General features: G+C 37.8%; 1 protein-coding gene across 1 annotated transcript; it reads right to left on the minus strand.

The window, feature by feature from the left end:
• Positions 1-11,264: 11,264 nt before the first annotated feature.
• Positions 11,265-52,243, minus strand: LOC124622322 (exosome complex component RRP46). The gene is made up of 5 exons (XM_047147997.1): positions 51,984-52,243; positions 43,088-43,201; positions 30,404-30,525; positions 11,615-11,755; positions 11,265-11,536 (listed from the first exon to the last, which is right to left on the minus strand). The coding sequence occupies exons 1-5, from the start codon at positions 52,126-52,128 to the stop codon at positions 11,351-11,353; spliced, it is 708 nt and encodes a 235-aa protein (XP_047003953.1). The 5' UTR covers positions 52,129-52,243; the 3' UTR covers positions 11,265-11,350.
• Between the last annotated feature and the right edge of the window lie 19,846 nt (positions 52,244-72,089).

Here is a 72,089-nt window from a genome sequence, read left to right on the forward strand (position 1 = left end):
AAGAGGGAACTCAAAACTTACATATTAGGGATGGTATAGCCACCATTGTTGTGCCCCTCTCATCTCTTTCTTTCTTCTTTCCATCATAGATTCAAATTTTACCATTCTACTTCTCTTCCTCTAACCTATCTCCCTCTTCTATATCTCTTTCATCCCATTCTATCGCCTTATGTCTCTGCTCGATGAGAATAACTCACAAGCTGCCCCAACTAGCAATAGGAATTACATTCATAAAAGAAAAATATGTTTACTTTCATGCAAATAGTCATTATTATTATTATTATTATTATTATTTCTCTTTCCTGTCTCAGACGTTATGTCTGGTTAAAAATGGAAGGTGGCGCAGACCTTGATCAAGCGTGACTTCCTTTTAACTGTACGGTATATGTTACATTGCATTTAGGAACTTTCGGGTAATTGAACAAGTATCAATAATTACAGATTTCTGTAGTTGTATATATAAGTTTGGATGTAGCTGTATTGCGTTGATGTACTGGTGGATATTGTGTGGTATGACTCCTGTAGTTGACAGTATAATCGGTATGTCAACTTTATCCTGATGCCACATGTCCTTCACTTCCTCAGCCAATTGGATGTATTTTTCAATTTTTTTCTCCTCTTTTCTTCTGTATATTGGTTGTATTGGGTATGGATATTTCGATTAGTTGTGTTAATTTCTTCTTTTTATTGGTGAGTATGATGTCAGGTTTGTTATGTGGTGTTGTTGTATCTGTTATAATGGTTCTGTTCCAGTATAATTTGTATTCATCATTCTCCAGTACATTTTGTGGTGCATACTTGTATGTGGGAACATGTTTTATTAGTTTATGTTGTACGGCAAGTTGTTGATGTATTATTTTTGCTACATTGTCATGTCTTCTGGGGAATTCTGTATTTGCTAGTATTGTACATCTGCTTGTGATGTGATCTACTGTTTCTATTTGTTGTTTGCAAAGTCTGCATTTATCTGTTGTGGTATTGGGATCTTTAATAATATGCTTGCTGTAATATCTGGTGTTTATTGTTTGATCCTGTATTGCAATCATGAATCCTACTGTCTCACTGTATATGTTCCCTTTTCTTAGCCATGTGTTGGATGCGTCTTGATCTATGTGTGGCTGTGTTAGATGATAAGGGTGCTTGCCATGTAGTGTTTTCTTTTTCCAATTTACTTTCTTCGTATCTGTTGATGTTATGTGATCTAAAGGGTTGTAGAGGTGGTTATGAAATTGTAGTGGTGTAGCTGATGTATTTATATGAGTGATTGCTTTGTGTATTTTGCTAGTTTCTGCTTGTTCTATAAAGAATTTTCTTAAATTGTCTACCTGTCCATAATGTAGTTAATATAACAGAGGGAAACATTCCACGTGGGAAAAATTTATCAAAAAACAAAGATGATGTGACTTACCGAACGAAAGCGCTGGCAGGTCGAAAGACACACAAACATACACACAAAATTCAAGCTTTCGCAACGAACTGTTGCCTCATCAGGAAAGAGGGAAGGAGAGGGAAAGACGAAAGGATGTGGGTTTTAAGGGAGAGGGTAAGGAGTCATTCCAATCCCGGGAGCGGAAAGACTTACCTTAGGGAGAAAAAAGGACGGGTATACACTCGCGCACACACACACACACATATCCATCCACACATACACAGACACAAGCAGACATATTTAAAGACAAAGAGTTTGGGCAGAGACCTGCCAGCACTTTCATTCGGTAAGTCACATCATCTTTGTTTTTTGATAAATTTGTCCATAATGTAGGTTTTTTATGTCGATAAATCCCCTTCCTCCTTCCTTTCTGCTTAATGTGAATCTTTCTGTTGCTGAATGTATGTGATGTATTCTATATTTGTGGCATTGTGATCATGTAAGTGTATTGAGTGCTTCTAGGTCTGTGTTACTCCATTTCACTACTCCAAATTATTATTATTATTATTATTATTATTATTATTATTATTATTATTATTGATTGTTATAATTATTTTTTTGATTGTTATAATTATCATTGTACTTCTGTTATAATCTCTATTTTTTTTCTTTAACATTAATACTGTATAACACGTTATGTGTCCCTAATGTTCTGTAGAAACTGAAATTCGTTCAATCTGAGTATGCCTGGTTAGGTGTAAGAGAGGGCCTGAAGGCCCTAATCTTGCCAGGTAAAATAAATGCATAAATAAATAAATAAATACTAATGCATTTAGGCAACAAATGCTCTCAAAAACACTTACTATCTGCACATTACAGTAGGAAGACAGTGACAATTATAGGTTAATGATTACTAATGATGGAGCACTGCTGACTTGGACAAGAGGTTTCCTTTTGTCAGTTTAATTATACGAATTCAATACTACTGAAATAGTTATGAAATATTTATATATCTTTTGTATGGAATATTATTTGCAGTCCCAAGGAACATTCACTTCCTTATATTATTTAGCTCAAGGGAACATGCGACATCTGGATCTAGTATGGTTTGAGTATTTGTAACAAGCTGCTTATTCTTGATTAGTGTTATTCTAATATGACATTTGAATCTGGTTCAACTATTAGTATGGGGACCTAGAAACTAATTTATTGACAGACTCAGATCTAGCCTGAACACTTTAGTCACAACACAATATGGAAAACACTGTTAACTACATAACACATGAAATTGTAAACATTATTATTATTTCAATAAGAAGAATCTTTGAACAGAATAATGTAAATCTCCTCTTAGTACATATACTTTGATGGGAAAATATTTTGTTGACACCGACCTACATAGGGAGGAGCGATCACCACGATAAAAAATGGAAATCAGAGCTCGTACGGAAAGATATAGGTGTTCATTCTTTCCGTACACTATACAAGATTGGAATAATAGAGAATTATGAAGGTGGTTCAATGAACCCTCTGCCAGGCACTTAAATGTGATTTGCAGAGTATCCCTGTAGATGTAGATGAAACTTTAACTGCCCATTTACGAAAACTAAATGTAGTATTTCTACGCTCACTAAATAATTTTACAACTCCACAAAGTTTATTAACTTTTGTTAAGGAAGGTAACTGCTTTTCAGTTCAATAAATTAGGATACTCAGATTTATTGCAGCACTTGGAATGTGACCCTGTCTAGGTAAATACTAAGGATAAAATATGGTGGCTCAACTTAAAGTTTACAGAACACAAAATTATTATTGAAAACAAAACCACATAACTGGTCCATGCAATGATACAATACTCAACTGATAATTTGAGTTGGAGGTTGTTGCAGCGTTGATATCCTGTGCTATTCAAAAAAAGAGCGGCAAAAGTATCCATGGCTCTTCCTGCGTAACAAGCTCTGAAAATTTTCTTAGCATCCAGTTTTCATAGTACTGAGCGAACCAAATTATGCTATGGACAATAAGTCACATTGCTTGCAATCCGAGGCTGTATTATATAATCTTGCAGTTCTTCTTGCCTCTTTCAGTTCACAAGATGCACACTCTCTGCCTGCCAGCCACCCACACTATTGCCACAAAGGTACTGTGCAGTTCGAGTGTCAGATCCACCTTTTCTATTTCCATCTAGCTTGTTGCAGCATGGAATGGCTTCCCTCCAAGCTTTACATGATCACAAACCTACTTTCCCTCTGCACCCACCAGTATTACAATTCATGTTTTGATTTTTACATTCTTTTACAGCTCATTATTTTTGAAATTACATCCATAGATTAATTACAATTACATAAATTATTGTAAATAATTAATAAAACATTTATGTGGCTGTTATACCAAATGCATGGTTATACAGAAGTCACATTGTTAAAAACAGACAAAGAAGTTAGGTAAGACTATTACAAGCAATATCGATAATACTGTTACAAGTTTACCACTACATGCACTTCAGACACCCACTGGTGACTCCTGGACCATCAATATTCTGCTATGGCCCCTTGCACTCGCTCCAGTATGTTTCAAAGACTCCAGCCCCAGTTTTTAAAATTGTTCTGTACTATGAGCACAGTTACTATTTTTAGATATTATTCTTATAGCTAGTTCCTGCAGTTTGAAAATTGTGGCCATGTCCCCAGAAAAGAATCCCATAGTTAAGAACTGAGTGTACGTAGAAATATGTCACCACAAGACATTGGCTGTTACAAACAGGGTACAGGTTTAAAAGTATAAACTTGCAAACTGGGGGGGGGGGGGGGGGGGGGGGGGGGGGGGTTCACCGTACACTGCATGAAACATACCAACTTGTCAATATCAAGAATTATAATGTCTGAAGAGCTAAACCTACTGAAACAGCACACACACACACACACCAGAATTGTCAACCCTACAAATAATATGTCAACATATCAAATCAAAAGAGGTGCTCCTAAGCAGCAGATAGAATACAATATCATCATATACACAAGTGGCTTGAGTCAGCAGCGACCTTACCTTCTTGTCTCTGACACCAGAGCCTCCTTCCAATACACACTATGCGGGTGAACACTGTTGGCATCTGTCGTAAGCAGTTTGCTGGCTGTCAGAAGCATTTGTTCCACCACCTTCATTTCCACAGCATTACCCACAAGTGTAGAGTCCAAGGAAACAACATCATTGTGCTTGCTTTGTAATTCATTGTGGACACTACACGAGTTTAGCAAGACTTTGTTGCAACTTTTCCATAATACCAGAAAAATAGTTATTTACAAAATTCCTGAGGATTTTCCATTACTCTACTGCTGCCTTTGATTTGCATGTTACTATACTTATCTTTGTTTTTCCCAGTTTCACATTTTATGGCTTCCCATAACACTAGCCTTTTATTTCTTTGCATTATATATTGTTCTGTCAGTGAATGATTTCTCTTGCAGTGAGCAATATCCTCCTGTAACTTTTTGTAGCTGTGACAGTGAACTAGGAACTTTGAATTAGTGTAGAGCTTTTGTCAAGAACTGAGATACTCTAGTATCTGGGATAGTTTCTAGAACCCACAATTAACAACCTATTTTACTTAGCTGCTGTTGCTTAAGTATTTATTTTTGGAGAGGTCACCTCAAAAATTAATTTAAACAACGTGCAGAATTTAGATAACATGTACATTATTTTTCACATACGCTTCGTCAACATTTGATTTGCCACTATCCTAGAAAAAATATGTATTTTATGTTCCTTGAAGATCCATTTGTACGCCTGTACTTTAGTGGGTATTATCATTCCTATCTTTAGCTTTATTATCTGACAGTAATGGTCAATGAGGCCAAGATCTTTTACAAATATCTGTAAATGCATGGCCTAAGACTGATGCTGAACTTTTTGGTGCCCTACTAGCAGTGTTTACCGTTTGGACCATGCCAAAAGTGTTCAAAATGTTTAGGAAGTTATTGCTAGTTTCATACTGAACACCTGTGTTAGTATTCATGTTGCTAGATTTTGTTGTATTAGTTTTGCCACCTGAGACTCTTTCCAGGACATCCATGAATTAGTTGAAGAAAATGTCCACTTTGCCACTGGGGAAGTGGTATATGCACAGTATGATTAACTTATTATGGATGTCTAGCTTTGTTAATTCAATAGCTGGTAATTTAAAATGTTTTACTCTAATCGTGATATCTTCTCTAGTTTTAAAGTGTATGCCACCTCCGATACAAACACATGATCCTTCACCCTGTAAGGTAGTTCTACAGTAGCAACTTGAACAGTCACATAACAATAGCACTATATGTCATACTCCAATTTCTACACCAGCGCATACCACTGTGCTGCTCAAAGAATGTCACTCAACTTCAAGCTTGTGTACTTTAATTTCTATATACTGTATGTTTTGATAAACAATACATAATTCTCAGAAAACTTCTGTGCTGCTTGTCCTTGCGATTTCTTCTTCTCTTTGATAACTGTTGATGTGCTTTATGGTGTGATAGTTCTAATTTCAGAGTACATGTTGAAGAAATTTCTAAACTGGTTGAGACACTTATGGGAGGGAAGCCTGGTGTCATCATTTTCCCAAAAAAATGGCATAGTAGTCCTACCAATGACAACACGTGTTTGACCAAGTGTGGCCCCATACCCACCACCTGATCTCTTACTAATTAACTCCACCGAAATTCTCCTTCCAAGACTTTTTGAGGTGCAGACCATAGCTACTGTAACCCCATCTTATCACAGTCCCCTTTAGAACCTGTACATTATGCATTTGGTCAGCAGTCATCAGCACCATCTCTAGCTCTGCACTAACTCACCATACAGCACTGCCAAGATGAGGCCAATCACGCTGCTGGAACAGCTCAACCATTTTCACACTGATGCTGCCAGGTAGGGACACTGTCTTGCTCAGGTCACCACATATGTTGTACATCGTGTCTCTATCCTGGCTGTTCCCTGCCCCTCCCACTGTCATTAGATAATCATTTTTTATGAAATCCTTACACAATGGCACTAAACTTTCAATCGTCTGATTCAGCCCAGCACTCAGCTTGAAAATGCTGGTGACCTGATACTCTTCCCTCACTTCTCATGTAATTGAGGGCTTACATCTCACACAGGAAAGCTCCTTTCTTCTTCCTAACTTTAGTGTTATTCCTTGCCTTCCTACTCATGGGCACAGTCTCTTGTACATTTCCTATTTCTACATTATCTTGACACTTTCTCCCTCCCCTCAATGCTGGCAGCTGGCACCTGCTACATATCAAAACTGTCAGACAGTCACTGTCCAACTCGCCTTCTTACCAACCAACAGTTCCCAACCACCCACTGTCCCAACTGCCACCCTTCATCCTCACAAGATCTCTCTTAGCTTCTTCCAAACATAGCTGAAGGTCACAGATTTTCCTTTCCTGCTACTTTTGTAATCTCTTTGTGCTGCATATTTCAAGAGAAAACATCACTGATCTCCACAGAGTTCTTCCCACTACATCCCCCCCCCCCCCCCCACACACACACACCCCAATTCCCCCACTGAAACCATTTGCTACAGCTCCCATAAAGTGTTCTACAGGTCGCTTTTCTATGGCAGTTTTCCCACTTAGCACTCACAGTCACATAAAATATCTACACCAGTCTCTCTCTCTCTCTCTCTCTCTCTCTCTCTCTCTCTCTCTCTGTATGTGTGTGTGCGTGTGTGTGTGTGTGTGTGTGTGTGTGCGCGCGCGCACGCTCTTAATTTTACAATTTTTCTCCTGCCAGTTTTCCTACTGATGCAATTACAATGAGCTCATATTATCTTCCTCATGCTACATCTTAGTTCTCAGGTTGTGGGTCCTTGATTCTTATCTTGATTATTATGCTAACATACAAATGTGGTGAAATAACAGTGTTAATTTAGCAGCAGCCTTTGTGTAGAAATCCACATATAAATAAACTACATTGGACTATTGCCTTTTGTTTCATGAAATATGCAGGTTTATACACAATATATCTAGGTCACGGATGCTGAACCTCTGTATATCTGTGTGTGATTTTTTCCAAAGAAATGTTCAAAACAGCCACTGTGTCCCAGCACACTAATCACAGAACTAAATTTTTGAACTGCATATCACTTTTTTATTGCTTATTTTGTGCTTGTTTAGACATATCACACTGTGTGAATGCATACATGTTTTAAGATTTGAGAGTGCATAGAAATTTGGGTTCTACTAAGAAAAAATAAAAATCCTTATTAATACTCTTTATATGCAACCACAAATAGATCCAGTCTACAGCAATAAAAAAAGAAACATTTTTAGTTTATCTAAATGAAAGAAAAATTAATGTGACTTCTACTGTTGCAAATTCAATGTCAAATAGTTTACTTTGTAAATTTTAGCAGAATCCAAATTTAACTTCAGTCTTCTGACAAATGGTTTCTTAGTGAGCCTTTAATGTTATTCACTTAAGAAAAAAGTAACTAACAGGTATAGGTACATGGAAATATTGTCAAGATAGCAAACACTAGCTTCTTTAGGCAGCTACATATCCCTGGAACTGAATCCAGGTTTCCATAATTTTAATGTCGGCATTTTTCCTCACATTGCCTGATAGTCTCCCTAATTTCTTTACTTCCAATTCTTTCCTTATTTTGATAAATTTTTGAGTGCATATTGAATTAAATTTCAAATCAATCAGCAGCATTTTGATTTCTTCAGTCTCCAAGCAATCAAATTTAGAAAAGTTCAGATTATCCAATTAAATCACATCTGGATGCATAGTAAATTTTAGTGTTCCCAACAACTCTCTGAACAGATAAAACCTGGATGAAAATTCTTCGATTGAAGAATGTGTTACAAAAAAAGTTCCTTTGTGGCTTTCTCTTCATGTAAAATCGATGGTAAATATTTTCGAATTTGGAAATGCTTGTGTAGTTTTTGAACACATCATAATTATTAAAACTTACAGTTTAGCCTCAAAAGTGCAAATGAGATCTACCATAACAATAATTGCTATATTTGTGTCTCATTGAAAAGCACACACACGTCTGTAAAAAACATGTATGCCACATAACATTCATTACCTGTGAATACTGCACAGTATTTCCCATTTTGTAAAACCAGTCCAATTTCTTCCAAACAATTACCAAGTCTTTGAAGAGTGTTGATGTGGCTCAAGATGCAAACATTGTTACACATCAGTAAGCCACTGTACACTGAGCTGACTTCATCTAACAACACTTCAAACTTTCTTTTATTAAAAGCTTGCGACAATAAAAGGTTCAATATTTTTGCAGCTACAGCCACTATATCTATATTATCAAAGAAATTGAAACTACACTTGGGATAAAAGACTTGCTGATGTGTGATGCAATGGAATTCAAGAACAGAATATCCAATGTGTGTTTAGAATAAATCAAAAATACTTTTTTTTTTCTTTTTTGTGCCATCATATTGAGTACACAATCAGTTGTGAGTGAAACAATTTTACTTACATCTATCTATTTTTCAATAAGTGACTTGCTAACAGCCACACAAGTATCTATTGTGATTTGTTTCATAGTCATTTTACAGACAATGTTCAACACACCACTGTCCGAGGACATGAAACACACACAACTTCATTTCTATCATTAATCAAGCCACATTTGTCAGTCCACCAAATTTCAAATTCTTTATTACACTTATCTTGTGCTTTTAGTTTCTTTGCCAAAACAGCCACGTTCAATAATACTCTCAAGTTTAAGAACGATACTAACTATGTGTAATTGCAAGAAACAACGTTAAGTGCGCAACAAACGAAAACAAATGGATGAAGTATGTTTCACCATGACAATTTGGCAATAAGATACTTGTTGATGGATGGCGGTAGTTGTCATTTGAACAACTGTCAACCTATGTAAACTGACTGTGTATTATTACTAATATAGCTGAGTACACTGTGACTGACAGGGAGTGAGCTACAGCGAAGACCTGTCATCTACAACTTCTTGGTGCTTTGGCACTGACAGCCCATCCATGATTAACTCTGATACCAAACAAGTTATTTCAATTAAGTAGGCCTACCTAAATTCCTCATTTAATTCTATGTCCAAATTATTTGGTCACATGCCACTGCTGACATGCGTGCCACAGGTTCACCATGCCTGATCTTGGTGGTAACTACATATTTTATATTGTTTTCAGCACAAAATGCTGCTATTTTCTCATGATTATTAACCATTGTAGTACATTTTAAATACAATAACAGTGTAGCAAATGTACTGGAATAAGCAGATCTGTTTGTCAGCTCCAGAATAATAATATGTCTCCACTACGGTAATGTTGTGTTGATTTGGAACTAAAATAAGTGTGCATATGTATACTTTTTATTTCACAGGAAGTGCTTTGTCTCTTAACACTAAGGTTTTTTGAGTCTTTGTCTTCTGACTTATTTTCTCCGAATTGCCAACCACTTCATGTCAGAGTAGGATTTGCTGGATGTATTGCAATCTCTGTCTTCCTCTACAGTTTTTACCCTCTACAGCACTCAATAGCACCATGGACGTTATTCCGTGATGTCTTAACAGATCTCCTACCATTCTGTCCAATCTTCTTGGCAGTGTCTTCCATATATTCCTTTCCTTGCCAATTCTGCAGAGAACCTCCTCATTGCATAACTTACTAGTCCATCTAATTTTCAACATCATTCTGTAGCATCACACCTCACTTGCTTTGATCCTCTTCTCTTCTGGTTTTACCACAGTCCATGTTTCACTACCATACAATGCAGTGCTCCAGAGACGTACATTCTCAGAAATTTCTTCCTCAAATAAGGCCTACACTTGATGTTACTAGACTTCTCTTGGAAAGAAATCCCCTTTTTGTCAGTGCTACTATGTTTTAGCTCCATCTGCCATGGCTTATTTTACTACCTCAGTAGCAGAATTCCTTAACTTGACCTACTTCGTGATTACCAATCCTGATGTTAAATTGCTTGCTGTTCTCATTTCTGCCACTTCTCACTACTTTTGTCTTTCTTTGATTTGCTTTCAATCCATATTCCGTACTCATTAAAATGTTCATTCCATTCAGCAGATCCTGTAATTCTTCTTCACTTTCACTGAGGATAGCACTGTCATCAGCTAATCTTATCATTGATGTCCTTTCAGTCTGAATTTTAACTGCACTCTTGAACTTTAATTTTTGTCATTGCTCCTTTGCTGTACGGATGAAACAGAAGGTGTGAGAGACTATGTGCCTGTCTTGGACCCTTTTTAATCCTATCACTTCGTTCATGCTCTTCCACTCTTATTGTTCCCTCTTGGTTCTAGTACACTTATCCGTCTTTCTCTACAGCTTACTCCTATTTTTCTCAGAATTTTGAACAGTTTGCATGCACACTGTCAATCGACAAATCCCATGAACGTGTCTTTATTTTTCTTCAGTCTTGCTTTCATTATCAACCACAATGTCAGAACTGCTTGCTGGGTGCCTTTACCTTTCCTAAAGCTAAACGAATCGCCATCTAACACATCCTCAATTTTCTTTTCCATACTACTACATATTATTCTTGTCATCAACTTCAATGCATGGACTGTTAAGCTGATTGTGTGATAATTCATGCACTTGCCAGCTCTTTGCAATTGAGTGGGTGAAGTTTTTCCAAAATTCAGGTGGTACATCGCCAGACTGATACTCCTACACAACAACATGAATGGTCTTTTTGTCACCACTTCCCCCAATGATTTTAGAACTTCTGGTGGAATGTTTTATCTTTCCCTTCTGCCTTATTTGAGCTTAAAGTCTTCAAAAGCTTTTTAAAATTCTGATTCTAATACTGGATCCCCTATTTCTTCTACATCTACACTACAATATGAAAAAAAGAAAGAATGAAAAAAAGTCAGGTAAAATGTACAGATTTTGCTTGTTCGGATTGTAGTTTTCATTCAAATTAAGTAAAATATTTACATGACAATTAATTAATACTAAATGCAATCTCATTAATTTAGCAAATCATACTCGTATATTTCTTCACAATTTCACGGTAGAGTTTAAATAAGACATCACTTGCATGACGGCATCTGAGAAGGCATTCTTGAAATTGCAGCTGACTGAAATGTCCTTCTGTGTGAGAAGCAACAACAGATTTCTTCTGACTCTCAAACACGAATGTTAACGATGCTTTACTGTCCTGAAATGCAAAAGACAATGTTGCTTACAATCGTAAAAATTAGAAAACTGTATTGACAATAATAATAATAATACAAACCTTTGATTGTAAATCTGATGGATCTAATATTATCTCATCTCTTTTATCTATCATACAATTCACTGCTGCTACTAAAAATCTCATTGCAATTCCACTGTTCATAAGAGCCAGACATGAAGCATTTATGGAACATGCAAGAAACTGAAAAACAATATGTTCTTAAAATTCCATCAAGCATATACACAAGTTAAAAATGTTAATTTCAAAAGTAAACTGCAACATAACATTACCAAAAATCACAAAATTAACCCTGTTTGTTACAATTTCTGAATACCATTGTGAATGTAATAAGTCCTTACTGGCAATGTAAGAAGGTAATATTGGTTAGCCAAATCGTAACACAACATGGTGCATCATTTCATATAAGCCCACCTCCATAGTTGAATGGTCAGCTTAAATGACTGTTGTGCAGAGAACCTAGGATCTAGTTTGTCAAACATCTTCATCCACTTCTGCATCTGTGCTCTGAAAACTAATGTGAAGGGGATGCCATATGGCACACCCCATTATGCCAGTAATTAGGGTTTTTCCCCATTCCATTTATGTATGGAGTGTGGAGAGAACGATTGCTTAAACATGTGCATGCGTGCGTGTGTGTGTGTGTGTGTGTGTGTGTGTGTGTGTGTGTGTGTGTGTGTGTGTGTGTGTGTGTGTGTGTGGTGTAATTAAATTAATATTATCTTTGCAATCCCTACAGGAGTAATATGTATGGGGTTGTACGTTGTTCCTAGAATCATCACTTTAAAAACTTGGGTCTTGAAACTTTCTAAGTAGGTTTTCGTGGAATAGCCTGCATCTATCTTCAAGTGTCTGCCAGTTCAGTTTCTTCAGTATTCTACCATGGGTCAAACAAACCTGTGGTCATTCATGCTGCCTCTCTCTGTGTACATTCAATATCCCCTGATAGTTCTATTTGGTAAGGGTCCACACCCCTGAGCAATATTCTGGGATTGGTCACACAAGTGATTTGTATGCAGTCTCCTATGCAGATTCACAGCATTTCTTCACTATACTATCAATGAACTACAATCTGCCATCTGCTTTACCTAAGGCAGAGCCTATGTGATTGTTTCATTTCATAAACCTACACATTGTTACACCCAGGTATTTGCATGTGTTGGAGGATTCCAACTGAGGTTGAGGGATCCTGTGATCTCAGTATACTACATTTCTTTAAGTCCACACTTATTCATTTCTGAACATTTAAAGCAACTTGTGCCAGTCTCTGCACCACTTTGAAAGCTTACGGAGATCTGACTAAATATCTGCACAGCTTTTTCTCAGACAGTATTTCATTACAGATAACTGCATCACGGGTGAAAAGTCTGACCTTGTTATTAATATTACCCATAAGGTCATTAATATACATCACGAAGAGAAAGGTTCCTAACACCGTCTCTTCAGCACACATGAAGTCACTTCTACATCAACTGAAGATTCTCCAGCCAAGATAACTTGCTTTGTTCTTCCTGTCAAAAGATCCTCAACTCAGTCACAAATGTTGCTTATTATCCCATGCAGTTGTACTTTTGATAATAAGTGTAGATGTGGTAATGAGTCAAATGATTTTTGAAATTGATAGGTACTGCATCTATCTGACTGTCTTGATAAATGGCTTTCAGTATATTATGTGACAAAAATAAATTTCACATGATCGATGTTTTCAGAATCTATGATGGCTGCCATAGAGGACATCATTCAGTTCGACATGCTTTGTTACATGTGCACTCAGAACATGTTCTGAAACTACAACAAATGGATGTCAAGGGTACTGGACAGTTATTTTGTGGATACTTCGGCTATATTTCTTGTTGGCAGCTGTGATCTATGCTTTTTAGTAACTACTGGGCAAGGGTTTTTGTCTGACAGATCTTTAGTAGATTAAAGTTAAAAAGGGAGCTAACTCGGGGGCAAATTCAGTACAGAATTAAGACAGGGGTTCCATCAGATCCTGCAGTTTCATTTAGTTTTAACAGTTTCAGCTTTTTCTCAACACCACTGAAGCTAACACTTAATTTCATTCATCTTTGCAGTGGTACAAGCATTAAATTAGGGCAATACTCCCAGATTTACCTCTGAAAGAAACATTTGAAAATGGAGTTAACAATTTCTACTATTGCTTTGCTGCCCTCAGTTTGAGTTCCTGTCTCAATCGCTAGTGACTAGACACCAACACTGGCACCACTAACGGCCTTTACACATTACAATAATTTCTTTAGTTTTTGTGAGAGCTATTCTGCTCCAGTAGTTATTGAAGATATCACACATTGCCCTCTTGACAGCCAAACACATTTTGTTCAGCATTTCTTGATCTATCGCCCTATGCTTTGTTTTACACCTACTACGCAGTAGTCTGTTTCTTTACAAGTTTCTTTAAAGTGATGTATACCAAAGAGGGTCCCTCCCATAATGAACTGTTCTACAGGGTACATATCAATCCAGTGACATGTCAGTCTTTTTAACTTGAACCATAGTTCCTGAGATAAAAGTGTCAAGTTCCTCACTGAGATGTGACACAGCAGCTTCTTTATCTAGTCTGCTGAACATATAAATCTTTCTACATGTCATAGTTGCACTTTGTACTCTGGTAATCATTGCTGCTACAACTGCTTGTGATCACTGATACCAGTTTCATTGAGGACATTCTCTAAGATATCATCATGAGTTGGGTTCTGAACCATCTGCTCTAGATAATATTCAGAGAAGGTATTCAGTACTGTTCCACAGGATGTTTTGTCATCCTGTCCACTAACAAAATTGTAATTATCCAAATTAAAGGGTCCTCCAATGATTACAGTGCAACCGGGGAACTTGTGTAAATGAAAACTGAGGTTCTTCTATCAGGTTTTTGGTGACATTGGGAAGTGAGTCTGGTGGTCTATAGAAAGATCAGAATATAAATTTATGTCAACCTGATATTGGGTTGTGCCCAAGTAATCTCACATGAAGTTTTAATTTCTATCTAAATGGATATGAGTTTCTTGTCTATTTCTACAAATACATCCACCTGTATTTCCCATTAGCCTATCCTTTCAATATACACTTCTTCCCACTTCAAGCTTTATTCAGTTTTCTGTACCAACTATTAGTAAGCTTCATTGCTTTGTAGGAGCTTTGCAAGCCCTGGCACTTTGTTGTAGATGCTCCGCCAATTCACTACTACGACTGTAATATTGTCACCTGTGGGGAGCACACTTCAAGCTTTAAGCTTCAAGCTTTATTCAGTTTTCTGTACCAACTATTAGTAAGCTTCATTGCTTTGTAGGAGCTTTGCAAGCCCTGGCACTTTGTTGTAGATGCTCCGCCAATTCACTACTACGACTGTAATATTGTCACCTGTGGGGAGCACATCTATGCATCCTGTACTGCTAATTCTAGGTCTCCTGCAGTTATCGTTTTCTGGACTGCATAGAGTGTCACCTAATCTAAAAAACACTTGTATGCATTCCACAGTCAGTACCTCAGTAGCAGCCTCCAATGTGTAGTGTGCATCTGACTCTTTTAGGGGTACCTCGTATTTCTCAACTCTATGCCAAATGATACGAAGTCACAGCCCACCATGTGGGCCTTCCACTCGATTCAGAATCAGCAGGCTACAATCTGTAGAGTGTGAGCTTCACTGAAACTCCATGAACAAGACTGATATTCTCAACCTTACATACCAGCTGCTCGAATGATCCAAGTATACCTTGTAGCCCAAGTGAGAGGCACCGTCTGTCCAATGTGCACCACAATCTGCAACTAGTTACACCCTGCTCCCTTGATGGGTGCTGGAATGGCCAACATGATGAATGAGGCCCCAAGACATACACACTGAATGCACCTGTTGTTCCTTCCCGTCCCTTGCTACTATTTCCCTACAGGATACCATTATTTGCCTTACATTTGCCCCCGATTAACATACCCCTACCCATTTCTGTCCGTATGCCCTTGACAAGACACTTTTCAGTGGAAAACAGCATCTTGAACTTGTTGGTTAGGAGGATGGGTGTACACATTAAGATCTATTTAGTCCCTATCGCTCCTGTGTAGGACACCTTGACCCCACTATTCACATGCCACTCGAACCCAAGTGGACAACTAAAGAGAGATCCTGTTGCATGTCCTGCAAAAGAGAGAGTATCCACAGAAGAGGATAGTACTTGAGGTATCTTTGTTGCCTCTGGTACGTGGTTTGGTAGCCTTCCTGACACACCCATTCACAGCAGCTTCCTATCACTCTTCAATAGTCTGGATGATTTCAAATATTTACAAACAGCACCTAACTCACTCAGTGGCTGAGAACAGCATACACAATGGGGCGGCATTGTGCCTGGTGTAATATTTTACAGAACAGTGATCCTCTTCTCATTTATAGCTCTGATATGCTACTAATATTACCAGCAGCCTTTCAGAAGTGTAGTGAATAACACCCAAAACAAGGAATCTACTACAGTAACAGGAGAATCTGGTACGAAATTTACTGTTTAGAAGAAATGTTTTTCAGGTTACGGTCACTAACAAATTCAACAACAGTGTTAAAAACTAATATGTCACTAATCTGACATGTTAGTTACTTACTCTAACTGTAAATCACAAATGTTGATACTATGAGGTAGGTTATGCATAATAACAAACCTTACAACAGTGACCCCAAGGGTAGTGTCATAACTTTACAATCCTTCATACTGACATAAAAAGATGCCTTAGGCAGTGGATGACAACACATGGTTGACAATGGGCAGTAGCTATGATGTTTCTAACATTCCCTCATCTTTTACAAGTATCTCCTCACTACGACATGTCAAGTTTCACATTATAAATAAATACACATGCAATTTTCCTTTGAGAAAGGATATTTAAAATAAGAATTCAGTACTCTGACATTTTTTTCGGCTGTCTATTCAAGTGCCCATGTCATCAAAAAGTCTCTGGGCACAAATTTGTTGTATCACTTAAAAATACCTGTGATAATCTTAATGTCGACTTCTTATTTTACTGAAGCTATTCAGTTATTTTGATACTGGCAGAGACTGCATAAATAAAGATATCATAAATAAAGATTGACTCAGTAACAATTATGGTGAATGGCATGCACACAGAAAAATTAATTTTAGTAGAGAATATATGGAAATAAAACTATTAGTAATATGGTGTTTATTACATGAACAGATGACATACAAATGCAATATCCCAAAATTATATATAGTTAGACAAGAAGCGAGAGCTGTGCCCTTCAGGTGCAGTTATAAAATGCAAGTGAGGAACTTAATAGGCTGAAGAGGGGGAAGGATGCTGAGGAATGTGAACTGGCAGTTGGTAATAAGGTTGCTAGGAGATGATTTCACTTTGGGTATCACCAGCAGATTTTACCAACTGTAAGAGTGTAGTGAGAAGAGTCTGTTGTAGCTCTAGATGCAGAAACATGCAACACACTTCAACAATTAATAAGCCAAAGACAATTGTCAATTACAATAGAAAAAAAGAAGGTTCTGCTGTTAGGTAGTTCTCATGGCAGAGGTGCAGGTCAACAGTTGCAGGAAATACTAGGGAGTGAGTACTGGGTCACTGGCACTGTGAAACCTAGTGGAGGGTTGGCTTAGTCGATGGATAACACAGAGGAGTTATGTGGGAATTTAAAAACACAGTATCAGATCAGACAGTGACTGTGGATAAAGCTGGGAATGGTCTTGATAGTAACAAGGATTGTGACAGCCCGGAAAATATAGCTACACGAACCGGTGGCACAAATGTGCACCTCACAAAGCTGTTTCAGTATCATGATCAGCCTTATCTTTATATGGCTGTTAGGTATATTAACATAGGGGTTGAGAGGGTACTGATGGCGAGGGGTACAGTTCAAATTGCAGACGTGCCAGTTGAGGCTGTCGATAGATTGAGTTTCAGAAGATATGGCCTGCATGTGAATAAGTATAGGATGAGGAGGTTGACAAAGCTTATAATGATAATGTATTGACAGGTTGATAGTATCCCTCGTGAGAAAATGCCAGTACTAATTGGTAACACAGCTGATAGGTATCCCATTTAAGTGAAGTCTCTCCACAAAGAAACCACCTTCAAAAATGGTAAGGTATCCAAGTAGTGAAGCAAATAGCGTATTTCACCAAAGCATAGGAGTATTAGAGACAAAGTTGGTGAACTGCTTATAGATGTTATCTCTAATGATATTGGCTCATTAGAGTACCCCATTTAAACCATGTAACAATTGAGAGGCCTCCTACATGAGAATAGAGATTAGCTGCCTATTTTTCAAGAAGATCTTTGCAGGTTGGTGAGTGGCCATGTACGTGAAAAATGGTATTTCATTTACATTTATCGATATATCAAAGCACTGCACAGAACTTGTCATTGTTGTGCAGGAGCAGCTCAATTTAGTGAAACTCTGTTTGATTATAGTTATCCATCGGTCAGCCTCCCCTGTTTTCATGACATTCTGTCCAAGTTAGGGAGGGTTCTTGGTTTACTTAATAGAAAGCAACAAAAATTAGTAGTGTTTGGTGACCTTAGTATCAATTTTATAAGTTCATTCTTCATTACTAGAGGGCCATTCCATTAGCAAAAGGCATTTCAGACCATGATGCCCAAATGTTAACACTAGAAGGAATTTGTGCAGGTTGACAGGTTAAATATAATTGCAAACTATTTACAAATGCTAATCCAGTGGGAACGGACATGTTTTACAAACCTCATTAAAGAAGAAAAAAGGCAGCATGTTTATAGTGCTGATAACATAGAGAATAAATATAATGCTTTCCTCAACACATTTTTCATGCTCTCTAAAAGTTGCTTCCCATTAGAACTAACATGTAACCTAGGTGTCTGACTAATAGGGTATCATGTTATATCAGAACACTACAAATAGTCACAATTCAGCTACAGAAACCCATTACAAACAGTACGATAAGCTGCTTAAAATGTCATTAACAATATTAAGAAAGGCTACATTGCTACTCACATGTGTTGCAGACAGGCATGATGAAAAGACTGTCACAAATAAGCTTTCGCCAAAACCTTCTTCAGACAAGAGAAACATGTGCACATTCAAACAAGCAAGTTCACCTCACACACACATGACCACTACCTCCAGCCACTCCAGACTGGCCAGATGTATCGATCATTTGCATGAATGTGCATGTGTTTCTCTTTTCTGAAGAGGGCTTCAGCCAAAAGCTTACATGTAACAGTCTTTTCATGGAATCTGTCTGCAACTGAATGTGCCATCTTTACAGTGAGTAGAAATCTATCATTCTGTAATATTGCTGATATTCCAGCCTGGACCTTTCATTGTTTTAAAAATTCATTAGGAAGGCAAATCACATGTGATCCACAAATTCCCGGGATAAAATTAAAACAGTGTCTTCAGTCACAAAGGAAGGCCAACAGCACAAGACCAAGAATAGAGTGTCAATATGTAGTAAATATGTTTTTAGTTACTGGTAAGACAAATATAAATGCATTGTTTAAGAACAGGGTGTCTACGTGGACAAGGAAAAAAAATTCCCGGATTTCCCGGTTAAAAACAATTTCTCCCAGATGAAATTACGTATAAAGTGGGTGAAAATACATCCGTGTTAAGTAACAGTATACTTTCCCTCGGAGCTGTGAAACCTATCAGTCCTTTGAATCGTAAAGGTCTTATACCGGTGGAGGACGTCCCAGCACTTTAGGAAACGAAATCCAGGAAAAACAATGCGTTTGGGAAGTTGTTTGATGCGAGACAATATACACAGAGTTTATTTTCGTATTGCGAAAGTATACACACAAATTCCACAAATTACAGCACGGTAGCTTCCGAAACTCTAAAATAGAGATTGCGTTGAGCGATGCACTTTTGTCAGCCAGTCATAGCTCATGTCACGTGATCTCGCTAGTGAATGACGGCAGTTATTCAGAGCACGAGGCCTATGAGAAAGACAGGCCGCGGCGCGTACGTTACGAAGGTAGGCAGTGCTCGCTCAAAGTGCGTTTCTACACCAGTTAACTCGTAAGTAGATGTGTATGTATGAACGAGAATTGCATCGTCTATTGGCATCCACTGTTATTAGTCCTACAATGATAGGAAGTCCGTAGGCCTACTAACAGGCTCCAATTTGGCAATTAAAATCGTGCCAAAATGATTATCAGTTGCATAGAAAAGTCGAAGTGTTCTGGCATGAAGAGACTTGTGATTTTGCTCAGTAACACATTATGCACATTTTTTTGAAGGTCACTTACACTTTTTGCCATCGATTGCATAATTTTTTATCTATGAAAGAACATTAAATATGAAAACTAACTTGAAGCTCGGTCTTTTTTTAGCGTGTGTTACACGTTAAGTCATATCAAATACAAATGTGCCGGTAAAATTTTAAATAGTGGGATAAATGACTTATCTTCTGGGCCCGACATTTTTCAAATGGCTGATCCTCAAAGTAATACGTTTTGAATGAGAGTTAAGAAATTCACTGCACATTCTCACACGTAACATAAATCATCTTGCGTGGAAATTTTACTTTGAAATTAACGCATCTCAAGCCACTATTCGTAATATTTTCTGGTGATCTGTTAGAAATGTAAACAATTAAGACGTCACGCACATCGAATGCACATTAGTTGTTACGGACGTACTGCATAATCTTCGACCTAAAGCCTTTGACACTTTTCGGTGTCGGCAAACTGGTCTGGCCATTGTGTAAATTACCCATTTTCTATGCAACTAAACTTTTATTTTGGTGTTATTCTCTGATTTATGTTTCACTGCTGCAGTATTATTCAGCAGTAGTGGACTAAAGTTCTTTGTCAGCGTATCAGATCTTACACGTCAAACCTACAAAACTTTAACTGAAATCTAAAACAATGAAAAATCCCGGAATTCTAAAAAATTCCCGGGTTTTTCCCGGATGTCCCGGGCCGTATACACCCTGAAGAATCACTTTTTGAATATAGCTGGTTGATTAAATAATAACTTATTCTCTGCAGGAATAATACTCCATGAAGGAAAGCTGCCACTCACCACACACTGGAGATGCCAAGTCACTGTGTGGTGAGTGGCAGCTTTCCTTCTCAGAGTATTGTTGCATTCCATACTGGATTTTCCATTGTTTGATATTTTCTGCAGGGTATTATATAACTCTGTTAGAAAATGGCTCCCAAGACTCCTATCTGAAATACACCTCCATGATACTGACAAGGCAGAGACTGACTGAATAATTAAATCACTGAAGACTAACAATTTCATGAATGTGATGGGATACTTTTGCAGGATACTAAAGCACTGTGCTGCATGTGTTAGCCCTGTACTTAGGGACATCTGTAATTTTTCTTCTAGGTGGGTCAGTTTCCTCAACAGTTAAATTACTCAAAGGAGAAAGGGATAATGTAGAAAATTTTAAACCCAATTCTAAGCCATCACTGTTTGCAAAAGTTATTGAATAGGATATATATAAGAGGGTGTTGATCATCTCATTTCACATAATTTTCCGTCAAATGTACAGTATGCATTTATAAATTATTTAACAAATGAAAATGCTGTATTCTGCCTCTTTAAGTGACTGGAAAGGTTAAACAAAAAGTTGCGAACATCAGTTGTCTTCTTTGATTTAACTACGGTGTTTGTGTTGATGATAAAATATTACTTCAGAAGTTGGACCATTATGGGGTAAGAATAAGAACAGACAGCAAAAATCACTCTCTACAGTAATGAGGATGGCTATCAAATGGCATCTGTAGTTCAGCAGTGTGAGAAAATAGCTGAGTCTGACAGAGCTGTAAAGACTCTTGCTACTGGCACTCGTAAAACTGGACAATGATTGTGATTTTTGTTCTCACAGTATGAGCAAGATTTGTTGTACTTCCGCTGCAGCATTGGCAAAGGACACAGTGCAAGTGGAAATTGAAACTTGTCACCAAAGCACAGAAAATGACAGCCAAATAGACTTTTCATTGGAGGAAATATGCACTGCAATAAAAGAAACTTAAAAATAGGAGTCTCCATGGCCAGATGACATATACAATAAATTAATAAAATAATATGTGGAATAGACATTATGTCAACGGCTTCTTACTTTAATAGCAACATGACAAGTACTGAGGAATTACCCTGGTTGATACCACCTTAAACTTGAAATCATCAGTAATTAAACAATGGAAAATTCACAGTGTGGTTTCAGCCCTCTGTGACTACAGACGTGTGTGCAAGTCGCGTTGGAGAGAGAGAGAGAGAGAGAGAGAGTGTGTGTGTGTTCTGCTGACAAAGGCCTTAATGGCTGAAAGCTATAATTGTGTGAATCTTTTTGTTGTGCCTATCGCGACTCAGCATCTCTGCTATATGGAGAGTAACAACTTTCCTTCTCTGGTATTGTTAACATCAGTAATTAGAGACAGAATGCAGAATTATACAGAAATAGAAGAACAGCAAGGATTCAGGGAAAGCAGGAGCACAACAGATGGTATTTTCACTTTAAAACAGAGTTTGGAGAAATCCATAGAGTTTAATAACCCAGTCTACCTGTGTTTCATTGACTTGTCAAAAGTCTTTGATAGGATTAGAAAAACACAAAGGATTCACAGATGAAATTATACTAGATACAGGAATTAGACAAGGAGAGGAGGAGATCAGTGTTAATATCCCGTCGACAACGAGGTCATTAGAGACGGAGCACAAACTCGGATTAGGGAAGGATGAGGAAGGAAAGCGGTCATGCCCTTTTGAAGGAACCATTATGGCATTTGCCTTAAGTCCACTCCTATTCAACTTAATAATATACCACATCATTGATGATGTAAGAAAGAAACTGGACTATAAAATGGGAAATAAAGTGGTAAATATTATATGTTATGCTGCTTCTGGTGTACTGATGGCAAATAAAGAGGATAATTTACGATGGTTATTTCACCAATTTAATACAACAGCTAAGCAATATAACAACGAAATCTCATCTAAAAACCTAAGAGTATGGCAAAGCAATTGTACAATGTAAATTAGTAGCAAGCAGTGTGTCATCTGAACAAGCGATGAAATTTATTATCTAGGGATTACCAGCAATAAAGTGGCAAATCAAGTGGCAAAGGCAATAAGGGTAACTGAATGCCTGCAAAATACTGTAAGCAGAAACAAATTTATGACAACTGAGGGGAAAATAAAAATGTGTAAAACAATGGTGTGTCCTGTTTTGACAAATGCAGCTCCCAAAACTAGAGCGAAAATGAAAAAGATAAACAAAAAGTTAATGGCAGTGGAAATGAAGGTACTAAGACAGATCCAAGGAGTAACCGTGTGGGACAAAAGAACCAATGTGTCAATAAGGGAACAGAGTGGAACACAAAATATAAATAAAAGGATGAAGGCATTAAAAAAAATTACAAAAGAATTTGGAAGGATCATATGAAAGGATGGACCTTTCCACACTACCTAAATTTGTAAACATGGATGACTGAAAGGGAAATAACTACCTGGATGATCACCCAAGAGAAGGGACAGCAGTTGGTCCGTACATTCACAGAATGAGGCAGACAAACAGGGGCAACTCTAGTCACCAGAAGAAGAAGCAGCGAGCATGCCAGGCGAATGCTGCTACAGCAAAGGGTCCACTGGTGGTACGGCTCGCTAAAGTCACCGATCGACCACAGAAGCAGCAAGATGACAATTGTATGCCTGCCTTTTCTTTGTATATCAAGTGCAAAGGAAAAGGCATAGCATGGACAGAGCTGTACAACTTAGATTTTGTACTACTGCAAGCTTGAATTCAGCACTGTGTATGATGACTCAGATGCCTTGATTAAGCTGCAGGCAGTGAACGTGTCTGGCAACAGTGCACTCATGAGTGCTGTAGTCACCCACATAGTGGAACAACCAGCAAAGAAGAAGATGCTGCTGAAACAGTGCAAGAAAATGATCAAAGCACTTCTCTGTGGGTTGCTTTGGGTCTGTGACGAGACAGCAGTCCGAGAAGGGCTGCTATGCGCAGGTTTCGGTGAAGCGGCAGTCAAGCTACGTAACTGAATGAGGCAACCACTTATCATCGTCGTGCAAGTGGCAATGAACACCAGCAACATCTTCGAGCTGCAGAAGCTCCTGGCTTCGCTGTGGATGTGGAAGCTCCCCCACCTGGCCTGGACTCTAAGCCTCAGTCTTGAAGAAGAGCTCACAGCTCTTAAGGTATGCATTTTTGATCCCATGTTTACAAGACTTTTTTTGCTTCAAATAATCATTCTGTCATATCACTGAATGCTGAACATTTCTCCTCGGACACCCTGTACATCCTGACTAAATGATATGCCTTCTAATATGACAGGTTATTCTAAAACATTTCTGTTTGCTGACAACACTTGTTTGGTAGTGAGGGATGTTGAGTAAGACACAGGCAATGTATCACATGGTGTACTTCAAGACATACCCTGTCGGTTGAAAAAGATACAGGACTGGCATGATAAAATATAAAGGAAATTTAAGATGGTGGTTTTAATGCTTCAAATGTTCTACATAGACTGCCCCCACTTGAGTTCAACACAGTGAATGTTCACACAACCATGTAAAGTTGTCAGAAAAGGTCCTTCTTTGTGATGTGTTCAACTTCTGTGTCTCAAATGCTTGAACATTTTTCATGTTGTCAAAGCATTGTTCTTCGTGTGACTTTCTGTGCTTTTTTGTTTTGTGACAGATTTGTATTGGTAACACCAAGTCTCGTCGCCAATGATAAGTTTTTCCAGAAAAGACTTGTCTGTGTTTTGCATTTCAGTCAAGTTGCAGTGTTATTATATATGTGCACAAGCAGAAGAAAGATATTCTAGTGGCATAATTGGTAGTTACATGCACAAAATACTCAAATTCAATATACTGATGACTAATTTGATATGTGATGTATGCTTACACTGAACAAATAGAAAGGAGGTTTGTTATTATTTTATCATTGTTTTACATTCTGAATTTATAGTTTTGCAACATCCTGCATGATAATACTATACACCCTGTGGTGGCAGGATATCCAGTTAGAAAAGCTCTGGCCTGTGTGTTTAGACAGATGGTAAGCTCTCTTGCAAAACCCATGTTCACATTCTTGTTCAAAAACTGAATGCTACTTTATATATCATTAGGAAGATCAAGTAGGTAAAAAGATGAGGGCTAGTAGAAACCCTTGGGTAACAGAAGAAATATTGAATTTAATTGATGAAAGGAGAAAATATAACAATGCAGTAAATGAAGCAGGAAAAAGGAATACAAACGTCTCAAAAATGAGATCGACAGGAAGTGCAAAATGGCTAAGCAGGGATGGTTAGAGGACAAATGTAAGGATGTAGAGGCTTATCTCACTAGGGGTAAGATAGATACTGCCTACAGGAAAATTAAAGAGACCTTTGGAGAGAAGAGAACCACTTGTATGGATATCAAGAGCTTAGAGGGAAACCCAGTTCTATGCATAGAAGGGAAAGCAGAAAGGTGGAAGGCGTATATAGAGGGTCTATACAAGGGCAATGTACTTGAGGACAATATTATGGAAATGGAAGAGGATGTAGATGAAGATGAAATGGGAGATACGATACTGTGTGAAGAGTTTGACAGTGCACTGATAGGCCTGAATTGAAACAAGGACCCCGGAGTAGACAACATTCCATTAGAACTACTGACAGCCTTGGGAGAGCCAGTCCTGACAAAACTCTACCATCTGGTGAGCAAGATGTATGAGACAGGCGAAATACCCTCAGACTTCAAGAAGAATATAATAATTCCAATCCCAAAGAAAGCAGGTGTTGATAGATGTGAAAATTACCGAACTACCAGTTTAATAAGTCACAGCTGCAAAATACTAATGCGAATTCTTTACAGACGAATGGAAAAACTGATAGAAGTCGACCTCAGGGAAGATCAGTTTGGATTCCGTAGAAATGTTGGAACACGTGAAGCAATACTGACCCTACGACTTATCTTAGAAGAAAGATTAAGAAAAGGCAAACCTACGTTTCTAGCATTTGTAGACTTAGAGAAAGCTTTTGACAATGTTGATTGGAATACTCTCTTTCAAATTCTGAAGGTGGCAGGGGTAAAATACAGGGAGCGAAAGGCTATTTACAATTTGTACAGAAACCAGATGGCAGTTATAAGAGTCGAGGGGTATGAAAGGGAAGCAGTGGTTGGGAAGGGAGTGAGACAGGGTTGTAGCCTCTCCCCGATGTTATTTAATCTGTATATTGAGCGAGCAATAAAGGAAACAAAAGAAAAGTTCGGAGTAGGTATTAAAATCCATGGAGAAGAAATAAAAACTATGAGATTCGCCGATGACATTTCAATTCTGTCAGAGACAGCAAAGGACTTGGAAGAGCAGTTGAACGGAATGGATAGTGTCTTGAAAGGAGGATATAAGATGAACATCAACAAAAGCAAAACGAGGATAATGGAATGTAGTCGAATTAAGTCAGGTGATGCTGAGGGAATTAGATTAGGAAATGAGACACTTACAGTAGTAAAGGAGTTTTGCTATTTGGGGAGCAAAATAACTGATTTTGGTCGAAGCAGAGAGGATATAAAATGTAGACTGGCAATGGCAAGGAAAGCATTTCTGAAGAAGAAAAACTTTTAACATCGAGTATAGATTTAAATGTCAGGAAGTCGTTTCTGAAAGTATTTGTATGGAGTGTAGCCATGTATGGAAGTGAAACATGGACGATAAATAGTTTAGACAAGAAGAGAATAGAAGCTTTTGAAATGTGGTGCTACAGAAGAATGCTGAAGATTAGATGGATAGATCACATAACTAATGAGGAGGTATTGAATAGAATTGGGGAGAAGAGGAGCTTGTGGCACAACTTGATTAAAAGAAGGGATCGGTTGGTAGGACATGTTCTGAGACATCGAGGGATCACCAATTTAGTATTGGAGGGCAGCGCGGAGGATAAAAATCGTAGAGGGAGACCAAGAGATGAATACACTAAGCAGATTCAGAAGGATGTAGGCTGCAGTAGGTACTGGGAGATGAAGAAGCTTGCACAGGATAGAGTAGCATGGAGAGCTGCATCAAACCAGTCTCAGGACTGAAGACCACAACAGCAACAACAACAACAACAACAACAGGACAGTACTTGCAGTAAGTGATTAGTCCTCATTGCTTATTTTCATTCACTTATGACATATAGCATTATGTTCTGGTATAATTCTTTCCATTCACAAAGTGTATCTTTGGTTGAAAAGTGGGCAGTTCAAGCAATATGTGGTGTATGTTCATGACCTCTTGTTAATCCTTGTTCAGGAGTCTGAAAATTCTAAATGGGCCTCCAGTATGTATTTTCTTTCAGGTCATTTGCTGTTAATAATATGAGCTTATTCCCAAGAACTAACAGCTTTAACTTGCTTCATACTATAGAGAAAACCAATTGGCATTTGGCTTTCATCTCCATGACTCTTGTGCAGAAATGTGTACAGTATTCTGCTGCATCCATTTTCATTAAGAATTAAAATATCTTAGCAATAGTCTTCACATTATCAAATCCAAATCTGATCAGGCCAAATAAGCAATAAATAAATTAAATAAGTAAACTGAAAAATTTGCTCATGGGTCCCCCCTCCTTTTCTGTCAGGGAGCCCCTGAAACAAATTTTAACAGATTTTTGTGTTATAATGTTGATTATGCTAATATGTATTCAGCAGCTTATCTACACCAGATTCATATTTTTTTATTATTATTTATTATTAACATTCCTGATGAACATCCTGTACAGACTTGTTCCATCACCACGGATTCATTTCGGTGCTAAGGAACTAGACATGTAAATAAAACTGAATAAAAGACAAAAATAATCTGGAATAATTATGCGATGCCAAAGCAGAAATGATTATCTACCCACTGGATTATTGTATCTTTCCATGAATGGAATTTAAGTGGCTGATCGGCCTGATTCATGATAGACATTTTACTATAATGGTCACAAGAAAATATAAGAGGGCAGCTTGGTTACCTGCCATTTCTCTACAAATCTTCCTTCTTGTGTGCATTTCCACTGTGATATGAGGTATCTGTTCTTCAAAGAGTACTACTCTTTCACGAATGGTTTTTCTCCAGATTGTGTAGTCAAAGAGTACATGTCTCCTACCATCAGCCATTGAGCCATCAGTACAAAACCACTTCATGGCCTTGGTACATAACAAGAATCGAGAGGAAGTGGCAGAAGAGAGCTGTGCACCTTGTACCTTTCAGGAATTTCTCAACAATGGTCTGGCTCACCTTGCTTTCCTGGTGAGTCCAATATCACAACCGCAGAACAAACAGCTATTCATACTAGTTTATATATGTTACTAATATTTTTGAAATCTGAATCATTTTAAGGACAATCTCCACTCCTCCTGCCAGAATGTGCATCACACAAATCTGATTTACATGGCCCTTCTCTCTTCAATGAGCTACCTTCCTGGATGTTGATCTCCATCTCTCTGGTGCCTTCATAAAAACCTCTGTCCAAATAAAACACCTCAAACACCGACAGAAACTTCATTCGCTTAGCTGCCACCCATTCTGTATCAAGCATTCCTCTCCTACGGCCTTGGCGCTAGAATGGGCAACATCTGCTGTGGAAATTTTATAGCTATCAGAACATACTGAAAACCTTGCCAAAACTTCTGGATAGATAATATCATGCACCAATTTTTAAATACAAACTGCCAATGATACTTATGCATAAAGACAATAAAGCCATCAAGACTGTGCACCAAATCATTAACATACACCCTTTTATCACCCCACAAATGCCCAGAGATGAGAAATATCCAACATCCAATGCCAAATTCTACACCCGCCCCCTTTATTTCAAATAAATAAACAAACAAAAATAAATCTCCTCAAGTAGCATTCAGTCAAGAACCCATTATACTAGTTCATTCCTATGCATAAAGCATTTTCAATCCAGCAACCCATGGGCTATTCCAATGGACGACTCAGTCACAAGACTTGGCTACACACAAACCCACCACTATTTAAAGCCATCCAAACACAAGCATTTCCCATCAGATTCAAGCTATCAACACTTGTGCAAACAACCATGTCACTTATTCTCTGTGCAACAACTAGTAAGCTGCATTCTATGATCATGCACAACTGGAATCAACTGTTTAACCACACAGAAAGCCACCAACAAACTATGAGTAACTACAGATTAAACAATGGAAAATCCAGGATGGGATAATGGCAAAGATATGGTGGTCATGTGTGTGTGAGTTGTGTTTGCATTAATTTGTGATTATGCTGTCTACTTCAGAAGACGGCCTTTTTGCTGAAAGCTTGCTTGTTTAGCAGTCCTTTTCTTGTGTCTGTCTGCAACTCGACTTCCCCACAATATGGTTAGTAGTAATATAGTAACTACAGATTCACATATTCTGATGCTGAACATCCTGTAGACAACACTAATTCTCTCCCCACTGCTCCACTGAACTGTGCAGTTGGAAGGCCTTCTACAAACACGTCTACATGTGTGCAAGTGCGAACACCCCCCCCCCCCCCCCCCCCCACACACACACACACACACACACACACACAAACTAATAAAACCTTTTTAGTTCTGTGTTTGTTAGCAGCATTAATAAATAATTGCCATTACCTGTGGAACTCCCCATCTCTCAGTCATGTCTTTTCTGTCCTTCCACAGCCCCGCCCCATACTCCTGCACTTTTCCTCTTTCAAACTGCACCACTCCTTTTCTCTCCTTCACATTCATATGCTTGACGAACACTCACAAAAACTCAGTGGCATAATGTTCTGATCTTCTAGGTGCACTTATGCAACAGCTCCTTTTATATGCAGGTGAATGACTGACTGTTTTTTTTTTTTTTGTTACTTATTTCATCATAGATTTCAATATTACAAAAATGTATTAATAAAAAATCTACTCACTAAGCAGCGGCAGAACATACACATAAAAAAATGTTATGACTGGCAAGCTTTCGAAGCCACTAGCTCCTTCATCAGGCAGAAGGGTTGAAGGGGAAGGAAGAAGGATGAAGGAAAAGGACTGGAGGGATCTAGGAAAAGGGGTACATTTTGGAAAAGTCACCCAGAACTGTGGGTCAGGGGAGACTTACCGTTTGGTGTGAAGGTGATAATGTGGAGACAGACTGGGGGAGGGGGGTATGGACAAATACAGAGAGAGGGAAGAGGACATGGACAGAGTGAGGGAAGAGGAGACGGACAGAGTGAGGGGAAGGAGGAGATAGGCACACACGAAGGAGATGAATAGACAGACAGGAGGAGGAAATGGAAAGAGAAAGGGAAGAGGAGATGGACAGAGAGAGAGAGAGAGAGAGAGAGAGGTGGAACATATGTACAGAGTGAGGGGCAGGAGGAATGGCCAGAGAGAAAGGGGAGGAACCTACGTACAGAGAGAGGGGCAAGATGAATGGACAAAGAGAGGAAAGAGGAGGTGGAAAGGGATAGAGGGGAGGAACATATGAACAGAGAGAGGGGCGGGAGGAATGGACAGAGTGCGGGGAGGGGGGAGGAGGTGGACTGGGAAGGGGGGGGGGGGGGGGGGGGAGGAGAAGGAGATGGACAGAGAAGAGTGCAGATGACTCATCATTTTTAAAATTATTTTTCTCTACAGACCACAGTCAGTAATTATGATAAAGAAAGATGAAAAAGTATTCGCTTTTTTTACTTGACTGCTAATCATCCATAATATAAAAAGTTAATTCATCCTGCCAAAGAAACCCATACACACCCAAAGCTTGATCATCATTTTCACTATATATTCTTTTCTCACATCAAATGCATTCAGTTTTAGTGTTCATGTACAAGACAGCATCACAACATACAAATTAAACAAAATTAAACTTACTCCTCCACTATCTTGCATTTCCTGTACTATGACAGATATATTTGTTCTGGGATACTGGGAAGAAATAATTGCTGCTTCACATGTATTCTTAATCAGTGCTTCTCTTGTTCTATCTGCAACAGCTGAAGCAAAAACAAATCCAGAACATATCAATGTTAAGCAATCATAAATAACTACCTTATTTTTATACATACTATAACTATTTACATTGACAGAAAATGGTGTGATGCACGCCAACAATAAAACTTCCATGATACCAATTCTCTCTCTCTCTCTCTCTCTCTCTCTCTCTCTGTCTGTCTGTCTTTGTGTGTGTGTGTGTGTGTGTGTGTGTGTGTGTGTGTGTGTGTGTGTAAGAGAGAGAGAGAGAGAGAGAGAGAGAGAGAGAGAGAGAGAGATCTACAATCTTTCAAATATCTAACCCCCCTCACTTGCTAGAGTTTGCATGCAAATACAGCTAAGTCTTGGCACTTAACTATTGTGCAATACACTGAGCTGACAAAAGTAATGGAATAGCAATATGCACATATACAGATGGTAGCAGTATCGCATACATAAGGTATAAAAGGCAGTGCATTGGCAGAGCTGTCGTCTGCACTCAGGTGATTCATGTGAAAAGGTATCCGATGTGATTATGGCCACACGATGGGAATTAATATACTCTGAATGCAGAATGGCAGTTGGAGCTACACACAAGGGATATTCCATTTTTGAAATCGTTACGGAATTCAATGTTTTGAGATCCACAGTATTTAGAGCATGCTGAGAATATCAAACTTCTGCCATTACCTCTCACCACAGACAATGCACTTAACAACCAAGAACAGAGACATTAGTGTAGAGTTGTCAGCACTAACAGACTAGCAACATTGCACGAAATAAACATAGAAATCAACGTGAGACATATGATGAACATATCCATTAGGACAGTATGGTGAAATCTGGCATTAGTGTACTATGGCAGGAGATGACTGATGCGAGCCTTTGCTAACAGCACGGCACTGCCTGAAGAGCCTTTTATGAGCTCGTGACTGTATCGGTTGGACCCTGGTGACTTGAAAACTGTGGCTTGGTCAGACGAGTCCTGATTCCTGTAGGTAAGGGCTGCTGGTAGAGTTTGAATGTGGTGTAGTTCCCACAAAGCCATGGACCCAAGTTGTCAACAAGGCACTATGCAAGCTGGTGGTGGCTCCATAATGGTGTGGGCTGTGTTTACATGGGATGGGCTGCGTCCTCTGGTCACCAATCATTGACAGGAAATGGTTGTGTTTGGCTACTTGGAGACTATTTGCATCCACTTTTGGACTTCCATCTTCCCAAACAACGACGGAATTTTTATTGCTGATAATGCATCATGTCACCAAGTCACAATTGTTTGCGAAAAGTGTGAAGAACAGTCTGAACAATTAGAGCAAATGATCTGACCACCCATCAATCATTTATAGAATGAAATTGAGAGGTCATTTCGTGCACAAAATCCTGCACCAGCAACACCTCTACAGACAGGGGGACTTCCAATGACTTGTTGAGTCCAGTGAAACAGCTGCACTACGCTGGGCAAAAGGAGGTCCGACATGATACTACGAGGTGTCTCGTCACCTATTACCTCAGTGCAGTTCAGGAGATATTATGTCATAAACAATGAGCTGCTTGAAAATGAATTTCACTAGACATATGCGTGAAATGCGTGTATAAAGACAAATGAAATATTCGAATACATATACAATATATTTCACATGCGCATACGAAGCTAAAGCCACAAGTAGAAAGCTTGACCTAAACCCCTGGAATGATTTCAAACAAATTTGGTGAAAATATTATGACCTGCACTTTAGAAGATATTTCAGTCCACTTTTCACAGTTGTTCAAGGGCTGGAAGAGGAACAGTGACACCAGTTTGGCCGAAAGCTACAATGATTGCAGGAAGGGGAGCAATGAGTCAGCAGCAAATTTCACTGTGCTACCAACTGTGGGAATCTATATCATGTACTTTGACTTTTTATCAACATTTACCACAGTTAAACTGTATTCTGCCTGAATCCATTTGTAGTCGGAATCGGACTGACTTTAAAATCGGTCAAATACTCAACAACAGTACTCATTTCTGCACGAGATGGTAAAAGTCTAGGTAGGGAGCAGTGGCGCACTTACATGTTTCTTGCTGCAATATTATTGATCCTTGCCATAAAGTATTATAGGAATGAATTGGTGTGTGCTAGTTGGTTCTATGCGGCTTATGATACAGCAGCAGGTTTGGAAGCAGGAGACATAGTAACGTTCTCACAGCAGTGTAGAAGCGAAATCCTATATTTATTTGGGAAGGAACAGCTGTGTTCTCAAGTCCTAATATAAGGACAACCTCAGAAGTAGGAACATACTCAGAAGAAACAGCTAAATATTTGTGACAATGAAGATATAAATTTCACAGATGTGTTATTTGGATGACGATGATGATGATCATTTGTAAGCAGAAAATGTAGAAAGGAAAACAATCTGAAAATTAATGTAAACCATTTCTTTATTTTATTTTCCTACTATTATCAAAATGCAGTCAATCAATAAATGGCATAAGTTTAGAATAGCTATAATGTTACCTTTTGGCAAATACTTTACATCAATAAAACAGTTTGTAATTTTGATTAATCAGAATATATTAAAAATAAATTCTTCCCTAGGAGCCATTTATATTCAGGGTCATCTAATACTCTGGTAAATACGGTAGAATTACTGTCATAAAGTGGTCTAACAAGACCTGCAGCAGCTCGTGAAGGTCTTAAGTCCATTCCAAAACCTGACAGCTGAATTCATACTCTCCCCCCCACCCCACCCCCTTCGCATTCCTACCTTTTACCTATTCACAAACCCAACCCCACAGGTCTCCATGCATGTTGTTCCATGTGGCTGGGTACAATGCTCCCACAGAATTAACCTCTATCTTTGCTGACAAACACATCCAAATTATTGTTCTAAATCTCCAATCCTACAGTCACGACACCTCTTATTTCCATGGCCGACTTTCCACAGTTCCTGTCCCACTCCCGCCACAGTCCTTACTGGTCATTGTGGATGAATGTCTTTATACACTAACATCCCCTGTGCACTACCTTTCCCAGTGTCTTCTTGATACCAAACACACCCCCTCTTTCCTAACCCTCCTGGCAAACCACATTCGGACTCACAACTATTTCATTTTCTAACATCTACAAACAAATCCTTGTTATCACCATAGGTACTCACATGGCACCATCCTATGCCAACTTATTTACAAGCCTTCTGGAGGAATCGTTCCTATCTACTCACCACCTAAAACCCCTTGTCTGGTTTATATTCACTGATAACATTTTCAAGATTTGACAGATGGCAAGGACAATCTTTGCTCTTTCCTCCACAACCACAATTTCTACTTCCAAACCTGCTTCATCTGATCCTTCTCAACTCAATGAGCCACCTTCCTAGATATCAATCTCCACCACCCAGATGGCTCTTTAAATATGTCTGCTCATAAAAAAGTGCAAATGCCACCAATGGTACCTCCACTCTGACAGCTGTCATCTGTCCCATGTCAAAACTCTCCTCCTTACAGCCCCACACCAATCCATGGTGCCATATCTGCAGTGTAACACAGAGTTGTTGAAATTTACCCATAACCTTACCAGAGCCTTTATTGACAGACAATATCTTATCCAGCTTATACATAAACAGCTCCCCCCACGCCATCTCCTCCTCCGACACCATTGAATCTGTTAACCACCCACTGACCAGCACTTTTGCTGATCGTCCTGGCCTCAAAAAGGAATCATGTCCTATACCAGGATTTCAAATACCTATCATCATGCTCTGATAAGAGGATGCCCCACCCAAAATCCTACCTTTGCCACCCGATGTTGTGTTCTGCCACCCACTCTACCTATGAAATATCCTTATCCATCCCTATCACAATCCTGCACCCCCACAGGTCACTCCCCTGTGGTCAATCCAAGTGAAACATCTGTCCCATACTCCTGCCCCCAACCCCACACCTCCCCAGTCCAGTGAACGGCATTTCCTACCCTATAGAAGGCAGGACCCCCCCCCATGAACCATGGACCTTGCCGTTGGTGGGGAGGCTTGCGTGCCTCAGCGATACAGATAGCCGTACCGTAGGTGCAACCACAACGGAGGGGTATCTGTTGAGAGGCCAGACAAACGTGTGGTTCCTGAAGAGGGGCAGCAGCCTTATCAGTAGTTGCAAGGGCAACAGTCTGGATGATTGACTGATCTGGCCTTGTAACAATAACCAAAACGGCCTTGCTGTGCTGGTACTGCGAACGGCTGAAAGCAAGGGGAAACTACAGCCGTAATTTTTCCCGAGGGCATGCAGCTTTACTGTATGATTACATAATGATGGCGTCCTCTTGGGTAAAATATTCCGGAGGTAAAATAGTCCCCCATTCGGATCTCCGGGCGGGGACTACTCAAGAGGATGTCGTTATCAGGAGAAAGAAAACTGGCGTTCTACGGATCGGAGCGTGGAATGTCAGATCCCTTAATCGGGCAGGTAGGTTAGAAAATTTAAAAAGGGAAATGGATAGGTTGAAGTTAGATATAGTGGGAATTAGTGAAGTTCGGTGGCAGGAGGAACAAGACTTCTGGTCAGGTGACTACAGGGTTATAAACACAAAATCAAATAGGGGTAATGCAGGAGTAGGCTTAATAATGAATAGGAAAATAGGAATACGGGTAAGCTACTACAAACAGCATAGTGAACGCATTACTGTGGCCAAGATAGATACGAAGCCCACACCTACTACAGTAGTACAAGTTTATATGCCAACTAGCTCTGCAGATGACGAAGAAATTGAAGAAATGTATGATGAAATAAAAGAAATTATTCAGATTGTGAAGGGAGACGAAAATTTAATAGTCATGGGTGACTGGAATTCGAGTGTAGGAAAAGGGAGAGAAGGAAACATAGTAGGTGAATATGGATTGGGGGACAGAAATGAAAGAGGAAGCCGCCTGGTCGAATTTTGCACAGAGCACAACATAATCATAACTAACACTTGGTTTAAGAACCATGAAAGAAGGTTGTATACATGGAAGAACCCTGGAGATACTAAAAGGTATCAGATAGATTATATAATGGTAAGACAGAGATTTAGGAACCAGGTTTTAAATTGTAAGACATTTCCAGGGGCAGATGTGGACTCTGACCACAATCTATTGGTTATGACCTGTAGATTAAAACTAAAGAAACTGCAAAAAGGTGGGAATTTAAGGAGATGGGACCTGGATAAACTAAAAGAACCAGAGGTTGTACAGAGATTCAGGGAGAGCATAAGGGAGCAATTGACAGGAATGAGGGAAATAAATACAGTAGAAGAAGAATGGGTAGCTTTGAGGGATGAAGTAGTGAAGGCAGCAGAGGATCAAGTAGGTAAAAAGACGAGGGCTAGTAGAAATCCTTGGGTAACAGAAGAAATATTGAATTTAATTGATGAAAGGAGAAAATATAAAAATGCAGTAAGTGAAACAGGCAAAAAGGAATACAAACGTCTTAAAAATGAGATCGACAGGAAGTGCAAAATGGCTAAGCAGGGATGGCTAGAGGACAAATGTAAGGATGTAGAGGCCTATCTCACTAGGGGTAAGATAGATACCGCCTACAGGAAAATTAAAGAGACCTTTGGAGATAAGAAAACGACTTGTATGAATATCAAGAGCTCAGATGGAAACCCAGTTCTAAGCAAAGAAGGGAAAGCAGAAAGGTGGAAGGAGTATATAGAGGGTCTATACAAGGGCGATGTACTTGAGGACAATATTATGGAAATGGAAGAGGATGTAGATGAAGATGAAATGGGAGATATGATACTGCGTGAAGAGTTTGACAGAGCACTGAAAGACCTGAGTCGAAACAAGGCCCCCGGAGTAGACAATATTCCATTGGAACTACTGACGGCCGTGGGAGAGCCAGTCCTGACAAAACTCTACCATCTGGTGAGCAAGATGTATGAAACAGGCGAAATACCCTCAGACTTCAAGAAGAATATAATAATTCCAATCCCAAAGAAAGCAGGTGTTGACAGATGTGAAAATTACCGAACTATCAGCTTAATAAGTCACAGCTGCAAAATACTAACACGAATTCTTTACAGACGAATGGAAAAACTAGTAGAAGCCAACCTCGGGGAAGATCAGTTTGGATTCCGTAGAAACACTGGAACACGTGAGGCAATACTGACCTTACGACTTATCTTAGAAGAAAGATTAAGGAAAGGCAAACCTACGTTTCTAGCATTTGTAGACTTAGAGAAAGCTTTTGACAATGTTGACTGGAATACTCTCTTTCAAATTCTAAAGGTGGCAGGGGTAAAATACAGGGAGCGAAAGGCTATTTACAATTTGTACAGAAACCAGATGGCAGTTATAAGAGTCGAGGGACATGAAAGGGAAGCAGTGGTTGGGAAGGGAGTAAGACAGGGTTGTAGCCTCTCCCCGATGTTGTTCAATCTGTATATTGAGCAAGCAGTAAAGGAAACAAAAGAAAAATTCGGAGTAGGTATTAAAATTCATGGAGAAGAAATAAAAACTTTGAGGTTCGCCGATGACATTGTAATTCTGTCAGAGACAGCAAAGGACTTGGAAGAGCAGTTGAATGGAATGGACAGTGTCTTGAAAGGAGGATATAAGATGAACATCAACAAAAGCAAAACAAGGATAATGGAATGTAGTCTAATTAAGTCGGGTGATGCTGAAGGAATTAGATTAGGAAATGAGGCACTTAAAGTAGTAAAGGAGTTTTGCTATTTGGGGAGCAAAATAACTGATGATGGTCGAAGTAGAGAGGATATAAAATGTAGGCTGGCAATGGCAAGGAAAGCGTTTCTGAAGAAGAGAAATTTGTTAACATCCAGTATTGATTTAAGTGTCAGGAAGTCATTTCTGAAAGTATTTGTATGGAGTGTAGCCATGTATGGATGTGAAACATGGACGATAAATAGTTTGGACAAGAAGATAATAGAAGCTTTCGAAATGTGGTGCTACAGAAGAATGCTGAAGATTAGATGGGTAGATCACATAACTAATGAGGAAGTATTGAATAGGATTGGGGAGAAGAGAAGTTTGTGGCACAACTTGACCAGAAGAAGGGATCGGTTGGTAGGACATGTTCTGAGGCATCAAGGGATCACCAATTTAGTATTGGAGGGCAGTGTGGAGGGTAAAAATCGTAGAGGGAGACCAAGAGATGAATACACTAAGCAGATTCAGAAGGATGTAGGTTGCAGTAGGTACTGGGAGATGAAAAAGCTTGCACAGGATAGAGTAGCATGGAGAGCTGCATCAAACCAGTCTCAGGACTGAAGACCACAACAACAACACAGAAGGCAGGATGATATGTGAAAGCAGCCAAGACATATCAGCTATGCTGCAATTATTGTACAGCATTCTATGTGAGCACAGCAAGTAATCCAATGTCTACTGACATGAATGGCAACCTACAAACCGTGGCAAACCTCAACATGACCACCCACTGGTGAACATGCTGCACACTACAACAAAGTTTCTCTGAAGTATGCAGGTGGGAACTGTCTCTTCAGCGTAACCTGCACTCTTGCAATCCCTCTGGGCTAAACCTCCACTAACCCATTTCCCAATTCTCACCTTACTTTTTCCCTTCTGTCCACACGACCCCTTCCCTATCTAATTCATGTATTGCCTTCTCTCATCACTCACTCCCCCATCTCCGCCCTCCCTCCATTTGGTCTCTCTCTCTCTCTCTCTCTCTCTCTCTCTCTCACCCCCCCCCCCCCCCCCCCGTCTGTCTGTGTGTTTTCCATTCCTCTTCCTTCCTCTCTTCCTTGCCTACCTCGCTCTGCATCTCCACCTTCCTCGCATTTCCTTCTCTCCCTCCCTCTCTCTACCTCATATATTCTCTATCGTCTAAAGTCCTTCTGTCTTGTTATTCAGCCACTGAGTCATTTGTCAAAAGATGCCTCACACTAGCCTACTACCCCCTTTTCACCTTGTGTGTCCTTCACAACCGCCTCACCATCTCCATCTACACAGGTGACTGCTATCGACAATCAACAGTAAGTCTTGCTATGGCCAAGTGTGTATGCATTTGGATGTCTGTCTCATTATGTGTGTTAATGTGTGTATTTCTACTAGAGAAGGAGCAAGAGCTTGGAAGCTAGAAAAATATTGATTCTGTTGCTTGTTTCGATGTGCCATACACCAGTCAGTTATAAGTCAGTGATTGCCTTTCCTTTATTTTACGTAACGGAATTGAATATTTCATGTGAGTGACCAGTAGTCCACTCCTCCAATCACTTCATACTTAGCTGGCTTAGTTAGATCAATTATATTTGTTACATAACTAGCTGAGAAGCCCAGCACTGCCCTGGAATTTATTTACAGCTGTGTCTGAGACTTTGTGTGCATGGTATTTACTTTTTACTTTTAAAGCTACCTTGTATACTACATTGGAAGAGAAATGCCTGGGAACATGAAGAGCCTGTTTGCTTCACTAACATGCTAGGTTCAAATGGCTCTGAGTACTTTACGACTTAACTTCTGAGGTCATCAGTCGCCTAGAACTTAGAACTAAGTAAACCTAACTAACCTAAGGACATCACACACATCCATGCCCGAGGCAGGATTCGAACCTGCAACCGCAGTGGTCGCTCGGCTCCAGACTGTAGCGCCTAGAACCGCACGGCCACTCCGGCCGGCACTAACATGCTAGGGCCATGTACAGTTGACAGTGTGAAAAGCAATTGACACTAAGGTTAACATCCTCAACATGCAGCACCTGATATTGTAGTTTATTTATGGTAATGGGAGCTGCACATATTTAAAGCGAAATGGTAAATTGTTAGGAATAAGTGGGATCCGGAGTATAAAAATTCGCTTGCCTGTGTCGCTTCACATTAAAATTTCTGCTGCTTCTGTGTTATGTTGGAGAGAAGTAACAAAGTCTCAGAGTGAAGAGTTCTAAAGACTGAGATAATGCTTGATCCTCTCGATGAGAGAGTAACACTGTGCCTTGCTTTCAGAAAGAAATTTCAAAGAGCCTGATGTTCTCAAGCCACAAAAAGTCTCGCATCATGATCTTCATTGGATTCTTGAGACCACTTAGTCCTCAATCTTTTAGCCAGTCTGATATATTCAGAAAGTCTTTGGCACTTTCTAGGCATTTTTATATGCAAACAAAATGAAATCAAAATGTGTGAGTAGGCACCCAAAGCACGAAGATGACTTACGACTCATTTTTTCTATCAAAGACTATCTGTAAAACCTATCAAATGAAACAAAGCAATTTTATAAACTTTTTAATACACATTGCAAAATTGGTAAATTTTTGTATCCTGGGGAAATAAGTCCACCATTAGTTTGTATTCGTAAAGATAAGATTGCAGCATTCACTTCTGTCACCAACAAACTTCTGAAAATACTAATGGCGCCATCTATTTGACCTTCCGTGTACTATGCAGTGATGATTAAACACCCTAACTACTAAGCTGAGCAGACAATTTTAGATGGAACTTTGTATTACAATATCTCCCCCCCTCACCCCGTGTGTTCCGATTTTGATAAAATAAAGCTTATGTGTTGCCCCAATCTACACCCAGGCACTTGTGAAAATCCCATGAAAATCTGTTTAGTAGTTTTGAAGATTAGTGTGTTTATGCAGAAAGAAAGACATACACAACAGTTTTACTGTTTTGTTATTCATACAGACCAGATAGAAATTTTCATATATTTGACAAAACATCCTGACATTTTGAATGGACAGACTGTACTAAAAAATAAAAAATTTATCGAAAATTTCACCAATATTCTCACAAATACATTCCTTTGTCTGGGTGTTCCATTAACACAGACAATACAATTCAGAAATAAAATTATATAATCCATTAGATAAACAAATCAAACTATCTTGGGATGTGAAGCAATTGACTCTGGAAATTACACATTATCCAAAATTAATATGCTGATTAAAAGTATCATATACTTAGATAATTTTATAGCTGTTATCGGCAAATGTCTTTGTAATGTGCTAAGAAATCAGAATATAAGGTAAGTTAAATTATATGAAACAACACCAACATCACTTTTCTACATGATGCCACTGATGATGGGCATGTGTGCCTGATTATAGTTTGAGAATTGGCAAACTGCAGAGAGAGCACCATGTGTACAAGAGTACAGCACTTCCTTCTTAATCCCCAGCTCATTACCACCTGGATCAGTACTACCTACCTATATACCACCATCCTCCATATCAACAATCTGGCAGCTATCAAACACTATGTCTCCTAATATCGTATTGGCTCGAAATACTTCACCTCCTTCCTTTCGCATATCAAGAACTGTATCCCAGTAAATAGCTACTTCTCCACGAGGTTAATATATACAAACAAATCTGAAGCACGGCTGTGAACACCCGACTGGCACCCTACTATGCCAATCTGCGTATGGGACGTGTAGAGAAAATGTTCCCAGATACCCAAAATCCCAAATCCCTTCTCTCGTTCAGGTTCATTGGTGATCCGGATGCAGGAACGAGACACTCTTTCCTCAATCGAACATGCATCTCCACATCTCAAATAGCTTCATTCGAACCTCTATCTGAATCAAGGCCACTAACCATCGACAGCAACTGCACGATATTACTCCCCATTCCACACTGAAAAAAACTCTTCCGGACAGTCTTCCCGTGTGTGGACAGTCCATCTGCAGTGATGATGAAACTCTTGCCCCATAGGCTGAAGGTCTTACCAAAGCCTTTGCAGAGAGGCATTACCACTCATCCTGCCCCAAAATCTTGTCAGCAGTCAGATTTCCCAACTGTATTCACACGTGCCATTAATACACCACTCACACAAATGAACTATAAAGGAGCCTTTCACTCCCCTCCCTCCCCCTCCCCACTCACAACCCAATATATCATCCCCCAATGAAACAACTTAATCATATCCTTGGTCAGAACTTCAACTATTTTTCATTGTGCCTAAAAATGAGGCACCATCCTACCACCAATCCTCTCCATCCTTCCCAAAAGTGTTATTCTGCCACAAACTAATCTAACTTATATTCTAGTCTGTCCCTGTTCCACACCTTCTGCCAACTCCTTGCCACATGAGTCTTACCTCTGAGAGAAAATCTGGGTACAAAACCAGTCTGTTGCACCCACCCAGTACATCAAACTCCACTGCTTTCATAGGCTGACCCTATCCCATCAGAGGCAGGGACACCAGTGAATGGAGCTAAGTCATATTCTGCCTCCGCCATTCCTTTTACGTGGGCACATCACCACTCAAGCATTTGATTGAGCAGAGGTGACAGCTCAGTGGCAGACCACACTACCTAGCACAAAATCCTCAATTTTGATGGTGATGTCACAACTTATGTGGTACAGATGTTTCCCCTCGATATCAGCTTCTCCAAATAAAGTGTATGAAAATCATTCTTGCGACACGTCCTACAGAGCCATAGTCATCCTAGCCTTGGCCTCTGCTAGTCACTGCCGCGCACCCACCTCCATGATCTTCACTTAACTTGCACTGCAACCCACCCATCCCCGCTCCCCCCATTCTCTCTCCTTTCTCCATTCTCTCTATCTCTATTCCAAACCATTCCTCCCAGTCACTGGGCAAAACTCATCCTGATTGCAGGCGAAGCCACATTCCTACCCTGTCCACGCTGTTGCCTCTCATCATCTGCCTCATTCACTCTACCCGACACTACTGCCCATCATGATCACTCTACAGACACTGCAGCCCATCAGGAGTACCTATACTCTGTAGCCCTGAAGCTAGCAGTGTTCTGTCTTTCTCACATGCCTGCTGAAGGTTCACTATTAGAAGAGTTGTTACCTTTACTTTTTAAATTATTTATTTAAAAATAAAGCCAACGTGTTAATGGAAAGTATCCTTTATTCCATTATTAGCTCACAAGACGTACCTCTTTTTCTCTCTTCCCTGATTTGCTTAGTTTAAGCGGGAGTAATACTCTACTGACTCTGCCATAAATTCCGAGCTTCCAGATTTGATCCACACTTAAATTGCCATTTCTTTTACTCTGGAGCAAAGGGATGACAAGGAGAGGTGAAGAAAAACTGAATAAAAGGCTACCTCTTTGAAAGTAGCTTCTGTTTACAATAAGAAAGAGGGCAGACATGTTCAAATTGTAACATTTCTTCCAGCCCATAATTTTCCACGATGGACACATAGGTGTTGCTATTAAATCATACTACATCTCTAATATAATAGAGGGAAACATTCCACGCAAGAAAAATATAATTAAAAACAAAGACGATGTGACTTACCATACGAAAGCGCTGGCAGGTCGATAGAAACACAAACAGACACATACATACACACAAAATTCAAGCTCTCGCGACAAACTGTTGCCTCATCAGGAAAGAGGGAAGGAGAGGGAAAGACGAAAGGAAGTGGGGTTTAAGGGAGAGGGTAAGGAGTCATTCCAATCCCGGGAGCGGAAAGACTTACCTTAGGGGGAAAAAAGGACGGGTATACACTCGCGCGCGCACACACACACACACACACACACACACACACACACACACACACACACACACACACACACACACACACACATATCTATCCACACATATACAGACACAAGCAGACATATTTAAAGACAAAGAGTTTGGGCAGAGATGTAATATCTTATACTTACTCGGAAGACCTGTTTTCGGACGATAAATGGCTTCCACGTTTGCTCGGTCGATTAAAATCTTCGACAGCTTGACTTCTGCAGGTCCAAATACACCGGCCATTACAGCTGTATTTCCTGGAAAATGGACTCATCGATGTAAGTGACAGTACACCATATCTAATGGAGACAAAAGGCAATCGCACAGTGAAAGGTTTTGCAAACAATGGACTGACGTGATGTTATCAGTGCAAAAAGAGGATGTGATTGAAGGAGATAATATAGTACTAGGTGTCTATTTTGCTCTTAGTGATCGGCTTAAGAGTTTTTCTGCATATAGTCCCTAATACCTACAAACTGAACACACATATACAAATTTTCATGGAAAATAAATTAATTTATGTGTATATAGACTGAAGCAGGAAGTGAAAATTTGTACCAAGGCCGGGAATCAAATGTGAGTCTCCTGCTTACTACACAGGTGATTTAGCCACTAACCACCTCAGCACAGCAGTTCACACAACTGCATGGATTACCCTGGCAAACCTCCCTCCTCGATCCAAATTCTTGCTGCCGCCCCAGGCTACTTTAAATTCCCCTGAGTAAGTAGGACACCAGTGTTTGATTCCTGACCTTGGTACAAATATTCACTCACTGCTTCAGTCTATATACATAAAAATCATACCTGTATATGAGCAGAAGAGTCACTGAAACTGTGTAATTTCATTTAAATAAATTAGTCTTTGAGTTAAAAGTTGGCCTGAACTTCAAAATGCTTTACTGGGTAAATATCAATGGTATGTGGGAAATATTTGCATACATCTTATCTGTGATCCAATCCACTCAGTACCTTTAGGGTAGATCACGTGACACTTCTGCAGCACTGTGAGGAAAGACAGGATTATTAGCATTTAATGCCTGACTGACAATGAAGTCATTAGAGGCAGAGAATGCTCAGACTGGGGAAAGAAATTGACTAAGACCATTTTAATGGAGAGCAGAGACGTCACAGCATCTGCTTTGAGCAGTTTAGGAAAATCAGGGAAAACGTAAATCTGTTTAGTAGGACAAGGTGTTAAACTGTCATCATCCTGAATGTGAATACTGCAGCTTAGAACTCTGCGACCTACTCAACTGCAATAGCCTACTACGATGACATAGGCTAATCTGAGTCAATGGTCAACTTCATCTGTGAGTCAACTTGGCCTAATAGCATTTTTAAGAACTTCTGTCGTACATATTTTGAAGGTTTACTGCCAATGAAAATTCATCCAAAGTTTGTGAATATTAATGGGGAATTTCCTCATCCTTTAAATATACTATGTAAGAACATCTCAAGTTTACAATCGCACTTTGAAATATCGAAAAATGCACAGTATGGTACTGGGTAGTAGGTGATGAAAGAGGTATGAAACAGAGAGGATCACGATCATTCACAAAGGAAGAGTATGTTACACTCTGAATGCGGGCACACTTTGAATGCGAGCAAAACGTGAATGTAAAAACTGATTTCTCAGTGATGCTGAGATCATATTAAAAGTAATAAACTGATACAGTGCACAAAGTTTTTAATTTGAATGAATTGTGGATACATTACTCTATGCTAAAAGCAACAATAATCAAAATAGAGGATGGCAGCCAGTGGTCTAGCACAAAATGAAGACGATGTTCCTTTCATTTGCCTGAGAGATAATGGCCAGTGTTGCTTCAAATACAAAAGGGTTCTTCTTATTGATTATGTTGCAATAGGTTTAACAATAGAGGCAGGTTAAGCGTTTGAATGACAAGGTATTTATACAGACAGACACATTCAAAGAAGTGTGCATCCACTTAAGAACCTCACATAGACAGCTTGTTAAACAACTACCCATATCGACAAGAGACTCGCGTCCCATTTACTCCCACATGAAGTTTGTCAGTAATGAATCACAAAAAAGCAGAGGCTATAGAGGGGCATGTTCATCGCAGTCGACAATGATATTGCCTCTAGTGAGGTCGAAGTTGAGTGTGACACTGAAGTTATCTGGTCATATATAACAAGTGTAGGTGAAACCAAGTTAATTGTTGGATGTTTTTACCAGCCACCCACTGTGACAGTTCTAGAATCATTCAAAGCAAGTCTACAGTCAATAGTGTGTAAATACCCTGATCATACAATACTAGTCGGAGGTTACTTTAACCTACCGAGTATGGACTGGGATGTCTATGGATTCGTTGCAGGGGACTGCAGACAAACAATCATGTGAAATACTTTTGAAACTGTTTTGAGCAGCTAGCTCAGCAGCCCACACACAATGGAAATATCTTGGACCTTGTAGCCACAAACAGGCCAGACCTTATCAATAATGTCAGGATAGAAATGGGGATTAGCCATCATAATGTCATTATAGAAACTATGATTATGAAAGTTAATAAATCAGTCAAGAAGACTATGAGAGTGTTTCTATTAGATAGAACAGATAAGCAGTTCTGCTCGATTAAGTTTCGGGAACGCAGCCGCATAAATTCTGCTTCTTCTTCTAATATTTCGGCTGTATATCCTTCAGCCATCTTCAGAGAGAGCCGTACGACTGACGCTCCAGCGCTTGCTCCATCCTTTCAAATTTGCGGACCGCGCCACTGCGCATGCGGCCACAGATGAACAAGGCGCCAGTGATGTTGATCGGCGGCAAAGACGTAACATATGCATGAGTTACGTCTGTGGCTGCGCACTCGATCCATGCTGGGAGATCGATGTATTACTGGGAGCTGAACTGTAGCGACGTCTTTGTAAGTTCAATATTGAAAGTGCCGGATTCCATGATTTATCTAATGTGAAACCGCTGTCTCTATTAATTAAATTCTTCGCCAAGCGGATTTCAATGGCCTCTTTTACTACGGAGTCCCAGAAAGATGAAACAGAAGTCAGAATTTCAACATTTTCATATACCATAGAGTGACCAGAATCAATTCAATGCTCTGCCACAGCCGATTTACTGGGTTGTAAGAGCCGAGTGTACCTGCGATGTTCCGTACACCTCTCTTGGACTGTACGATTCGTTTGTCCGATATATGAAAGGCCACATTCACATGGTATCTTGTAAACTCCAAGCTTGCGGAGTAGTAAGTCATCTTTAACGGAACCCAGGAGTGCAGCCTTCTTCGCCGGTGGACGAAAAACCACTTTACTTTATGTTTAGTGAGGATCTGTCCTATTTTGGATGAAAGGCTTCCCACATACGGCAGGACAGCCATGGATTTAAATGTTTCCTCGTCATCTTCTGCATTCCTTACGGACACCTTAGGTTTTATTTGTAGTGCCTTACGTATCTGTTGTGGAGAATACCCGTTGTCCTCAAAAACTCTCTTAAGATGTAAAAGTTCGTCTTTTAAACTACTTTCATCAGATATGACGTGTGCTCGGTGTACCAAAGTTCTTAGAACACTACTCGTCTGCGAAGGATGGTGACAGCTATTTGCATGTAAATATAAGTCCGTATGGGTCGGTTTCCGATATACTGCATGACCCAGAGTGCCATCTTCTTTGCGCCGAACCAAGACATCCAAAAATGGAAGACATCCCTCCTTTTCCACTTCCACTGTAAACTGAATTTGTCCATGGATGGAATTCAGATGGTTTAAGAAGTCCTGCAATTTGTCCTCGCCATGGGGCCACACTACAAAGGTGTCGTCAACGTACCTCCAAAAAACTGTAGGCTTCAAACTAGCAGACTCCAGGGCCTTCTCCTCGAAATCCTCCACAAATAAATTGGCAACCAAGGGTGACAAAGGACTACCCATGGCAACACCGTCAGTCTGTTCAAAAAAGTCGTTATTAAATAAAAAGTATGTGGAGGTCATCACATGGTGAAACATAGCTAAAATCTCAATAGTGACGCCAGGTGCTTGGCACAATCATAGTTGGGAGAACCAATATTGCTCACGATAGAACGTAGAGGAAGGTCTTTCTTATGGATCTTTGGGAGTCCATAAAGCCTTGGAGGCACTGCACCACTTGGTTTCAGTCTTCGTACGACTTCCGGTGGAAATGGGGAGGCATTCAAAAGCGACGCCGTCTTCCTTACCACCTTATTGGTGGGGTCCTTACTGATCTTCCGGTACATACTATCAGATTTTTCGTCCACCGGCGAAGACGGCTGCACTCCTGGGTTCCGTTAAAGATGACTTACTACTCCGCAAGCCTGGAGTTTACAAGATACCATGTGAATGTGGCCTTTCATATATCGGACAAACGAATCGTACAGTCCAAGAGAGGTGTACGGAACATCGCAGGTACACTCGGCTCTTACAACCCAGTAAATCGGCTGTGGCAGAGCATTGTATTGATTCTGGTCACTCTATGGTATATGAAAATGTCGAAATTCTGACTTCTGTTTCATCTTTCTGGGACTCCGTAGTAAAAGAGGCCATTGAAATCCGCTTGGCGAAGAATTTAATTAATAGAGACAGCGGTTTCACATTAGATAAATCATGGAATCCGGCACTTTCAATATTGAACTTACAAAGACGTCGCTACAGTTCAGCTCCCAGTAATACACCGATCTCCCAGCATGGATCGAATGCGCAGTCACAGACGTAACTCATGCATATGTTACATCTTTGCCGCCGATCAACATCACTGGCGCCTTGTTCATCTGTGGCCACATGCGCAGTGGCGCGGTCCGCAAATTTAAAAGGATGGAGCAAGCGCTGGAGCGTCAGTCGTACGGCTCTCTCTGAAGATGGCTGAAGGATATACAGCCGAAATATTAGAAGAAGAAGCAGAATTTATGCGGCTGCATTCCCGAAACTTAATGGAGTAGTCTTTGCGCCGCGAAAACCTGAAGATTCACATCAGATAAGCAGTTATTAGCATCTCACTTAGACAGTGAACTGGCATCACTTCGTTCCAGTAAGATGGGTGCAGAGGAATTATGAGCAAAGTTTAAGCAGATTGTAAATCGTGGTCTGGAAAGTTATGTGCCTAGTAAATGGATAATGGATGGAAAACGACTCACCATGGTTTAATAATGAAATTCAGAAAATGCTGAGCAAACAGAGGCTGTTGCACTCTTGGTTCAAAAGGGAATGCACAAATGATGACAAGCAAAGGTTAGCAGAGATTCATGCATCTGTGAAAAGATGTATGTGTGAAGCATACAACTACCACTGTCACACCTCAGCAAAAGATCTGGCATAGAATCCAAGGAAATTCTGTTCGTAGCTAAAATGGATAAGTGGGTCTCAGGCTTCCATTCAGTCCCTTATTAACCAGCTTGGCGTGGCAGTTGAAGATAGCAAAATGATAGCTGAAGTTTTAAATTTCATGTTCAAGAAGTCGTTCACACAGGAGAATCGTACAACCATAGCATTACTTGACCATCGGACAGACTCCATATGGACGACATAGCAATAAGCATTCCTGACATACCGAACCAACAGAAAGATTTGAAAGCAAATAAATCACCAGGTCCAGATGGAATGTCAATTCAACTTTACAAAGAGTATTCTACAGCATTAGCCCCTTACCTAGCATGCATCCATTGTTAATCTCTCATTGAGCGCAAAGTTCTAAGCAACTGGAAAAAGGTGCAGTTGACTCCAGTATATACGAATGGTAAAAGAATATACCCCTAACTTCTGTTCGCTGCAGAATCCTTGAACATTTTCTCAGTTTGAATATAATAAACTTTCTTGAGACAGAGAAGATTATGTCCACAAATCGCCATGGTTTTAGGCGGCATTGCTCGTGCAAAACTCAGCCTGCCCTTTTCTCACATGATATAATGCGAACTATAGATGAAGGGCAACAGGCAGATTCCATATTTCTGGAAAGCATTTGACATGGTGCCCCACTGCAAGCTGTTAACAAAGATACGTGCGTATGGAATAAGTTCACAGATACGCGAGTGGCTCTAAGAATTTTTAAGTAATAGAACCCAGTATTTTGTCCTTGACGGTGAGTGTTCATCAGGAGTGCCCCATGGAAGTGTGGACCACTGTTGTTCTCTATATACGTAAATGATTTGGCAGGCAGGGTAGGTAGCAGTCTGTGGCTGTTTGCCTACAGTGCCATGGTGTACAGTAAAGAGTTGAAGTTGAGTGACTGGAGAAGGTGCAAGACAACTCAGACAAAATTTTCAGTTGATGTGATGAATGGCAGATAGCCCTAGACGTGGAAAAAATGTAATTTAATGCAGATGAGTAGGAAGAACAAACTTTTAATGTTCATACACAGATATACGAGTGTACTGCTTCACACAGTCGAGTCTGTGGGAACACTGCAAAGTGATACAAGTTGGAACGAACATGTGAGAACTGTGGTGTGAAAGGCAAATGGTCAGTTTCAGTTCACTGGCAGAATTTTAAGAAAGAGTGGGTCATCTGTAATGGAGACTGCCTATAGGATGCTGGTGTGACCTAGTCTTGAGTACTGCTTGAGTGTTTGAGATCCATACCAGATTGGACTGAAGGAAGGCATAGAAGCAATTCAGTGGCAGGTTGCTAATTTGTTACCGGTAGGTTCGAACAACACATAAGTTTTAAGGAGATGCTTTGGGTACTAAACTGGGAAACCCTGGAGGGAAGGCAACATTCTTTTCAAGAAAGACTGTCAAGAAAATTTAGAGAACTGGCATTTGAAAATAACTGCCACATGATTCTTACTGCTGCCAACATACATAGCACATAAGGACAACAAAGACAAGATACAAGAAATCAGGGCTCATAAGGAGGAATATAGACAGTAGTTTTCTCCTTGCTCTATTTGCAAGTGGAAAACAAAAGGAAATGACCAGTAGTGGTACAAGTTACCCTCTGCCATGCACTGTACAGTAGCTTGCACAGTATCTACGTAGATGTAAAGTGCAGAAATACGACCTTGAAAAATAACTTACAGTACCTAGCATTCAGTGTTAATGTGACACAGGAAGAAGGCAAGTGGACTGTAATAGTAATACCACAATTACAATCCATGGAAAAAGTGAATAACTAAACTATGCAACACCAGAGTACCAGGCAAACAAAGGAAGAAAAATAAATAAATCAACTTTTCTGCAGACACTAGACTACTTGCACTTATTTCACGTGGTGACAAGACATTTTGTCTTTATAAGCTTCAGGTTCAAACACTGTAAATGCAAGTTAAGTATACACTGAGTTGAAAATTACCAACTAGTAGTATCAGTAGGCTACACATGTAACAGCGCACACTACCTAAAATTTGCATTATACTATGAAAGTACTTTGAAATCTTACTTGTTCTGGTACTTTCCATATACTTTTTTCATTCTGAATATACTGTGATATATACATAGTGATCTAATGTTTCTGAAAAGATTTTCTGGCATTGCATTTAACAATTTCTTTTCTAAAATAGCTGTCAAACTTACAAATTTGCTGAATTTAGAGCCTGCATTAGGCTCACTGGAAATTTCGTCCCTATCATCTTTCTTTTTGAGATCTACCCTCCACTGTTTTGACATTAAAGAGTGTAGATTTAACGGTTTGCTCCAAAAGTACATTCGTAATTCAAATAAACAAGATTACACATTAGCCTAGTGAATTCATGTACACCAATCATAATTGTGACCAACTGCCCACATTTTTCCCTTTGATGATATCTTCATACAATCTTTAACTCCTTAACTTCTACTTAAACTTCTCTTTCTTCATTGGATCCGTAAATCCAACCATTTTGCGACAAAAAGTGAAGAAAAGTGTATGCTAGTATTACGACAAATAATCAAATTTTATTGTTGTGGACATGTAGCTCACTATTGGAATTGTTATCCTGCCTTTCCGTTTCCAATTTTTTCACTTCTTTTTCATAACCAAACAATGAACATAATATATAAGTAAATATATAAGTGTTTAGAAACTTTAGTTCATGAATGACTGCCATAAGTATGGTTTTGTTATGTGTTATATTTTCCTGATATATGTTAACTGTAATGACTTATTATGTACCAGTTGTACATGTGTAAGTGGTTGTACTCATTTGATCCTTAAGAAATAAAAAGAAGTAATAGCAAACAAATGAGATGTAAGGCTTAGCTACTTTTTAAAAATTTACTGCTCGAACGTAAAGAAATGTAATTGTAATCTTAATCTCTAATACTTCACTGTTAAATTATTTCTAGTGTATCCCACTGTAGTGACGTGCTTCCAAGGGAAGTAATAGTTCATTCAAATATTTCCATGGCTACTTTCCTACATATCTAGTTTCAATTAAAATTAGTTGGACACAGCAGTTAGCAGCCACATTTAACTAAAACTACTTAACTTCCAGTGAATCAAAACGACAATTATTCTACCTTAGCATACGTCAGTATATTTCACAAGATTCGTACTTCCAAAAAATGTATCTTGGCTAATAAAACTGCAATATTCATCAACACTTCCAGAAATTTCAATATAGGTACGGGCACAATCCACATCATCTGTACAAACACTATATAACCACCGTGTAACAGAAGGTGAAATTAAAGCGGAACTTGAGTCGATATGATATAATATTGTACTATATAAACGCGGTTACTGTTTACGTTTACCCAAATAAATGTTGCGAAAGGAATAATGTTCTGTCATAATAAAACACACAAGGCAATAGCGAACAATGTGTAAACGTCACTGGTAATAACGGAAGTTTACGTAAAACTGCGATTCTCGTTCGAGAGGGAATATTTACAATGAGACCTGACTGCGTATAATGAAACTTATTATTAACTTTTTATATGACAACAAACACTTTCAGTGCTTCGTCACATCATGAAATATACACGTGCTGTTTCTCACAGTTGTTCAGGGTAAAGCACTCTAAATAATTTCCAATACACAGGAAATTAACAGAACATGGACAATGACCCTCAAAGGAGGAACTAATTATTTTCTGGAATCACTGATACACATACTCATGACAGCGAGTTGGTTATCTTCCTACCTTGTGTCAAGATTGCCGAACCATCTGAGCGGGACACGACATTTAATTCAAAATGAATAGGTCGAAGATGTATTTGTTCTTCAGTCACAACAGGATCTGTTAAGGAACTGGGAGAATCTGCTATGTCAATTGTTTCCACCGGCATCGTTAAGATTATGATAGTTAGCGATGCACTTTAATACAGACGCATACGGACGCACGGCTTGTATTTCGACAGCGTAACTTCGCTGACTTTGTTTACAAACTTTACACACGTGCTTCCACAGATATTACATCCATAAATTTGCGCTTCCCTCCCATTTGCACAGAAGGCTTGTACGTTAACCTGTGGCTTGAGCCGAGCTCTCCCTAAAGGTTTCTGGCTTGTACATGCATTCACAGAACACCAAAACATGAGTAGCACATACGTAGAGTTACGACAGCCTCTGGTGCGAAAGTTGTTGCCCTTTGGCAGATGGAGTGACACAAGCGCTACAAGACGTGAGAAAGCAATCATATGCATCGTCAGGATATTGTTTATTTTTGTGAGATTGAAAACTTTGCCGGCGTACATACTGTTGAATAAAATTTCGGGAGAACTGCCGGATGTTTGTAACTTCCTGCCACAATATTTCGGCACAGAGTCTTCTGGCCATCTTCAGGTGATACTGGCGAAAACGCCCTGAGCTCTGGTATTTAAGAGCACGCCGGCACATGCGTGGTGGATTCATTTGGCGTTGCGCGTGTGCTACTTGGTCATTCAGTATATAGAAAGCCCACTCACTCAGACCGTTACTTGCAAACCGCTAGTTGCAACCGTCCGGCACAAGACATTGATTCACCGAGCCCACGTCATCTCTGACACCGACAGTTTGCAGACGGAGGTGGAGCACTTGCAGACTGTATTCGTCTCAGCAAGTGGAGAGAGCGCTGCAGACCTCTAAACGATGGAAAAAAGAAGAGGAAGGGGCCTTTAAAACGACTGACTATTTACTGTATATTGGTAATAATCCAGCACAAATAGGCAGAATACTAAGAAAATATATAGTGAAAGCAATCTTCCGCCCTCCTGCAAAAATTTCGTCGCTGTTGGGATCTGCCAAAGACGACCTAGAGCTACGCAAGGCAGGTGTTTACAGGATTCCGTGTGAATGCGGCAAATCTTATATAGGGCAAACGACGCGTACTGTGCAGGATCGCATTGTAGAACTCACCTCCTTCAGCCTTGTAAGTCTGCAATCGCCGAACAGTGTATTTCCACTGGTCATGTCATGAATTACAGTGAGACAAAAATTGTGGCCCATACGTCTAGCTTTTGGAGTTCTATTATTAATGAATCCGTGGAAATACGACTGTCTGACAGCGAGTCTCTTATTAACCAAGACGGCGTTTTTCAGTTGAATTCGGTATGGAATCCGATCGTTGAAAAACTTCGTGTCCTCCGTAGCCGGCGAAGTTCTGTGATGGAACCGTGGGAAGGCAATCAAATTGATATCGATGCGGCGAGTTTTCACCACGGAGGGCGCGCAGCGCAGCAGAATCTAACGCTCTCAAGTAGCGCAACCGCAATGCCAAGCGAATCCACTACGCATGTGCCGCCGCGGCCTTAAATACCAGAGCTCAGTACGTTTTCTTCAGTGTCACCTGAGGATGACCAGAAGACTCTGTGCAGAAATATTGTGACAGGAAGTTACAAACATCTGGCAGTTGTCCCGAAATTTTGTGGAACAATGTTTATTTTTAATTACTTTCCACTTCATTAACGAAACAGTTATGTTTTTGCGTTCCATACGTTAGACGAGGGCTAGTAGAAATACTTGGGTAACACAAGGCATATTGAATTTAATCGATAATATAGAAAACATAAAAATGCAATAAATGAAGCAGGCGAAAGGCAATACAAACATCTAATAAATGAGATCAACAGGAAGTAAGAAAGTGCAAAATGGCTACAAACCAGTCCTAAGCAAAGAAGGGAAAGGAGAAAGGTGGAAGGAGTATGTAGAGGATCTATACAGGAGAGATGTACCTGAGGGCAATATTATGGAAAGGGAACAGAATGCAGATGAAGATGAGAAGAGAGCAAAGATGCAGCACGAATGATATGACAGAGCACTAAAAGACTTAAGTCGAAACAAGGCCCCATGTGTAAACAACACTCCATTAGAGCTACTGATAGTCTTGGGAGAGGCAGCCGTGACAAAACTCTTACATCTGGTGAGCAAGATGTATGAGACAGGCGCAATACCCTCAGACATCAATAAGAATATAATAATTTCAATTCCAAATAAATCAGGTGCTGAGAAGTGTGAAAATTACCGAGTTATCAGTTATATAAGACACAGCTGCAAAATACTAACACGAATCCTTTACAGAAGAATGGAAAAACTGATAGAAGCTGACCTCCCTGAAGATCATTCTGGATTCTGGAGAAGTGTAGGAACATGCGAAGTAATACTGACCCTATGGCTTCTGATAGAAGATAGGTTAAGGAAAGGGAAACCTTTGTTTATAGCATTTTAACAATGTTGACTGGAATACTCTCTTTCAAATTCTAAAGATGACAAGGGTAAAATACAGGGAGTGAAAAGCTACTTCCAATTTATACAGAAACCAGATAGTAATTATAAGAATCAAGGGTCACAAAAGGGAAGCAGTGGTTGAGAATGGAGTGAGACAGTGTTGTAGCGTATCCCAAATGTTATTTAGTCTGTATACTGGGCAAGCAGTAAATGAACCAAAAGAAAAATTTGAAGTAGGAATTAAAGCCCAAGGAGAAGAAGTGAAATCTTTGAGGTTTGCTGATGACATTGTAAAGGACTTGGAAGAGCAGTTGAACTGATTGGACTGGAAGATGAAATAAAATGAACATCAACAAAAGTAAATTGAGGATAATGGAATGCAGTCGAATTAAATGAGATGATGCTGAGGTAATTAGATTACGAAATGAGACACTTAGTGTGTTCAGAAATTCACGTTATAAACTTCTAGAATTTGTAGAGAGAATGAGTAGATAATACCGGTATTTTGAACTGGAATTCATGCCCAAAAATGTACTGTTTACATGTTCCAACCATCTGAAAACATGATGGTAACGCAACTTCTTTCACAAATACTTGATTAGGTGTGACTCTTTACATCACTTGCTTTACAGTTCCACTTAATAGCTGAAGAAATTGCTCATGTACTCGTTGACGGTCCACCACTCGTGGTCTTGTGGTAGCGTTCTCGCTTCCCGAGCCCGGGGTCCTGGGTTCGATTCCTGGCGGGATCAGGGATTTTAATCTGCCCCAAGATGACTGGGTGTTGTTGTGTTGTCTTCATCATCATCATTCACACCCATTATTGTCGGAGGAAGGCAATGGCAAACCACCTCCATTAGGACCTTGCCTAGTTTGACAGTGCAGTTCTCCCACATTGTTGCCCTATGCTCTGTCCAGAAGCATGGGACTTCATTCTTTTTTTTCGTTACTTGTTGATGGGTTCTTCTCAATGTCATGTGTATGGGCTCATCTAATTCGGGCGTGTGGCATGTCTTTGAAGCGCCACAGTCATGCCTGCTGACAGTGAAGGTACCTTTCTCGGAGCCGTAGGGTAATTGTGGCGAAACGGGTATCTGATGGAGGCAGATATTGTGGAGAATAATCTTGATAAAGGCGACAAGCAACTCTTGCATTGCCGTGAGCTTCGCCATTCAGAAGGATCATATCAGTGTATTCTGAAAATGTGTACTGTACCATGAGGTCAGAGAGGTAGGGTACACATCAAATGACATTAGTCGATCCGAGGTAACCACCCCCCCCCCCCCCCCCCAATCTTACTACCTCGTTGTATAGCTACCTAGGAAACATGTTTTCAAACAGCTAGAGCAAGGATACGGTTGTTTCCAGACATCAATTACTATTCAAAATATTTTGTGCTTGCTCTACTCTACTTGTCCTAGAAGTTTGTAATGGGAAGTTCCGAACACCTTGTTTAAACACACTTTTTATAAATTGAAGGACATATACTTCTGTCGTCTGTTTTTATTATCGTAGGCTCTCTCCTTGACCCTTAAAAATTCTTACACTTCACTCGACTTTTTAATAGCAATATTTTTTAAGAGAAATTACTTTTGCTTCAAAAGTGAATATGTTAAGACTCATGCCATTTGTGACTAAGATTTAACAACAATTGTGGAATTGGCTTTTTCCATATTGGGAAAGAATTTTGATTACTTTTGACGATTTGTTATCATGTCTGTATGGTTTTCTCTGAAGCCACAGGTGTGATGGCTCATTTAGTACGTTAAATCTGTAGGTATTTATTTCACATAGGTTTCTTACATTCCACATTCACTGATTTGGTTGAAAGTGCAGTGAAACAAAACTCCGCTTTGTTAGGTAGTCTTTCTGCAAGAGGCCAGGCCTTCTGGTGTTTAATAGCATTTTTTTAAAAAAGGAAAACGACATGATTCAATAAATATCTATACATCATAAGAGAATCGTAAGTAAACTGTCCTGAAATGTACTATTCGCACCTCCCAGGGTCCTTAGGAAAGTAAATTATGACAAATATTGAGTCATTTTTTATGTATAGTCGATTTTTATACACTGACTATTGTAGAAACTATGTTACTCATTAATATAAACGTTAGCATTCACACTAATCCGTTATTGTATTCAGAAGAGTCGCTTGTGGTGATGATATTGGTGTGGGTAACAAAAACGAGATGGAGGGTCGCGACTTATGTTATGCTGTGATCAGAAGTGCAATAACCGCCTGTGTTCCGACACGGAAACACAGAACGACAGCAGCTCTCCACGTGGTGTGGCAGGGAATTTTGAATATGAGATATATGGTATCGAAATCTGCATAATTGTTTTTGGAAATAATTGTCCCAGATGATAATATTTATAGGTGGGTCTGGTAATCTGGTGGTCGACTGTAGACATTTACAAAACCCAGTATTGCACTTTCGATGGTGTGGCTGTTATCAAGTGGAAACTTTGTTCCTGATACTGACCATCTTGTGCGTTTTGCACTCTTAGAATTGCAATGTAAATATGTTGCTTGTGTTCTGCTTAATTTTTGCTTTCATCTGTAATATTGGGTGTGGTAAATACTCCAATTTGTTTTTGTTTCATACGAAACAGAAACTGGTTTTTTCATATAGTATTCTGTGGTCTCATATCTATTTGTTACTGCTTACAAATTATTGCGTGAAAGCTCAGTTTAAATGCATTCCTAAGTATATTGCTAGTATTCTACAAATACAATATAATTACATGCAGGTGCATGTGCAAGACAAGTAGATACTGATAACAATATAAGGCTAATGAGATAACGATATAAGGATAATGAGATAACGATATAAGGGATAATGACAATGATAATATAATATAATAATACATTGTATTAATCACATGTATAATAGTATCATATATAATTATGTTTCAATTAGGTACCATGTAGATAAAGTGTAAATACTTATACATTACTGTCAGACACATAAAGGCATACTTCATAAAGAAATCATTGGCTGCATGCATTGACTGCATATCTCCTCTGTGTCATTGTTTAGAAACTCGTCAGTTTGAAGCACATGCTTATGGTACACTTGAAAGTATTCATTGGCAGATCGCTCACTGTTTTTGAAAATTTGTTATAGAATCTCAAACATAGGTAATTATGGCTCTCATATGTTAATGTCAGTGTTGAGTATGAAAGAGCTACATTACTATTATTTAAAGTATTATGGACATGGACTTGGGATCTTAAGTTAAAATTACTTATTTTCTTTAGCATGTATTGAAAAGTTGTAGGTATACATACTTGGCAGTGTCATTATCTTGAATTCTTTAACATGATTTTTGCACCTCTGTCTTCATGCTAGATCTAATATACGCCTAACTACTTTCTTCTGCTACTTGAAATGGTACTTGAATCTATTGAGTTCTCCCAATGTAGTACTCCATATTATACTGTAATTGAAAGAAAGGAAAATATGCAGGAATTAATAAATTTTTACCAATGTGTCATAGATTGTGAAGTAGGTAGAGAGTATGAGCAAGTTTGCCCAACAGATAATATGTATGATCATCCCACAAAAGTTTTTGCTCTAAATGCAGTCTCAGTAAGTTGACTTTTTCTTATCTTGTTTGAACGTCTTTAGGTTGAAGTAAATTCCTTCAGTTTTATTTTACTGATAGAAAAATATTGGCCATGTGCCAATTAATGTTCATTTTAGTCACTACTTCGTTGACTGTAAGACATCTTGCAGATTTATGAAAGTGACTTACTGATCAATATGCTCTGCTTTTTCACTTAGTTGCTCTTAGTATCCATTTGTCATAGAAGAGCCTAATTGATGCAATATCGGCCATTACCTGGAATTAAGAACGCATTATCGCAATATTTTTGGGTCATGTAGCGTTATCCACTACTTTATGTATGAGCTCAAACTCATAACTAACTGTGAAAATTTTATTAAGCCCATTTGTTTCAAGCTTTTTGGCTGAAATTTTATTATGGTCAGTAACCGTCTTTTGCAGGAAGCTAATGACATTTTGAGGAGTTGAGGAACTTTTACTCTGCTCAGATGTAACTATGCCCTCTTTCCGTCCTACAGTATTCCTCGTTTCTTTCTTGTACCAACTATTGTTTTAATCCTGCTTTTAGCCTTGCATTTCCAGATGCAACAGAATTCTGGGATAGTGAGAATACATTCTGTTTGGTATATTGTACTGCACTTTTGTAAAAATGCTTGTATTATTCAGCTGCAGTATCAACACATTTTTTTACTTCAGTACTCACAAAGGTTTCATGTTTTATTGACAAACAGTACATTTCTCTCCGTTTCCCATGTAGGCCTACTTCTTGAAAAGTGCCTCAATATTTTTTGATGAGTTTTTGGCTGTCGGATTCACTATTTTGATCATAATTGGACTGTATGTCACTGTAACAGCGTATTTTTTAGGCCTACTTGAGAACTTACTTATACATTGTGCTTGATTTGTAAAAAAAAAAGAAAAGAAAAAGCGGTTCCAGTACTGTGGACTACCAAGAGGTTGTTTTTGAAATTTAGTCTTCTTGAAACGTTATTTTAATTCTTCTCTGAGCATTTTAAAAGTGTAATTACAACATTTTGTTTTATAGTGCTTAAGCCACAGCAAAAGATATATTGTATCTCATCTCAAAATCTGTGGTTCTAATTTCTCTTAAGTCAGAGGTACCACTGATACGGCATAGCTGTGTGTACCATCACAAATCCAGCGCTGTTTGTACATATCAAGTTACTGCATACACTTGTTTTAATTTCGTTTGATTGTTTCCCACTTACATTTGAACTGAACCCTTCTATAACGTTTTGTTGTTGACTGTCAGTAAAATATTCTGGGAAATTACTTGTAATATGCAATGAACTGTTATCGTCAGTTCGTTCTTATTGTCTTGAGAGCTCCGCTGCACATCACTCCATTTGTGTACAGTTTACGCTTTGGTTGCGTGATTACCTGTAGTTTAGCTAAAAATGTCCGTTTTTCCTTTCCCATAATCACTTCCACAACCACCACACTGTTCTCAATGATTTCTTTATTTCGCTTTTCAAAGCATTTTGACGACTGTCATAAATATTTTTCTAATATTGCGTTTGAACTGAGAACCATATTTAGCTTTGTACTGATTGCTGAGTTGTCATAGTTTGATAATTCATCCATTAACTTGAAAAAATGTAGACAAAGTCCAAAAAGTCAATGGAACTGTTTACACAGTTCTCCAATTTTTTAGATTCCTGTGTTCCGTTTTCTCCTAAATATTCCATGCCAAACCGCTTCTCGTAAGCTTCACAATGAAACGTAATTCGCTCCTTTGAACACGTTACAGCACAAGCTTCACACTACAGTGGCCTGTACAATAGTTGGGGAAAGATTTTCTACATCCCAATCCGCTCTCTTAAGTACTTTTTTACACTTAACACTTCACATGCGATGTAATGACTAGGGCCCACATTTTAATGACCTAAAAACAGCACAACATGCAAGCATTTATAACCTAAAACGTATATTTGTACAAGCATAAAAATAAAATATATCTTCATTTAAGTTTATTTTAAAATATTCCTGTGAATTTTTTTACATACCATCTAATACAAAATTAAATTCTCAACAGATTTTGAGTGTAGTAGGTGCCTACTTTCTGTGTACGATATTTGAAACTAAGTAATAGGACTTATTTTTGAAATGTCTGCATGTGTCTGAAAAAACATAAAGTAGGTACAGTGAAAACAATAACACCTACTCACAAAAAAATTAAGCTTTTATTACTGCACACTACTTGTTTAAAGTATGGTATTCCTGGGTTAGTTAACATGTCCCATGAATCGTTCGTTTTGGCAGAGTTTCACAGGATCAGAAGGTGTGTTGCCAGGTTTTACGATTTCAGAGATCGGCAGCTTTCGTTGACGATAGCTTTGTGCCTGGAAAAGCCACTCTCTACATCACATGATGTCACAGGAACGTATCTGAAGGTCACAAGACTATGAGCTCAACCCAGCCCACTCCACACATGATGCAACAAAACTGAAATTGTATATTAGTGTGGTAAAACAAATTACATACAATAGCCATCCGAGACAAGTATTGATGTCTGTGTCTTTTACTCTATAAGTGGTAAGTTCTTATGTCATTCACACTTAGTAGGGCAGTAATGCTTGTTAGCAATGGAATCTTCATCTGATTCAACTTGCGATATAATGTCATTTACTGTGTCTGATATTTGGTGCATACTAATATTACATGATTTCAGTCAGCTTTGTTGTCACAGCTGCACATTGTGAATCAATTACTTTAATATTGTTAAGGTGATTACGGTAACATCCAAGACCCAATCACATTCTGATTATGTAGCTAAGTTGCTTTTAAGTCATTCTGTCTCCGTTAAATAAGTTTCCTTGGTAGCTCCGATTGAATAAGGGTATAAAATCTTCTTTTGTCCATTTCGGGAATTTTCCACTTTTTGCTGCCTTCTTCCTGTGCTGGGTGGAGCATTTGTTTTATAAAATCACTACAGAGGATTCTAATTCCTTGCAATCTTCCTTGAGTTATACTTTTTTAGCATATGTGTCAGCTATTTCATTTGCAATAACGTCTTGTATGTCGTTTGTCCACAAGAGGTTGACATCAATTTTAACTTTTCTTGCAGTATGAATCAGAATTGAAATACATTGTATGTAATCAGTGGTGGCTGCATTCTAATAGTTTTATAGTCTTTTAAGATCAAAAGTTTTTGAAATTAATTCCTTACTCTGTAGGTAACCACTTTGCAAATTGCTAACATTTCAGCAGTGTAAATGGACGTTTCATTAGATATAACGTACATCTCCATACTGTTTGTTGATAGGAAGAACAAAGCATATCCCATTCCTTCTGGTGTTGAAGAGATCATGTAAATTTGGATATAATTTGGCCACCTGTTTCCTCTGACACACAGTAAAATACTTTGTTACCCAAGAAAGATGATTCATTTGGACAACTGTATTCTAGCTTACTGCTGTCTGGAAGGACTAATGTTAGTAAGACTTGGACCTGGTAATGACTTGTTGTAAGAAGATGGATTTAATGATCATGCATTTTTGCGCTGCACAGTTTGATAGGACAGGTGTATTTTCTCGATTGTCATGATATTGGGATCTGCGTGTCGTTTTAAAGTATTTCTGTGCTAGTAACCGTCATCAAATGTAGAGTGGTATTTCCTTTCCTTCTTCAAGAAGTCCTTTGGTCGAGGATGTCGACATTGCCCCCAAATATGTCAAACCATTTGTATGACGTTTTGGTGTCACTATTGGTTTCTCCCACCATCGTTACATCTTGGGCCTGTTGCTCCACTGTTCGTTGAAACTATGGAATTCCTGGGGCTCTTGCTCAATATAAAACTCTCTTGGTCCTCTCATGTGTCTCACCTGGCAGCCCACTGTACAGAGTCCCTCAATATCCTATATGCCCTCAACAGTGCTTCCTAGGGTGCAGATCGAACCACCCTCCTCCATTTGTACTGGTCCTTGTCCATTCGAAATTAGACTATTGGTGCTTTCTTATGCATCTGCATGTCCGTCCCTCTTACGCTGCCTCAATACTGTCAATCATCGTGGCATCTGTTTCGCCACTGGCGCCTTTTACGCTAGCCCAGTTGAGAGTCTGTATACAGAAGCTGCTGAACTACTGTTGTCTTGCCGTCATGACTTTCTCCTCAGCAGGTATGCATGCCATTTGTCTGCCATGTGTGGCCACCCATCCTACACCTCCTTCTTCAATGAAGAATGAGGCAGTTCCCTCTTCTCTGTTACCTCCTGGACTTCACGTTTGGCTCTTGCTCTGGCATCATTTGCTTCCTAAGGACACTAGTCCAGCCTCACTCTATCACCTTCAGTTTCACGACCTTCGCATGGAACTTTATGATAGTAGCTTTGTGCACACTGACTATGGTGTGGGTGTGCCTTCACCATTGGCACCGACATTTTTCCATATCAGCTTCCAGGACACTGCCCAGTATTTACAGCAGAGCTCTTCACTCTGTCTCAGGGTATGTAGTAGTTCCTATGACGCAGGCTTTTCAATTCTGCCCTCAGCTCAGACTCTCTCAGCGACCTTCAAAGCTTCTGTGCAATGTAACTGCCCATATGTTAGTGCAACGGGTCCAGGAAAACATCACTTGCTCTCACTCTTTATGGAGCAACCTTTATGTTTATGTGGGTTTCTGGTCATGTGAGTGTGTAAGAAAATGAGGCTGCTGAGCTCCTGCCAAGGCTACAGTACTCGTACCTAAGCCCAATAGTTCTTATCGTCCCTCTGATGATCTCTGTGTTGCCGTCTGTCAGGAGGTAGTGTCACTTTGGCATCGCCATGGTCGTCCCTTCATGGGAATCCGCTCCAGGTTATTAAGCCTCTGCTGGCGGCTTGGACGAACTCCCGTCGGCCCTCGCACCACAAGGAGGTCATTTTAACTACGTTGCGTATTGGACACTGTCTTATTAGCTATCGCCGTTTGTTAAGTGGCGCTCTCCCACCACTTTGTGCACATTGAGACCAAGTTTTAACTGTCTGCCATTGCCTGATGGAATGCCCATTTTTTAAACCATTCACGTTTCTGCTTGGGTTTGCCATCTGAGTTATTGGTCGTTTTAGTATGCTGTCGACTTTTTATCTGTTGTACCATCATGGTGAAAGGCATTTAATTTTTAGTTCTGAACCTCCATTCCTCTATGGTGTATTTTATAGCCTTTCCCCACATTCCTGTTTTTAGCTGCCTTCTCTTATGTCATTTACAATTAACATGTAGTCGTTTTATAAATCCTCTCTGAAATTTTAAATTAAAAACTACATTTTAGCTGTAAACGTAATAATTTTTATAAATGTAATTTTCTTCCTATATAAACAATGAGTAAAAAATGTACTCCAAAGCTGAGTTGGTTCAAAAAGTAGAAAATTATTGCAAAGAAGAATAAGGATGTACTTATATGGATTTAGAAAATTATTGTCCAGAGAAATGTTACTCAAATGTAAGAAAACAAGATATCTTGAAATTTATTGACTATTTTAATATGAAGGAAATAAATGAGAGGCAACTAAGATATAAAGTAATAAAACAACATTAATAGTAATGATAACTAATTGAATGAAAATCTTTAAAACCACTCATGAAATCTGTAAAACAAAAAATTAAAATATTATTTTAAACATAATAAACAACAAATAATTGGACTTATCAAAAACTCTGAGGATAATATTAACAATAACGATAGTAAACTTCGTAAAAAAATCCGTAGAAGAACGTATATCAGTTTGTAGAATCGGAAAAATAAAAAATTATTCTAAACATGAGAAACCACAGTGAACTCATCTGATCCAAACTTTTGAGGGCAATTTTGATAATGACACTTATTTTCAAAAGCTTCTAGTAGATATATATCAAGAAAATAAACAAAAAACTATCAGAAAAATTTGCCTGGCTACAAGTTCCTGGATGATGAATTTTTTAAAATGGCTATGCAAATTAAAGGAGAAGCTTCAGCTTTTGAATCTGTAATAATAACATGAGTTTAATAAAGTAGAAAACATTGTTGAACCAAAAAAACTTTTTAATGAAATTAAAGAAGTAATCACTAAATATAAGAATATTTTAATACTAATAATAGCGATTACAACTGAAACGAAATTTTATTTTAATTAAAATAAGAAGACGAAACACAATAATTTAATTTTGAAATAAGTAACAAAGTTATATTAAAAACAACTTATTTAGAACCTTATTATCAAAAATCAACGAATAAACTAGTAATTGAAATGGAAGAAATGGATAGGAAAAAATCTGTATGGTCTTTATTTTATATAAAAAGTTTAGAATTAAGTGTTAATAGCCACAAGCCAATTTCTGGTTCTTCATATATCGAGTTACCAAAAAAATTAAAAGACAAAGAAGCTGCAATTAAGATTTAAAGCAAAGATCAAAAATGTATTCTTTATTCCATAAAATTGGTTTTAAATCCATAAAATAATAAGATGGAAAGTGCTAATAACAGGTTTAGAATTATATCAAATTCTTGAGAAAGATAAAATCAATTTTTCTGTTCAGTTGACAGTAATTCCAAAAATTGAAAAGAATTCAAATTTTTCCATTAATGATAAATTTTTGATGAAAAATTTATTGTATATCCTCTTACCATGCAGAAACAAACAAGAAAATCGTTTTAACTTCCTTTAATTCGAGAAGGAACTAGTTTTTTTACTGTTGGATATAAATCTATCTAGGTTAATTAGTTTACAATCAACTAGAAATGGAAATATATTTATCTTTGTAATAGATGTTTAAGATATTTTATTCAGACGAAAAATTAGACAAACACGGAAACGATTGTAAAGGCCATAAAAAGGTAAAAATGGATATGGCTGTAAAAGGTGAAATAATTGAATTGGAAAATTATAAGCAGTCTTTAGGTGTACCTTCTGAAATATATTCGAATTTTAATGTCTACTGAGAGATGTTAACACCTGCGAATCAAATCCTGAAAAAACCAATATTAATAAATTTCAATAACATATAGCATTTTCATTTAGTTCTTATGTCAAATATTTTAACACTGATGATAAAAACATATACATATACTAACAAAGATGTAGTAGAAAAATTAATTGAAATGTTAAAACAAGAATCTAGAAGAGTTGATGAAATACATGATCGAAATGAACCAATGATAATGAATAAACAGGAGAGAATAAATTTTAAAAATTGAAAAACTTGTTTTTTTTTTAAAGTAAAAGATCATTTTCATTTAACAGGAAAATGCCAAGGAGCTGCACATGAAGACTGTAATCTTAATAATCAGAATCTTACATCAATTCAGACTAAATACAGTAATTAAAAATTATGATTTTAATTTTTTATCAAAACATTGGTAATAGATAATCAAAATACTGACACTGTTCCAAATAATGAACAAAAATATATTTATTTTAATAAAACAGATGAATAAGGATTGACATTAAGAATTTTGGATGCATTTAAATTCTTGGCTTCAGGTACTGATAAATTATCTTCTCTTAGAAAAGAGAAAAATATTTCAGTTATGAGCAATTAGTTTCAATGATTAAGAAAAGAGTTTTTCCTTATGAGTATCTGAAAACTGAAGAAAAATTAAAAGAATCAAAATTGCCACAAAAAAATATTTTTCTTCAAGACTTAATAAACATTATGTAAAAGTTAACTTTATCAATATGCAAAATTAGTTTGGAACAATTTAATATTAAAAACTGAGATGAAGTGCAAGATTATATAATAAATCTGGTGTTTTAAAATTGACAGACATTATTGAAATTTTACAGACACTTGCACTAAATCATATTAGTTCGATCCACCTTGGAGTTTTACTGCACCACAATTATTTTGGGATTCTATGTTAAAAGTAATGTAAATTTAAATAGATCTATTAAACGAATATGACACGATTTTGTATCATGAAAAAGGAATTTAAGGAGGAATTTCAAAAAGTATTAAAAGATATGCTAAATCAAATACATAAGAAATTTTCGCTTGAAAACAATCAAATTATTTTGCTTATTTAAACGCAAATAATTTATACAGATGGGCAATGTTTTAGCTTTTACAATTTAAAAATTTCAAATGTTTAGAATCAAAATATCCTAGTTCTGGAAAGTTATTAAAACACCTGATGATAGTAAATATAGGTACATTTTAGAAGTTAAATTAGAATATTCAAAAAATTACATGCTTTACAAAGGGGTTTACCATTAGCAGCAGAAAGAGGAAATAATTATTAACAATTAAAATTAACAGAAATTCATAATATCTTGTCACTGGAACAAACAGACTTGTTGAAAAAATAAATTCATTTTGATACAGAAATGAGAATAAAGAGCAACTAACGATTTAGAAAAACAGTTTTAGAAAGTAATGAATATCTCCATTTTGGTAAAACGATAGAAACAGACATAGTATTAAAAAAATATCAGATACAGAAAATTATAAGAAATATAGTTCCAAATCAAATTATGAACACAATACCGTATTTTCACATATTCATTAGCAGTTCATGAGTAAAAAATTCAATAAAACATTTTACATTGGAATAAGTGTTTTAGATATTTCAAAAATGCTGCATCAAACCAGTCTCAGGACTGAAGACCACAACAACAACAACATATTTCAAAAATGTATTATTTTCAATATAATGAAGAGGAAAATATGGTGGACATAGTGATTCATGTTACATTACTAAGGATTTTTATCAAGATATAAAATCAATGAGAAACAAATTAGACAAAAGATGTTATTCAAAAGACATATTTATAAAATTCCACAAGTAACCAAAAGTATTAGGAAACATCTAGATCAAAATTCTGGAAAAACTATGTTAGAACACATTAGCATAAGATTGAAAGTATATGCTTATAAAGCAGAAAAATCAAGAATATTAAGTGTCTAAAGAAGGGAAAAATTCTAATGAAAAAACTGAAACTACTGACAATGATTATTAAAATTGTGTCAATGACAAGAAAAACATTATTGAAAAATAGATTTGATTAAGTCATTTAAAAATGAGCTTTGTACTGCTAAATATAATAAAATCTATTGAAGTTCTGATGATGATAAACATAGTAGAATATAAGATAGAATAAATAATTTACCACATGGTTATTATAAAACAAGATTAGTTACAAGAATATAAAATAAAAAAATTATATTACTTTTTGATATTTTTCGTGATAGCGTTAATTTTTATGTTTTCATATATATATATATTGAACAAACAAATTATCCACAAAACAATCAAATTTTGATAATCATTTTCATCATGTTTTTGATAATCGAAAGCCTTTTTGGCTTTTTTGGATCGCAGATATGAAAATTTAGTAGAATTTTTAAATCCTTTCTCACAATTTTCAATACTTTTTTTATTGCACTTATTAGGATGGACTTTTATGTGTTCATATTTATTTTTCTATATTCTTTTTCATTTTTATACAATCAATACACCCCATTTTTGGTCATATCCTTCATTATAATTTTTATTTCAATATGAATTTCTTTTTCTTGATTAGACAATAGAAAAAGACTTTATTTTCACTTTACATTTACAAAAAAAAAGCTATGAAAATTAAAAAATTAAAATTTCATAAATTTTGTTATTTATAAAAGGAATCACCTTTAGAAGTTAAATTAGAAAACTTATCTATAATGATAAAAATTTTAATCATTATTGATGAAAAAACAATCCGTGGTATAAAGCAAAAGATCCAGAATGAGATTTTCACTCTGCAGCGGAGTGTGCGCTGATATGAAACTTCCTGGCAGATTAAAACTGCGTGCCCGACCGAGACTCGAACTCGGGACCTTTTCCTTTCGCGGGCAAGTGCTCTACCAATTGAGCTACCGAAGCACGACTCACGCCCTGTACTCACAGCTTTACTTCTGCCAGTACCTCGTCTCCTACTTTCCAAACTTTACAGAAGCTCTCCTATCATTTATTTTCGTACATTTTACTAATATAAATGCGCAGATAATTTCAATTGAGTGATAATTTATCTGTTGTTAAAAATATATTAAGTGTTCAATAAGATACACTTATAAAAATGTTACATTAGTCGTTTTTTATTCAACTTGTTTAACTCCAAGTATTAGATCGAAAAACAACTAACCGTATTGTGATAGAGAAATAATTGAAAGTCTTGTTGGTCAGTATAGTTTAAGAAATTAAAAAATTATTTAAAAAATAAAATATTACACATTAAAGAGGATAAAATTTAAAAAAGCGTTGCTATTGAAAGTGACATTAAATTATTTTTGGTACAGAAGGTTCTATTGGTCAAGTTTTAGGAATTAATAATCGAAGTATTGAAGCTAATGCAAAAATTTTGCTAAAATTAATCCATTTGAATTGATAACTACAAATTTTTATTTGGCTAATGGAACATTTGTTAAAAATACTGATCATTTTCGTAGAGAAACTAATATTATTTCTTCATTTGAACCAAATGGTGAATTTATGAACCAAATTACCTAGAAATATTCTAATTTTTGATCTTATTTAGAATTTAGAAATAGCTATAACTGACAAAAGTGATAAGTTGTTTGACTTCAAAGGTGCTTGTCAAACAGAAATTATAAAAACCTCAAACGAAAATTTTTCTTTACAAATCGTGACGAAAATCGACAGTTATCAGTTTCACTCATTTCATGATAATGAGAAAGCAAAAGAAGATTTAAATACGCCAAAGAAGAAAACGGAAATTAACATTAATATTGGTGATGGTTGGATTCATCCTAATTATTCACAACTTTATATGACATTTATGTTAATCACACAGTTGTAATAGATTTTTCATCACATGATGGTAAATCAAATATTAAACTAATTGATAATTATTTGTTAAAGTTGCTCAATTTTAATACAATTAAAAAAGGAATCAATATTTTGTTTGCAATAGAACAGCCATTTTCTTCTTCATTTACTCTTTAACTGGTGAACTTCATCTCTATGAAATGAATTAACTATGTAAGTTTGGATTCTTAACAATGGTAAAATTGATAACATATAAATAAATAAAGTACATTATCTATTAGAATAGTTAGGAGGAGTTTTAAGGATTTCAAAGAAATAATTTGGGAAGGAGATTTAACAGTAATTTTCACTTGGAGTTGAAGAAAAGATCAAGAAGGTTCTATTCTTTGATGAATTAGTGACAACAATAATAGTACACTTCCAAAACAACGTAAAATTATTGTTGAAAGTATGGAAATTCGAGTTCCTATTGTTAAATATGAACCAGAATATTCACCTAAAGCAAAGAAAAATTTAACCACAAACCACTGAAATTGCTGGAGTAAATATAAAAAGAAATTTTGAGCTATATATTACTAATTAATATAATTCTGCTAAGTTCCAAATGTAACGAAAAAATAATTTGTTAATCGATTCTTATTTATTGATCCTGTTTAATTATGTAATATCTACATTAAAAATGGAAGAAATGAAAATTTTCCTCAAGAGTTATGGAATCTTTTTCCACCAAATAATTTTCTAAAAGCTTATGATGGTTTTAGAGATTTTAAAGGAATATGACGATGAATTAACGATCTAAATGTAAGTCCATTAAATTTTATGCAAAATTAATCTATCTATGTAATAAGTAGATCTAGAAAATGAATTCTTTGACTACACAAAAACAACAATGAAATAATTTGCCTTTTTTATTGAGATCATACAATATGATACAATAGCGTATATAATTATATATAGTAAAATAATTTAACTTATGATTCACATCATAGAATACTTACTGAATATTTATAATTACACATATGAACAAAAAATTAGTAGAAGTTATAGAAGTGTGAACTTCATGTTTACATTTCATTTTGCGGTATTTTCAGAAAGATAGAGGAAATAAAAAGTGAAAATTTTCATTTTTAAAAACTATAAAATTTGTTAAACGTATTAATTTATGAAAATCTAATTTCTTATATAAACATAAGCAATACAAAATGAACATGAATGGCAGCATTGAAAATTTAGCAAGTGAACTTAACAGTTGTAGTAATGGTTAAGCAAATGTGTTCACTAATGTAACGGAACTGAAAATAATCTTACAATATTTCAAAAGCTAAAATTTAGTAACTAAATATTGTCAGAAAGTCTTATTACTTTTAGATGATAAATTTAAAATTACTCTTCCATATCATTATCCTAAAATCTTTTCAGAAGACTGTTTTAAAAAAAGATAATTATTGAATTAATTTTATACATTCAGGTAAAAAACAAAATTACAGGTGTTTGGTTCATGTTACTGAATTTGAATAAATTTTAGAATCTTTATATTTTTTAAATTTTTAACTTAATATATTTTGCTTGTTGAGTATTAAATTTTAAGGAAATATTTTTTTTATTTTTTTAATTGAATGAAAACCTGTTCATGGGTATGGATAAATTTTGAATGTGGGATACAGGAAAATTGAAATATAGTTTTATATCAGGAATTTTCAAAAAATATGCTGTCTGGTCCAGAATCGGTATACATATACTACTACCTTAGCAAGTGAACTTTGATGACTCACTCAGACATCTTACAGACACATGACAGCAACGAATTGGTTGACAGGAAAATCCCATAGACGGATCCTTTCTCAGTTTCAAAATAGACATGTGTGCTCTAATCTGTCAAAAATGTAGTGCTACTCTGCAGTGAATTATAGATTTGGATCAGAAGTTTTCAGCAAATCTGGACAGTCTAATGATCGGTGATTAGTTTAGGTGGTTGGCTCCTTAACCCTTGATTTGAATACTTGTCCCATTTCTGCTATAGTAATTGGAGTTTCTAAAACCAGTGTTGATTGTTCATGGCCCAAATGTAGGTATCCTAGAGGTGGTCACTTCAGACATGAATCTATCCATGAATTCTTCTATCTAGCATATTAACAGGTGATATTTACACATTCTAATAATTGTTGCAGTCTTTATTCCACCATGATGCCGATGTTCCTTTCAGTATATGGACTGAATTCATTGTAGGAATTGATATTCTTTCTGCATCATTGATAATACTAAAAAACGTACAATATCTTTCCATCGGTATGGATGATGTGGTTAGCGTCTTAACCTGGTCCTCTACTATTCTTTGGTTTTCACCTAGTCTGCTTTGCGACTTTCCATTTTTTCATATGCTAGTGGGCATTGAATGATAATCCTCTGTTGTCATTATTTCTATAGCATAGCAGTCTGATCTCTTGGGATAGTCAACGATATTCCAGTGGAGATATGTAGTAAGCTTTGGTTAACATAGTGTTAAGTCGATTGTGGGCTAGTAGATTTCTGGTTTTGAAATCAACTTTGGCGTTCCATCATTCAAGATGTAAACACTGAAGTCATCAACAATTTTAAATAAAGTTATTCCACAACTGTCTTGATGGTCACATCTCCAAGCATAACTGCGCAATAAAATTTCAACAAATGATTAACTATGGGTCTACCTGGCTCATTAAACTATGCCATGCCCTTCTTGAAATAACAGGTCTGGATGGGCAGTATAGTGGTGTTCTCAATATTTCCTTGTTGATTATTCTGGTCCTAATAGTCACCACCTGAAGACCATTAACGCTCAGGTAACATATTTTTATTTCCTTGTAAAGCAAATATGAAGGTAGTACCATACCCTCTCCTTCTCTTGATTCTTCCCCATCGTGTCAAAATACATGAAAACCTCTAAAATAAACCACAGATCTTGGTTTGAAATCTGTTTCACAGATGCGTGCAAAGGAGATTTCTCTTAAATTAAATTCACGATGAAGGACGCCTTCATTTGCTGGTGCTGAACCGACATCTCACTACAAAATTTTATATTTGATTTTAGAATGTTCAGTTTTTGTACACAAAAAGCTAGCAAGTAATTACCAGGTCAGTTGTATATGAATGTCTCCAGTTTGTATGGACTTACCAACAATAACTCTATAATTTTTTTCTGTTAAGGATTTGCTCCCACTCTGTGAGATCATGTGATAATGAGGTTGAGAAGGATATCGTTATGGAACACAGAGTGGGTAGAGAGACACTGTGGCATATTTGTTGATTCATTTGCGCTTAAT

This window comes from Schistocerca americana, chromosome 7 (genome assembly GCF_021461395.2).
Source record: "Schistocerca americana isolate TAMUIC-IGC-003095 chromosome 7, iqSchAmer2.1, whole genome shotgun sequence".
Lineage (NCBI taxonomy): Eukaryota > Metazoa > Arthropoda > Insecta > Orthoptera > Acrididae > Schistocerca > Schistocerca americana.

Coding starts and splice junctions, on each gene's coding strand:
- LOC124622322 (XM_047147997.1), bottom strand. CDS start 52,128: ATGCCGGTGGAAACAATTGACATAGCAGATTCTCCCAGTTCCTTAACA. Junction 30,526..43,087: donor TCCGAAAACAGGTCTTCCGA/GTAAGTATAAGA, acceptor TTTTTGCTTCAG/CTGTTGCAGATAGAACAAGA. Junction 11,537..11,614: donor CATCAGATTTACAATCAAAG/GTTTGTATTATT, acceptor TTTGCATTTCAG/GACAGTAAAGCATCGTTAAC.